Genomic DNA, 72,089 nt, shown 5'->3' on the forward strand with positions numbered 1-72,089 from the left:
TGCTTATCACCCACACTGGGTTGGCCTGTCTGCTTCTCCTCACTGCTTACAAAAGGGCAAGACTTAAACTTCTTTTGCTCAGTGTAGTGTCACAGATTTTGCCATGTGTAAAAAGCAATTTTTATTTTCTAAAACAGCTGTTCACAAAATAGAAATGAGTTTTTGCAGATTACATAGTGAGGGGAGCAAAGGGTAAAGACAGCAAACAGTAATTTTGATTCGGCTCTTTAACCACATGAAGATGATTCATTGCTCAAGTTGGGTGATTCACAAACTGAAGCTGGATAAGGATTTAACCTGGGTCTCATTAAAGAAATCTGAAGAAACAACTCAAAAGCTGATGATTTTTTTATGAAATGTCCTTTATTTATTCTCCCTGATTCTCTTTAAGCAATTCTTTATTTAAATATTTGCCTTTGCCTCTTGGTGAGCAAAAAGACTTAGAAGCAAGGCTCTTTCATTTTTTACTGTCTATTGTTATGTCTGTGTCTTAGACACACCATCAATTCAGGCAACAATTAACAATGTCATTTTAATTTTTCTTTTTCTGCATCTCTAGCATTATTGGAGCATCTGAATTGCTTCTTACAACATTGTTTTACTATTAGGTAAGGAAGTAGTATAACAGTATTCTCTTGATTTCTTACTTTTCCTTGGGTTACACTAGTATTTCTGACCTGTCTTAACCTGGGCTTAGTTAGTTATGGTATGAAAATCAAAGCACTTTAAAAAAGTATGCAGATTCTTTAAAAAAAAAAAAATCAGTTTTTATCAACTTTTCATTTTTGTATTTTAGGACTAATTGAAACATAGTTCACTTTTGAACTGCAACTGGCCATTCCACATTGGAAAGGGATATACGGAAAATAATGGTATGTAACATAATTTTCCAAGAATGTATTTGTTGCACATATCATATATCCTGAAAGCATCTTACAATTAACTGGCCTTAAAAAATATTTTATACTAATTGAAAGCAAATTGTTAGAAAGCTTTTGTGTTTAATCTCTCTTCTTTTTTTCAGGTTTGGTCAAATTACTTCACAATATTTCATTTTGGTGGGTGGTTAAGCAGTTGATTGTCTTTTTTTGTTTACGTATGTGTAAAACACATCTAGACTACCTACATGTTCAACTCATTTCCTGTGTCTTGCCTACTCTAGGGTGAGCACTGAGAGGGACAGCAGCACTGCATCCTGGTCACCGTTTATAGGAAATGCAGATTCTCAGTCCAGATAAGAGCTAAGGTGCACTCTAGCAATAGGGGTAGGAACCAGGTCACATCATACAACAAAAGATCAAGCTAAATGAAATCACAAGAAATCACACTGTCTGCTTAGTGGAAGCTTCACATGTATATCTCAGGTTTGGCCTGAGTGCTTAAGAGGTACTCTGTACAACATTTAGCAATATCTGGTTTTGTGCAAGGTGTGTGGAATGAAAATCATGCTGCAGTGAGGTAAGGTTGCTAAACACATTTCATCCATTTTTGTGCCAGAGGAAAACATACTAATGGTCCTAAGAATTACTTAGAGACTCACCAAAATTTGGCATTGAGAACAGTAAAGTTCTGGTATCTAAAACCATAAATACCAATAGTTTTGTGTGGCATTAGAAGCTTGGGGAGAAACTTGAATTCAAGTTATTAAATCAACTGGTAAGAGCTGACTGCAATGAGTAAAAGTGAAAGAGGAGAGCACTCATACAGACATAGAATAAGATTTCTTCAGATTTGTCCTTGATAAACATTTATGAATATTTGTGTAAGGAATGAAAATAATTGGAAGAGAAACTTGCATTCCTCTTGCTGACAAAAAATATGTTCGTGCCTAATAGATTGGAGAAATTTTTTAAGAATTGTTTATTCTTATGGAAAGATTGCCCTGTAGAGTGCTGCCAAGGACAGTTTCAGCTTGAATAACTAGCTATATAATGACATTCACTTAAGTTACAGTGACTTCTAAAGTAAAGTTAGACATCTCTGCATATTAAGGAGTGCATTTTTTTTTTGTTGTTTGATTGTTTTTTTTTTAACTTTTTTCCTTCTTACTGAATTAAGGAATAAAATGTACCATTAAATCCAAGTAGGACGGACACACTTGTTTCATGAAAGTGTGGTTTCTTCTTCCACCTATGGGACCAAAGTTTTCATAATTGAAAAAACATTATTTATGTATTTGTATTTCTACTTAGTTGTGAAAAGAAATACATAAAATATAAACTCAAACCATCCAATTCTGTTCCTCTCCACAGACTATGGAAGGGATGGTGTTGTGATTTAAGCCCATCTGTCACTAAGGACCATGCAGCCACTCACTCCCTGTAGGATGGGGAGGGGAATCAGAAAAATGTAAAAACCTATGGGCTGAGAAAAGACTAGTTTAATAATTTAAATAAAGTAAATACAGTAAATTAAGTAAATAATGTAAATAATAATAATAATACATAAACAGAGAGGAAAGAATACTGCTCATTGAGAAAACACAAATAATGCGCAGTACTATTGCCCACCACCCGCTGACCAGTGATTTGCCCTCTCCAACTAACACTGTCCAGTTTATATACCAAGCATGACATTCTGTGGTATGGAATACCTCTTTGGTTAGTTTGGGTCAGCTGTTCTGGCTATGCTCCCTCCCAGTTTCTTGTACCCCTACTCACTGGCAGAGCATGAGAGACTGAAAAGTCCATAATCAAGCGTAAGCATTACTTAGCGACAACTAAAACATTGGTGTGTTATTAGCATTAGTCACAGGAAGAAGAACAAACAAACATAAAACCCACTCTATCCTACCTGAAACCAGGACAGAGGTCTGTTAACTTGTGAAAAGGAACAAAATGTCTGGGATTCTGCCTCTTGTACATAGATTGTCCTGGACAGTAATAGGCACTTTCTAAGTCTGTAAACAGTTTTTCATACCAGAGGACCCGTAGTTTTCTTATGAATATACTAGTTAGCTGTGCTTTTACGCTTTAGGGAATTCCTGTACTCTGACATGGTAAACCCAAACTGTGTGTTCTTTAATATGGCACTTAGAGAGCTAACTGAAATATTCTGGTAGATTCAGCTCACATCAGGGAAATGCACTGTATTAGAAGAATATTAAAGCACCTCTGCAGTTAAAGAAGTAATTTTCTACAGTTAAAACTAACACAGTCCCATAAGAATTGGTCAAAAAGTTCTACTAAATATGCCTGTTCAAGAAAAAACAATATAAATTATTAAGTTGTTGCAATCAGGCTACCCAGGGAAATGCCAGTCACCATCCTTGGAAGTATTTAAAGGACATATAGTTGCAGTGTTTGAGATGCAGTTTAGTGGTGGATTAGGTTAACAGTTGGACCCAATGATCTTAAAGGTCTTTTCTAACTTAAATGATTCTACAATTGCACAATTTTTATTAAAGACAATGGTTAACATGCAACATCCCTTTCATATATATAAGCAGCAGGGGTAAGAAAGAAAATCTATACCTATATATGTACATTTTGTTTTTTAGAGTGGGATTTGGGTTAGATTTTTTTTCTTCCAGTTTGATATGTGAATAATATAAGGATGATGGCATAAATCTGAACAATTATGTTAGAATTATGTCAGAATAAGCTCCTTGGAGACTTCACATTACAGGAAAAAGTAAAAATTGGGCACATAGCATCTTTTCAGTTTTTCTCTTCATTACTTGAGGGAGGACTTTATTCCACATTTACCCTTTTTATTACCAAGAAATTCTGAAAGATGAGAAACAATAAAAAGATGAAGTGCTAGCTTCTGGAAAAAATACGTGACCACAGCTTTATGTAATGCCTGCATCTTTCTTATCTCAATAGGGCAAAACATTGGCAATATCTGCAGACAAATATTGCCGTTGTTCCTCTGACTTCCACCCTCCTTTCCCCTGGGGTTGTTGCATGACTACATAGGACAAAGATAAATAACTTAGAAAATTAACAGTGAATTAACATAAAATATTGGCGTTATCTATATGGACAAGGATGAAATAAAGTTGGGGAGCTGTCTCCTAGCACACTACCTTCAACAGCAAATAATTCCCTTCTGGAGTGCAACTGAGCTAAATATTAGTCTGAAGAGAAGTTATAATAGGTAAAATAACTGCAAATGAACTAATGAAAAATGAGGTGGAAAAGTACATTTCTGAGGTTGATTATTGAAACAATGACACTGTTTACTCAACACACTGTTTTATTTCTACTTCATGTTGATTTGTTTTTACAAATTACATCCACTCATTTGTGGGTATGGATATTATAATATATATATATATGTGCATATACAAGTACTTGCTAAGTTCAGGTGAAGGATTTGTTTTTTTTTTATTTCCTCTGCACCCTAGTAATGGAATTTTATTTTGATACTGAAACAACCTTTTGAGTGTCGATTTCCTAAGGTGAACACATTTAACAATGCTTCTGAGATAATTTAACGATACTTCTGATATAAAAGCATAAGGAGAATACATGTATTACATCAGCTTAATACAGATGACATGTTTAATAAGATATATATGTATTAAGTAACTTTCTATACCTTCAAGGAACAGACTTCATGACTGTTAAAGGTATTGTTTTGTAGTTTCTTAGCCAGCTATCAGGACTGCAGTACTGTAGGAGTTCAATGCAGTTAACTGGAGCACAGTGGGCACGGGAAAGAACTGACACCATACTCTAAAAGTAGCTTCTATTAAAAAAAAATATAGCTAATGAGTTATATTTAGTTAGATAAATAAAAACCTCACAAGATTTGTATCATTTTTCATACCAGCTGTAAGCTGATATGAGGAAAGCAAAGTATTCTTTTTCTTTTCTGTTCCTGAAACTAAATGTTAATCTTCTCTTCTTTGCTAATGGCAAAGTCCTGCCATCTTTTCTCAGCTCCATTTCCCCAGCCTTGATCAGACTTCACAAAGTAAGCAATCACCAACAGTAAATCAGAAACAGTATTTTGCATTTCATATTACAGAAGTGAAAAGTCAGGTTGCCATCAGAAGCAGCAAGAATCTACACACTGCTTGCAGTCAAAATATTATGAAAATAAATCAGATGCAATTTTAAATTATAGATTCAATGTTTATGAGGTAAGGATCAAATCTAGCTTGTTTTAAAGGTATTGGTAGGCTCTTTAAAAAAATCAACAGGAGCTGAAAAATAAGATGATTTATTACATTGCCTATTTGAGAGGTTGCTGAAGAGACTGATATGTTTTTATTAACGAAAGTTAAATATCCTCTTTTAAAATTATCTTTTTAATTCTGGCATGTGGGTCTGAGGGCAAACAGTATGTGGGCTGTATTGAAGATCAGTGTAGTTGAACAGTCATTTGTTCTGGTAATTAGAAAATCATGTTAAAGCAAAGAGTGAAAATGTTGGGAGTCCACAACCTTAAAATGTTTAATTTTATGTATTGTAGGTACTGCATGAATAATCATATGTTTACTTTCATAAAACAGCTACCTGCTGTTTCAGAGGAGTTACTGAGAAGGAAAGGTACTAAATTATAAAACTAATTGTGCTACAGGGTAAGATACAATTCCAGCTCCTCCATTTGTACTGCAAAAATGTACATTCAAAAATAGTAACCAGATAACGAAATAACATGAAAAGTTCTGTTCCTAGACACTTTCACTTGTTTTGAATGCTTTCTGAGACCAATTAATTCTTCTTAAAGATCTCTGACTATTACGTCTTGTGGTAGTATGTCACATATTTGTCTGCTCTTGCCCTCTTTCTTTTAGTCTCTCTCTGTCATCTCTTCTTTGCTCAAGTTATCATCTTAAATTTAATCTATTTAGAACTGATTGAATACTAATTTCCTATTCCCTTTCTTTCCTAAAGCTCTTTTTTCAATCACCTTTTCTTTATGGACCTGTTCTCCTCTGTGTCGCTTCCTTTTCTCCAAACTTGTCAGCCTCAGTGCTACAATTCTGTCTCAAACCAATAAAATACATCTTGTCAGTTTCATTTGAGCCAGACAATTTGTTTCTTTTCCTTTCTTTATGAATCCTTTCTTTCTACAGCTTATTCATTCAGATTCCCTGGTATTTTCAGGAGTTTTGAAAATCCTAATATTTTTAAGGTTTAGAATAATATTCCTGCTATTGCTAGAATTGCCTAGATTACTTAGCATCTTTCTTAATGGTTTGGATAATGCCAGTGACTTGCCAGTGATATTTTAATGAGTTAAGGGGAACTACAGAAAATGAATAAATCATATTTAATGTATATTTTCAAGATAACAAAAAATAATAATCTCAAAATACAGCAAAAGTATTAATGAATATATTTTCCAATTTTAAATGCAGTAAGGCAAAAAACAGATTGTCTGGTTAGGTTATGAAATCTCCAGCAGTTAAGGTATTTTTTAAAAGTTCCACAGATATTTGTGGGAAATACAGATAGCTGATGCAGGAATAAAATTTCAGGCAAAAAGCAGAGAATACATGACCTTTCAGGGTTGCTGTTTCCTTCTAGCTTTGTTTTCTACTCTTCTGTTAAGTGTGACATAATTAATTCCCTTGCTTCATTTGTTCTGAACCCTTCATTTATCTCAACTAAGGATTTCGCTCTTCCAAAGAGATAACAAGAAATAATATCCACTTATAAAAAGCCCAAGTAATATTCAATATGCTGTGCACTTGTTTATTCTCCTGCGTCTTCTGCTTGGGTTTTCCCCTTTTCTGAATTCAGGAGCTTCATATTGTATCTGTTTTACAACCTATTAACAACTCATATTTGCATCATCATTGTGATACCTGTTAATTTTCTGCTTGATTTCTGAAAACAGTATGAGATTATGCCCTGGTTAATTCACATTTGTTGTGACTGAGCTTATAAATCTGGTGTGCAGTGCTTTGCCTGACGCAGCTCTAACACTCACTTGATCACAGTGCCCTGTGATCAGTTCACAAAGTATTTTTTTCAAGAATAGTTAATATGCTTTAACTATGCCTTTCTCTTGCTATTTGAAGATTGTCTTGTTATTTCCTGCTATTTTCTATTAATGCAGAGTTAAAATTTGTGTGCAGTCTCAGCAAAACTAGTCAAACTAACCATACATTATATGCTACTTTCTAGAAGTAGAAATTTCTAGAAAGAATGCATTCCCAGTAGATAAGCCAGAGGAGAAAAATAAGCATCTGAGAATGATCATTCAGTGCTAGTGTTATGTTGAGAAAAGGCAGAGTGTTGTATATTTTTGGAGAAAAAAAAATCCTTTTCTCTAGGCAACGCCACTGAATGCTAGCAACTGTTGCCTAACGAATGGTGTAATACAGCATGCAGTACAACTGAGCTACTGTAGACTGCAGAGAGAGAATGACAACATTATTATAACTTGGTGTTCATGCTTTCTGTGTGCATTCAACCCAACCAAACCTTGGGCTTTATTGTTCCTCATAATAATTCACATTATTTATAACAGGAGTGATCTGGCTGTTTTACACATAATTTCAAAAATTTGCCTTAAAATGTTACATTCTACATGATTTGTAAATTTAGAAATATTGATTATTCTGGGTTTTCTTGGTGAATTGTAGGTACAGATGAACTGTGCTATGTGACTTTGTTTTGAACATTGAAAATTTGCAAGATGACTTACGTTTTATTTGTGAAGTGACTGTATAATATGTTCATATTAAGCTTCAGTAAAAACAGATGGTGGTTTTGAGTCAAGATCCTCTGAGAAATTTTATAACCCCATCTGCAAAGTGCACTAGTTGTTTTATCCAGTTGTAATACTTTGCTTCCTTTTCTTTATCTTTTATCCCATTAAATACCCAAGATGAAATGGGATTAATATTATGATACTAAAGTACATGCAAAAGCAGAACACTGCAATGAAATGTGTATGAATGTGTTGGCAAGGTATAAAAGTCTTAAAATAGTCCATGTGATCAGGATTTAAAGTTCACTTGTCTATAATGCAATCTATATTTCCAGAGCATCTCCAGCAAGCCACTTGTATACACTGAGCCATATAATTGTGAAGCATAGACTGTGATTTAGTTTACAAATCATGTAAAAAACTGACTCATGGTGCATTTAAACATATTTGTTATGCATTCAATGCATAGAAGTGATTTTAGTGAGTTGGTATTTTTTTTGTTTTAAAAAAGACCCGCAAGAATTCTATTAAAGAATTTGCCTGAAAAAGGGGTAGTTAACAAGGGGGCTACAAGGTCACACAAGAAGGGCAGTTTGGTGTGCTCAACAAACATTACTGAAATTCTGTGAGGTTAAAAACAGATTAGAAACCTTTTAAAAGTTCTGTTGTTTTGACAGTACTTTGAAAGGATTTTGAAGGTTTAATCAAGAAGCTTTTTCTCTTTCCCAGCATAATTTCAAATAAACAGTTTAAAAGCAGCTCATTATTGCTATCTTTTTGAAGGTCTGTATGCTATACACAATATAAGAATTCAGTAATAATGTCTATGAAGCTAGGCAGTTACAAACGTTATAAAGTTTTAGAACCCTCTACCAGACCTGAAATCCTAATAAAGGAGATAGGTGAAGTTATTTTAAAGTGTTATCTCCTTATGTGTAAAATGATCACGTAAATGGACTTGATTCTCTGCTACAATCTTCACTTCCTGTCAAGAATCTATGAAAAAATTCTGATAAAACCCCCTACATTTTACTCATGCCAAAAAAATGATGTTAAAGTTTACATATTAAATGCTACCAGCTTGTTGTGTATTAAACAATTAACTTTATCTATATGAGATTTTTTTTTTTCCATATTAAGAATGTTAAATAAAGAGTTTCAGTATCAGCCCTAGGAAAGGCAGAAATGCAAAAGGGCTGATTAAATTGACTCTTTCTTGAATGTCTTTGTCCTTCTCCTGGGATATAATAATATAAAATTTAAATATCTGTTGCTTTGCACTAGCTGAAGGAGCTGTTAAACATGTACAATTTTTTTCTGCATACATAGTACTGATTTTCAGCACCTAACTCTTTTCTCTTATAGCTTTTCATACTTTTTTTTAAAACAAAGAAGCACTGAAATCTCTCACTAAACAAGTCTAAGGCAAACCTTAAAAAGAAATCTACTGCACTATCAGGGTAAGTGTAGCAAAGGTGTCAAGGTTTAAGCCCAGCCAGCAACCCAGAACCACGCAGCCGCTTGCTCACTCCCCACTACTTCCTCCCCCAGCTCCTAGAGGAGGAGAATCCAAGAATGTAACTCCCACAGGTTAAGATAAGAACAGTCCAGTAACTAAGGTATAACACAAACCACTACTGCTACCACCAATAATAACGATAAGGGAAATAACAAGGGAAGATAATACAACCCCTCACCATCTGCCAACCAATATCCAGCCTGACCCCGGCAGTGATCTAGCCCTTCTGGATAACTGCCCCCAATTCTACATCCTGGGCATGACATGCTGTGGTATGGAATACCTCTTTGGTTATCTTGGGTCAGGTGTCCTATCTCGGCTTCCTCTCGGCTTCCCCTCCTCCCTAGCAGAGCATGAGACTCAGAAAGTCCTTGGTCAGAGTAAACATTACTTCGCAACAACTAAAAACATTGGTGTAATCAGCGTTTTTCCCAGGCAGAAAGTCAAAACCACAGCACTGCACCAGCTACTAAGAAGGAGAAACATGACTGCTACTGCTGAACCCAGGACAGAAGGAAATTTAATTCTTCCATAACCTTCCCAGATATTGTATCTCAATTATTCTTGCTATTCAGGCATCAGGACAATCAGCAAGGCAATATTCTTCAACTGTAAAATATGTTCCAACCCTAAGGTACCACACAACAGGTTATGATTTTGTAGGAGCTTTTTTTGCCTTCAGTGGGCTTTGCTGGATATCTTACGAGCTGAATTGTCTTGTGTTTGCTTAAGAGGTTGGTACACCACAAGTACATTTCTTCGCTTTGGTTTCCCGGGATGGATCAAACTCATGGATCCCATAGTTATGGGTCTTTCTCAGCTGAAGGAGAGAGATGTAACTGTTTCCAAATGTGTGTCAAAGTGAACTAACACACTCACCATAAGCACAGATATTTATAATATCCTCTTTATACTTCTCTTTCATGTTCTGTGGTGTAAGTTACAGTGTGGGGAATTTTGTTTGTTTGGTTTTCTTTTGTTTGTTTGCTTTTCTCACTACTCTCTATCACAGCAGAGTTCATTGAAGTGGATGGGACAATTGAATCATAGAATCATAGAAAAGTTAGGGTTGGAAAGGACCTGAAGATCATCTAGTTCCAGCCCCCCTGCCATGGGCAGGGACACCTCACACTAAACCATCTCACCCAAGGCTCTGTCCAACCTGGGCTTGAACACTGCCAGAGATGGAGCATCCACAGCTTCCCTGGGCAACCCATTCCAGTGCCTCACCACCCTAACAGTAAAAATTTCTTCCTTATAGCCAATCTAGACTTCCCCTGTTTAAGTTTTAACCCATTGCTCCTTGTCCTGTCACTACAGTCCCTAATGAAGAGTCGCTCCCCAGCATCCCTATAGCTCCCCTTCAGATACTGGAAGGCTGCTATGAGATCTCCACACAGCCTTCTCCAGGCTGAACAGCCCCAACTTTCTCAGCCTGTCTTCATATGGGAGGTGCTCCAGTCCGCTGATCATCCTCGTGGCCCTCCTCTGGACTTGTTCTGACAGTTCCATGTCCTTTTAATGTTCATGACGCCAGAACTGTACACAATACTCCAAGTGAGATCTCACGAGCGCTGAGTAGAGGGGCAGGATCACCTCCTTCGACCTGCTGGTTGATGCAGCCCAATTCAAGGCTGGCTTTCTGGGCTGCGAGCGCACACTGCTGGCTCGTGTTCATTTTCTCATTGACCATTACAACATTTCTCCAATAACAATAAAAATATTGACCAATAACATTTCTCCAAAGTTAGTTCGTGTTCTGAAAATGTCTTAGCTGCAGTACCTTGTTGTTGTCAATGTTTCTTAAGTAAATGGCTCAGAAAAACTAAACACTGAAATGACAACATGATCTAGAAAATAAAGGCATGCATATAGAGAGAATTTAACTGGCATAAGAAAAATTGAAGGTGATTATCCTATATTGAGTGTCCAGTAGATGCTGTGACTTTATTTTGTGGAAGTTCTAAGGGACAGAAACCATCTTGTCATTCTGAAGGAATTGCTTCTTTTAGAATGATGCTGTTACCAGTGTACAGGATGCAGCCCACAGAAATCCCATACTCCCAAGTCCTCTTTCTTACACTTCCTGCTTTCCCCTTGGCAACTTCAAAATCAATAAACTGTAGTAAAATATCCACTCACCCTGGAAATTGTAATAAAAATAAATAAATAACAAAGCAGAAAAGAGATGAACTACAAAAATAGGTCTGTGAAACTATTTTCTCCTTAGAATACAGACTGCATCCCTTTATTCTCTTTTCTCTTAAGAATGGCAGAAAAAGATTTGCCCTGCCCAAACTGCTGCTATCCACAAGATACCAATCAAGCCCCATTCTTTCCTCCCAAGGACCAGGTAGTGACAAATGCCTTTATATTACCAAAAAACTGAATGTGCATGCAGTTAGCAAAAGCACAGTTAGCTCAATACCAAGATAAAACAGTAATTTTGTGCAGCAAAGAATACCCATTTCACAGTTCTTTGTTGCTTATTGCTTGCAAATTGAGTTCAATGATTCCAAAAGCTGTATACACAGTTCATATTTCTAATACATCCATGAGAAGTAAAATAACCATGAAGTTCTTGAAGTAAGCATACATTAACCAGTAGATCCAACAGGTTGAATAAGATGTTCAGTCTTGCAAACTACCTTCTGTTGCATTTGACTATGATAGATGTTAATAAAATAACAAAGTATAAGCAAATAATAAATAATAATAAAAGAAATATAAACTCAAATAATTAATGCATAGATAAGTGTGGAAATAGGATTTTGTCTAAATAAAACTATGGCATTAGGTCATGTCACTTTTCATAGTAAAAGGAATTAGCTGCAACTTGTAAAGCAAATTGTTAGCCAAGACCATGTGGTTTGCTTGTTTGTGTTTTGGGAAAGGGAGTTGGTGAATATTATGAAACACGCACAGAAAGCATTAGTTTTACACAGTCTTACTTCCCTCCCACATGTTCAGCAGCAATTTTCTGTTAGACTGACTAGTACTGTGTAGTTTGCCTATAGCAGAGCTGAAACCAAACAAACGTTAGTTGTAGTAAGACAGAAGCAGCTTGATTTGTCTTAATTGCTACTGGCATCCACCTTAGAACTAGAAGGTTGTTATGCTTTGGTGATAATTTGGGGACAGACAATTTTCATAATATTTATTCCAAATATTTGTAGTCTGGTAAAAAAATTATGTGTTTTGACCAGTAATGCAATGGACATACGTAACGCTGTTATGGAAATAGCATATGGGGAAGACATATGGATGTCTTTTAGCCTTTTTATTACATAAAAAGCCAGCACTGCTGGAGCTGTTACTGCTAAATTTCTCCTTGTTTATTCCAAATTTTTGCTTGATAACTATAGGCTTTAGTCTGCTTTTTTGATGTATACTCTTTTGGTTTTTTTTTGCATATAAAGGATCTGTGGAACTGTTTATTTTTAATTGTCATGGCTTAATATCAAATGACATTGTGGAAGTTAAATGGACTTTGATACCAAAGCACTTTAATCACAAATGCATCCAATTTTACAAATACCGTTACTTTTTTTGTGCTATGAGTGAAGATGATGCAGTGAAGGAAAGAGGTGGGTTAACGCAGTATTTTCTCACATGTTCTTCCTGTCATGCAGGAGACATGTCACAGTCCTGGAAAGAGGTTGGACAGGTCAACCACTATGGTTGGCAGCAGTACCAGCCATACTGTGTCTAGTTATGAGGCAGGATCACTGGGCTCTTTTTGGTTCCCTGGAGGTTACAGAGATGATCTTGGATCCTAGTGTAGGATTGTGGTGTTACACTCTACAGTGTCTTTTCTAGTATCTTCCAGTATTGTGTTCTTACGTATAGAATGGCCTATTCAAACGGTGCCACCACTTCTAGATTTGCTCTCCCTCTTTTGGGAACTCAGAGAACCTGCTTTTTCCAGACCCATCTGACACTTCTGCACCTCTTAACTTCCAACAGATTGTTCGCAAAGCTTGGCTATCTATTCCTTAAGCACACTAGAACTATCGCGTCACTTGAGACAAGTGGCTATTTATATTTCATCTATTTCTACTACAACAAAAGTAAAGTTCATGGGTTTATAACATCAGCTGTGCTAACTAGACCTGAGTCATACTAACTGCTGCACTTCTCAACACTAGATTTTGACACTTACAATACAATAATATCTTATTTTATCCACATGAGAAATTTGCTTTTGAAAATAATAAGGAAGAAAACACTCAGGAGGTTCAATTCACTCTTCAAGGTTTTGGTTTTGGTTTGCAGCTTTTTCTCTTCCAAAATGGAAGTTACATAATGGAAGTTAAATCTAGTTAAATCATGATAATTTTCTGCCTTTCGTCTAGGAAGATAACATACGAAGCATACCAATTTAGGTCAAAGATCCATCCAACCTACTGTGTCCTGTCTCTAACATAATTCCAAAGTAGATGCCACGGAAAAATGGCATAAGATGAAGATAAACATATAAAGGTTTTTTCCAAGTATATTCACAATTGTGAACAATTTTGAGTTCAAGGATTTCCTTATCAAAAAGAGAGTTTCTTGGTGTTCATGTAGCTGCAGCTATTTCTCTTTCATAAACTCATCTGGGCTGCCTTGAATCCATGTGAAATGGACATCTTCTGCCTTATCTGTGCTATTAATAAGTTGTTCTACTTGACAACTCAGAGAAGATACAGAGTTATTTCCCACCTTTAGTGTCTCTGATACATAATCAAACGTCTATACATAAAATCTGTACTGAGTTTACAAGTATGTGAGAAAACGTGAAAAATTTTTACATCTTAACCATTTTAGTCCCAGTCAAGAACTGAAATGTGATCAGAACATTACATTTTAATGCAGCAGAATGAGTAAAAGAGTTGCACATCCTGTCATATTAATTCCATGCTTGGGTAATAAATGTTTTCTCCATGCCACTACACTTCTTTGTTTGTTGTTTTGTTTTCTTTTGGTTTTGTTTTTGTTTGGTCGGTTGGTTGGTTTGTTGCTTGGTTGTTTTTTTTTGATATTAAGGAATTAATCAAAAGAGGACAAAAAGGTTCCAACATTCTTATTCGCAACCAGGTTGGGTTTATAAAACAGCTATAACTTCAAATTGAGGAATGAGTCTATACTTGACATATCACAAACCTGAACACAATTCCTGCTCCGCCAGGGGGATTGGACTAGATGATCTTTTGAGGTCCCTTCCAATCTCTAGCATACTGTGATACTGCGATACAGATGGTATGCTTGATGATGTTGCTCCAGTTTTACACAATATTGGCTGTGGTATGTTAGATACATTGAACACTCGCATATTTGAAAGGTATGAAGCAAGCTCATTGTGTGTGCGGTTAGTCTGTGAAGTGGTAGTTATGTCATTATCTCAGTCTCCTGTTGCAATGCTACACTGATTCCACTTATAAAGAATTTTAATAAGAGTGCATCTGGAGGTCTGGCAAAACTAGTATTAGTACTCTGCCAAAGCCTAGAGAACTTAACCTCATTGAGGGCTACAAATACAAACACAAAGCTAGGTGTCAGTCTTGGAGAACTAGTCAAAGTAAAGAAGACATGTTAGGAATGATAACCACTACCCTGAGATGACTATTCAGCAAAAAAGTGATGTACAACTGTAAACCTTCTCGCTTATGTGGAGATTCACCCATCCTCCTATTCTGATGTGCTGTAGCAAAAGTTTAATACTCAGCTTTTGGACATCTGAGACTACCAGTTCCTAATATAATAACAGACTCATAGAATAGTGAGGGTTGGAAAGAACCTTAAGAGCATTCAGTTCCAGCCCACCTGCCATGGGCAGGAATGCTTCCCACTAGATCATGCTGCCCAAGGCATTGCCCAAGGCTCTGTCCAACCTGGCCTTGAACACCACCAGGGATGAGCATTTACCACTTCTCTGGTGAACCTTCCCCAGTGCTTCACCACCCTCACAATAAACATTTTCTTCCTTATATCTAACCTAAATCTCCTGTTTAAGTTTGAACCTATTACCCCTTGTCTTATCACTACAGTTTCTGATGAAGAGTCCTTCTTCAGCATCCCTGTAGGCCCACTTCAGACACTGGAAAGCTGCTATGAGGTCTGTATGCAGCCTTCTCTTCTTCAGGCTGAACGGCCCCAACTTTTTCAGCCTGTCTTCATACGGGAGGTGCTCCAGTGCCCTGATCACTCTTGTGGCCCTCCTTTGGACTTGCTCCAACAGCTCCATGTCCTTTTTTATGTTGAGGACACCAGAACTCCAAGTACTGGAGTTCTGTACTCCACATTACTCCAAGTACTCCAAGTACACACAGTACTCCAAGTGGGGTCTCAGGAGAGCAGAGCAGAGGGGCAGGATAACCTCCTTCTACCTTCTGATCATGCTTCTTTTGATGCAGCCCCATATATGGTTGTCTTTCTAGGCTGCAAGTGATATAAACTATTCACAACAATATGAAAAAAAAGTAAAAGAACTGTGTTTTACTTACTTTCTGTTTTTAAATGGACAGATTTTAATAGAATCATTATGCTTTTCTTTCTGGTCTTTTTGTTTTATTTTTTTTTCTTACTGTGAATGGCTTTATGCCAGCTCAACAACAACAAAAGTCAACACAGACAAGGAACAACTCAGTCCACAAAATAAGTACACAGCTTTACATTTGAAAGAAAAACCTGAGCTATCACACCATAAAAATCTACTTCCTATTCTCTTTATCCTATAACTCAGTTATTTCATATGGGAAGGTTAAACACTGGTCCCTACTTATTTTTCCTTGAATTTCATAGAATCTGATGGATAGTACACATACACTGAGCAAAATTAATCAGAAAAAAGTTTCCTCTGTCAAAGCCAATTTAAACTTATATTTTCCAGAAAAGATTTTTCATCCACAGATAATTTAGAATAGTAAGAAACTAACAAAAACTAATAATTTTCTGAATCTATGCTAACATACAGGAAAATATTTCTTTTGAATAAAAGGGTAGCGTGAAAATATGAATGGCTGTAAGATGTATCAATTAGATTACTATGATTTAGGAATTAAATAGTGCAGAAATAAATTGAAGGCTTCATAACTGAAATATTTTGTTTCTCATATTTAAGTGATGTGCAGATGAAGCAGACTGAAAATGTATTCTCTCAAAACCATTTCTTTCCTGTGGCAAAATATAAAAAAAGCTTCCTGCTTTCTGGGTTACTCGTCCAACTGTTATATGTGATTAGGGCACATAATCCCATAAACATTTTTAAGGGGGTTGAAGCTCCTCAAAGTAGAAGAACGACACACACTGATATGCAAGAAATGAAGAAGATGGTAGAGTTGGCTGAGTAACCTGATGAAAATCAAAGGCACAAGTGTAAGGAAGGTGATAGCATGGACAGGCCATCTGAAAGGAATATAGAGGCATTTCCCAGGCATGCAACGATGGAATTATTAAGCCCAGGGTCTGACGGAAGTTTGAACTAGTGAGAACCATGAATGACAACAAAAATAGCTTCTATTGATACTACAGCAGCAAAAGAAAGACCAAGAAATGTGAGCCCTTTGCTGAATTGAGAGGGTAAGCGACAAGGGACATGGAAAGTCTGTGGAGCTAAATGCACACTTTACCCCAACCTTTGTTGACAAACTTTGTCCCTAGAATTCCCACATGTTTATGTCTTGTTAGAGGGAAAATTACTCAGTAGTAAGGAAGTTATGGAGAGGAGTTATGAACTACCTAATGAACTACAAATGAAAATGCCCATGAAACCGGACATACTGTACCTAAAGGTGATGTTTGGTGTCATCATTAAAATATTCTGTACCATCTTTGAAAAGTCACAGAAATTGGGGGAAGATCGTTTACTTCAAGTTCCACTGACTGGGAAAGACAGATGTTTATACATATATTCAAAAAAGAGGGAGGAATACAAGGGAACTAACATGCCGTGAGCCCTGCCTCAGTCCTTTGGAAGATTGTGAAGGAAGATGGAATCTATTTTTACACATCTTATGATAAGAAAGGGATTGGGAACAGCCAGTATGGATATTTACCAAGTCAAATCATGCCTGACTACCATGATACTTATTTGAGATTAAATGTCTGGTTGTAAAAAGATGATAACAATGAATGTTTTTTACATAAATTATAGGAAGGTTTTTGGCTTTGTTTCCTCCATCAGCTTTTTAGGTAAACTGAAGAGAAAAGCACTGAAAGGATGCACTAAAACCAGGAGAAAGAGCTGGCTGCATCGTCAGACTTTAAAGTTAGTATTCAACATTTTGAGCTCTAGGTTGGTTATGAGTGGCATCCCTCTTGAGCTTAATGCTGATATTAATATATTCAGTAATCTATGCAACATGATACAATACGTTTTAATCAAATTCATAATTGATTTTCAGTCTTAAGGGGCGAAAAGTTAATATGCTGGAGTCCAGGGCTGCCATTTAGAAGTATCTTAATATGCTAGAGGAATGGGTTGACAGGAATCTTACAAAACTCAGCAAGTATAAATGCAAAGACCCCTACATAGTCCCCCATATGCAATAGGACAGGCTGCGGACTAACTAGTTAAGGGCCAGCTTTACAAAAAGAGATACAGGAGTCCTGGTGGACAACCATCTGAACATAAGTCATCAGTACATCCTTGCAGCAATGAGAACTAATCACACATTGGATACATTACAAACATAATCAGGTCAAGAGAAATTAGTATTCCCTTCTACTAGGCATTTGTGAAACTGCATTGAGAATAATGTGACTGGTTTAGGGTCTCTCTCTCTCTCTCATTACAACAGAGATTCCAATGAATTGCAATAAGAGCAAAGGAGTGCTGCTAAAGGCCAATGGCCTACAGCCCTTGGCATATAAGATGAGGTTAGAGAGCTTGGATTTTTTTTTTTTTAGCTTATGTGAGTGTAAGAAAAGCTAAGGAGAGCAAATCTGATTTCAGTCTTCAGGTTATTGAGAAGATGAAGTTGGATTTTTCTCAGATGAGTGCAACAATGGGACAAGAAGCGGGTATCACAAATTGCACAAAGGGATATTAAAATTCAATATATGGGGACATCGGAATTTCTCTTAAGATATTCAAGGCGTAACCGACTGAAATGTCCTGAGCAATGTAAATTTAACACTGTTTTCAGAAGAATTTGGACTAAATGACCTGTCAAAAAGTAGGATTTTCCTTATTAAAAAAAATCTGATGACACAAAATTACAAACAGTGGACACTCTTTGTTATTATCTAATCACCACTGATTTTAAAAGATACATAAAAAATCCTTGCTTTATTTGCAAATACATGTGTTAGATAGTCAACATTATGGTCCCAGAATCTGAACACAAGGAGCTTTTCTGTGTCAGTTCCAGTGATTCATATTTGCATATCTACATTTTCTTTTCTCGTCTGTTCCCTCACCCTGTGCTTAGCAACATTATCATTTTGAAAGCTGAGGACAGGTATTTGCTTAATTCTGCTCTGCACTATGATAACCTTTAATCTAAATACCTGCATAGCAGCCTCACTGGTTTTTGTGGGTTGTTTTTTTTTATGATTTTACATGACTGAAGAACTCTGATTATTGTTATTAACTTCCTCACAAATCCAACTCGTAGTTTCTTTGTAATTCTTCCTTTATCCCTGACTGGTCACAGCTGTTTTACCAAATCAGTACTTTCCATTCTTGGTAGTGCTATTTCTTACTCTTGATACCTTTTAAAAATAGTTATCCATCTGCTTGCACCTGGAACGATTTTCTAAAAGATGATTTGTCCCCTTTCATGGGATGCAAATTTTAAATAGCCTTGCTTTTTTTGACTTAGCATATTCCAAACTTTCAAAAATTTGTGTCTTTGGGGTTTTCTGGCCAGACTACTTCGTATTTCTTTTAATATCTCATTTTAGAAATAAAACTCCACAAAAACATAACATAACTGTCAATGTCTTAAATGTTCTTCTTTATTAGCGGAGAAGTAACCTATATATAATTTCCATTTGGTTTGACATGACAATGTCAAGTCTTACTGACATCATCTAATTTTTGACCACAGCAGTGTTATATGAAGAACACCCCAAACATCTCAACTGTCAGTGTTCCAACATGAGTTGTATAGGATGAGGACTGCTCCATGGCAATGGGTCCAGTCTTTTTTTCAGAGAGCCATTGCTTTATTCTTAGCTTTGATATATGAATTTAGATCAGTTATTTCACTTGTGTTCTTTTTATTCATCTGTAAATGGGTTATCCTAACACTTCAGTGCTCCAGAGAGGTGTTCTGAAAATTATTGAACAAATTTTTATATTGCCTTTTCAGAGCATATCAGAGTAACAATATTAGTATTAAATTGTTTTACTGAAAGAAATCACATAAAGTAATTTCAAGGCTAGCTACTAAAACCATACTGTTTTCTCCAAATTAGTTTTCAGCATAGTTATTACAAAATATTACAATAAATAGACTGATAAGTAGTTACTCATGACAGAATACTGAACAAAGATTATGTGCCGAAAAGCATATTCTCCAGTTCATTATTTCATTAAAAATATGAAAGAAAATGTTACAACATTCTGGTGCTTGACAGGAAAATCAGTTATAAATCCTTGACCTACAGATGTCATCAGGCTAAGAGATTAATTGCGATTTTCTGATAATTATCCCCCTCCTCCCAATTTAAGGAAAGTTCCTGACACCCCTACTTATGCTTAGTGCATTCACTACAACTACGCCCATTGATTTCAGTAGAGTTAAGTAGCTTTAGAGAATGTCAGTCCAGGAAGCTTATTTTACGGTCCCACTATCTAGTTCTGATTTTTCTTTTATGTGTATCTCAATCAAAGATCTGAGTTCTATTGTGCTGGGCACTGTAAAGACAAGTAATCAAAAAGAAATCTCATGCCCTAAATAGTTCTTAATCTAGATACCAGTAAAAATGCACCACAGAGATGAAGCAGCAAATGGAGTAAAGAGAGTAAGGTAATAATGAACAGACATCTTAGCTCACAGTTTCCTGAATTGATTTCTGCATAGTCACACACCACAAAGAAGCATGTCTGATATTTTCACCTGGAATACCTTGCACAATGGTATTTAAGATGTTCTCCTTGGAGCAGTATTGGAATCCAGATATGAGTACTGATAGAGGAAGAAATAACATATGGTTCTTCTCCTTTCATTGATGAGTTCTCTAATAAATATAATATTTTGTTAGATGGTTTTTTATTATCTCTCTTGTCTAATATTTTGTAGTTTATTATACTTTCTTCTTCCCCACCCTTCCCACACCTCACTCTACCCCGCAGTTCCCTTTCCCCTCCATCCTTAAGACGATCTGTTTGGGGTTTTTTTTAGAAAGTGCTCAAAAGTAAGGTCTGGGAACTAACATTTCCAAAGGCACCTTCCTGTAACCCAAATGATAGATTTTTTTTTAGATATTTAATTTAGGCTGCTTTGTTTCATTGCCAAATGTATAAAAGCTACGTATGGAGTCTTAATATTTTGACTCAGGCTACTTTTTGATTTTCTAATTACCGATGGGAACCTAAGATGAATTTTCAAAGATGACTGCTTCGTTTCTTAACATTAAGGTACTCCAAAATCATTCCAAATTCTTTGAAGTAATTTAAATGTTTAGAAAGTGTTACCCTAGGTTGCTACTAGAATGCATATAATCTCTTTTCTGATATATTCGAACGATTTTTTGTTTCTGAGCATGAAGAATTTAGAACTACATCAAGCAAAATTCTCTGGGATTGCTCCAAACATTACAATAAGTAATCGAAGAACAAAAGAATATTTGAATCACAATATGTGTTGGACAATATTGGTTTGCAAAAGAAAGACTGAAAGAATAAATTAATAAAACTCTTTTGAATGTGTATATAGCAACCAATCTTCAGTATCTACATGAAAATAAGTTGACACTTCGTCTTTAGGGGGGAAATGAACTATAAACAATGAACAAGTGTTGGGTTTATTTTTGTTTTTAATTAAAAGTGAAATTAACATTTCACAGTGAAATTCCCATTCTCTGACAGAAGCATCAGATTTCAGAATGTCTGCTGCTGCATTGCCTAATTTACAATGCAAAAAGAAAGTGACTTATATTATGATCTACAACAACCTCTATGATTAACAGGGAGCTGGTTAATGCTAAAATGACATGGATATAAGTGTTATATTCTGTTTTCCTCTGCTTCTTTATCACCTGTGTTACATAGGTAACTGTGGCCCATGTAGGATTCACAGATAGGTGCCTTTCATGAAGATAGGTACTAAATGAAGAGCTACAACGGAGCATGATCACCTCTTTCATTTAAAGAAAAGCTGATTTAGGATATTTATCTGCTTCTTAAGACATGGATCAGTAAAGATGGGATTCATATAGGATATGCCAGACCACATTCCACTTAAAGGAGTTTCAATCTGTAACAATAATATTTTCAAAGAAAATGCCAGGCTCATGACTATAACATATTTACAAAAAAGAAAAAGTTAATAAAAGGAGTTATTAATTAATTTATTTATTTCATGTTTTTTCTCTATCCTGCATAGAACAACTGAAGATTGTAAAGCTCACCAAGAAGAAAACAGTGTGACTCCAGTGCTTGCAGTAGTCTATCAGAAAATGAGAAACCCTGAGTCCTAGAATTGCTTAAAGTGATACAGGCAAATACATTTCAGTTTGAATGACCATTTAGGTCATCAGTGGTAAGATTAGGGGAATTTCCCAAGATTTTTAGCCTAGTTTAATCTACAATTTTTAGCTATTTTCCGCTGAACCTTTACTTTTTTTTTTAATTTTTTTTTTTAAACGCTCATGAAAATTCATACTTTTATTGTAGTGACATATTGGAAACATGCATATTATTTACATAGAAGACTGCATTTTATATTAAAGTATGTGCTAGGTTTATATTAAAAAAATACAAATTTTATAAATCTTTTATATTGTAAGTTTATACATGTAGTCTTTATACAGCTATATGTCTGTAACATATATATGAACAGTACTGATAAAAAATTTAAGGGTTTCATACATACAAAAAAATCTTAAATTTACCTTTTGAATTATATAAAACCATTTTTTTTTTTCAGTATTTGAAATAGAGAAAGTGCAGTAAAAATCCATGGCACGGAATATTCAGGATTCAATACTTCAGTTGCAATTGGTGTAAACTAAAGTTCAGTCATGGCGATTTAAAATATGACATCTAAGATGGCATTGTAGAATTCACTGACAATGGAAATTATCAAATTAAAATCATGTATCAAGCAGAACTATATATTTTTTTTAAAAAGTAATAATATATTCTGCTGCTGCAATAGGAAGTTGAAAATAATTGTCATGTTTCAAAGCTTAAATCAGGATAAACAGAATGAACAGTATGATATTCAAATTATATTGATAAATTAGATCTAAACTCGCAAAAGGGAAGTTAAGATTATCCTTTTTACTTCAGATAGAAGGTACTGTATCCTTCTTTCTTTTCCCTGTAGGCCTTAAAATTGTCTGATGCTGTTAACCTTGAACTTATTGCATTTATGGTCTTTGTATAGGGAGATTTAAAAGAGATTGAGAGGAGTGACATGAATTGTGCAGTTTCATAAAACTTTTTTACTGAGCAAGCAGAAATATGCACACATCCCAGAATAACTGCTGTCTAAACCAGTGAATCATGTAAAATAGTACAGTCTCCTATGCAATTATCTATATGGTGCCAACAGCATTTATAATTACATTTGTACTAACACGGCAAAAATGACACGGCTGAATAGTTTTCATGTCTGAATCAGCTTATGACCACCTCTTGGTGGAGGAGTCTGCAACGTGTGTTCAGTGTTCTTCGCCATGCAGAACACGGCAAGATGCATTTATGTACCCTACAAAGCAAAACACCAAGGGTTTCAAAAGTCTCAAAGTACTACACCCTTAATTGGACCCCATTATTTCCAAAACTAACACAACTTATGGAATTTTATGCTTACAATTTATGCTTTATGCTTTAATTTTTTTTAAGGTTTGATATCTTAGACTCTTCTGGAAATAAAAAATAATTAAGTAGTACCATAGGAGTCTGATCTATCATAATTCTACACCTCCTCCCCCAAACATGATCTCACAAATAGTGAAGAGATGTGTGTTCCACAGCTGTATTTCCAGATTAGAAATTTTTAACTGAACAAAGTATCCCTATGAAAATGAGCTCAATAGCAGTGACAAAACAACAGCACAACTTCTGCACAAATAATTACTATGTAAACATATGCAGCTAGATAGCTGGCAATGTCAAAAAATGGAGAAAACTATCAATGAGCTACATTCATATAGCATTAATTGGTTCTTTTGCAACATCACTTCACAAACAGGTCTAAAGTATACTGCAGGGGTAGATGCTCTTCAGCTAGACAGCTTCCAATTCTGTTCATACAGATGTGCTTTGATGTAGATTTTTTAAAAATATTTTTTTGCAAAACTATTCCTAATTTACATAGGAATACATTAATTAACTAGACACATATGTGTCTTTAAATCTAATGCCTATTCTGCTTAAGTAATACATAGCTGGAAAATTGTGTCTTTTTGATGGTTTTATATTAATTGTGTTCATTGTCTCACTCCTTATGCATGGCACTGAGATCTTTAAGTTCTTGTAAGCATTTTCATTATAATGGCACAGAATCTAATACATAGGAAAAGAAATTAAGAATAATTAATACAAGGAATAATTAAGAATAATTTAATACCAAGAAAGAAATTAGTTTTAGAGTAAACAACATAGAGGTTTGCCTGACACAGATTTTGGAAAAATGGCTGCAGACCTTTCAGGTAAAGATAAAAGAAAAGAGTTATTCAATTCAAATTCAAAATTTATCATGGCTGAATACAAATATAGCTGTTTAAGTGTGTAAGTCTGAGAGGTCAAATCCATTTTAGTTAAGAAGGCATGAAACTTCTGTTCATGGTTCATCAGACTTAGGACTATAATTTATTGTGTAATTTTAACCATCTTGCCTCTATGCTACTTCATTTTTGAACTCTCCAAAGACTGCAACTATTTCTATATCATTTGATTAGTCAATATTTCTTCTATTTTTATGTGTTACCTCCAAAGGAGAAATACACCTATCAGTTAAAAAGTTGGTGTAAGTGCTTCTTTTCCTTTTTTAAAAACAACATATTTAAGTCCAAGTATAATTTTTAGTTAAAGACAATTATTCATTTCAGTTAGTGATATTTCCTGCTGGCAAATAAATACTGCTTCCTGGAGAAAAGGCTGCATGCTGAGGACTACGTTTTACATTTTACTCTACCTTTTGTGTATAGATAAATAATTAAATAATTTAAGCAAATAGGGAAGTGTATATACAGTCATAAATAATAACCAAACTTAGGCTGAAAAATACACTGTATAAGAGTGCCATCTTCTGGAAATAGTATTACTTACACTTCTCATTTCAATATACTTCTTGGCTCACAAGAAATATTAGTTAAAGATTAATGATGTTTACTTGCCTGTTTGCCCTATATGTCCTTTTTCATTTGTCTATGCTAGTTTTAAAGTTAGTAGTCCCTGAACAAACTTTTCTCTACAATGAACTGGAGCGTGAGAATGTAATACGCAGTCAGAGTTTAGACTTCTAGGTTTTTAAGGAGTTGTTTAAAACAATCTGAACAGTAGCCTTCTTGCTACAGAAGAAGAACACGCTTTGTCTGGTTTTAAAATGCTTTAAGCTTTTATCTTGATAAATTTTTAGTAAAATATAAAATAAAATGAGGCTGTTAATTCTCATTGTTGTCTGAAACCTTAAACTGAGTTCTCTGCTCTGTTCAGCCTGTTCTGCATGAGGGCCAAATGACTGATTATTAGACTATGATTTACATGTTCTTCTGAGGAAGAAACACACACTCACACTCCACACACAGTCTCCACAACCTTAAAGGTATTTTTGAAGAAAATAAGTTTGGATTAACAACTCATTCTTCCAAAGGCACATGCAATTTCTACTAATTCTGACAAAAATATTCTGGTCAAGGTACCTCTATTTCTAATAAATATGGTGGAATCCTGTTAATTTAAATCCCACTTGTAATAAAACCCCCTATTTTCTATAAACATAGACAAATCAGTGACACAGCAATAGCTCAATTAGACTTGCCTTACAGAAGAAGACCTTTTATCCATAAATGGAATGCTTAAAACATATGTCAAGGTGTTGCGTTTTCTGTGAGTGAGGCTTGGGGAAGTGATGTGTAAAGCACTGTCCTCCCTTCTTTCTTTGGAGCCCAGTATAATCAAAACCCCATCTACTGTACTTCACATGTTTTTTTTTCTCTTTCTATGTGTTTCTGTTTCGTTGGGTTTTTATCATTCCTGAGCATTCATTTTTCATGTCATTTTTTATATTTCTGCTACCAAAACCAATAATTGTTTGTGCTGTATCTCACTCATTCTTTGTGAACTTAAAAGCCTCCAAAATTAAATTCCCCTTCTTCTCTGTTCTTATCTTCCCAGATTAAATATACCTATTTGTCATCCTTCCAAGCTCTCCATTTTCTGTTGTCAACAGTCAGTCTACCTTTTTAGACCTTCTGTTGCAGAGGGGTTTTCTATTTGACCAGTCCCTGTTTTCTGTTCAGCTGATCAAAAACATGTTCCACATCTTATAGAATCATAGAATCATAGAATAGTTAGAGTTGGAAAGGACCTGAAGATCATCCAGTTCCAACCCCCCTGCCACGGACAGGGATACATCACACTAAACCATCTCACCCAAGGCCTCGTCCAACCTAGTCTTGAACACTGCCAGGGATGGAACATTCACAACCTACCTGGGCAACCTATTCCACTGTCTCACCACCCTAACAAGAAAGAATTTCCTCCTTATATCCAATCTAGACTTCCCCTGTTTAAGTTTTAACCCGTTACCCCTGGTGCTATCACTACAGTCCGTAATGAAGACACCCTCCCCAATATCCCTATAGGGCCCCTTCAGACACTGGAAGGCTGCTATGAGGTCTCCATGCAGCCTTCTCCAGGCTGAACAGCCCCAACTTTCTCAGCCTGACTTCATATGGGAGGTGCTTCTGTCCCTTCATCCTCCTCGTGGCCCTTCTCTGGACTTGTTCCAACCGTTCCATGTCCTTTTTATGTTGAGGACACCAGAACTGTACACAATACTCCAAGTGAGGTCTCACAAGAGCAGAGTAGAGGGGCAGGATCACCTCCTTTGACCTGCTGGTCATGTTCCTTCTGATGCAGCCCAGGATACGGCTGGCTTTCTGGGCTGTGAGCACACACACTGAAGCCGGCTCATGTTCATTTTCTCATCAACCAACACCCGCAAGTCCTTCTCTGCAGGGCTGCTTTGAATCTCTTCTTTGCCCAACCTGTATCTGTGCCTGGGATTGCTCCAACCCAGGTGTAGGACCTTCCACTTGGCATGGTTAAACTTCACAAAGTTGGCATCAGCCCACCTCACAAGCGTGTAGAGGTCCCTCTGGATGGTATTCCTTCCCTGCAGCGTATCAACCAAACCACACAGCTTGGTGTCATCAGCAAACTTGCTGAGGGCACACTCAATCCCACTGTCCATGTCTACGACAAAGATGTTAAGCAAGTCCAGCCCCAGTACCGATCCCTGAGGGACGCCACTCGTTACTGGTCTCCAGCCAGACATTGAACCATTGACCACAACACTTTGCATGCGGCCATCCAGCCAGTTCTTTATCCACCGAGTGGTCCATCCATCAAATTGATGTCTCTCCAATTTAGAGACAAGGATGTCATGTGGGACACTGTCGAATGCTTTGCACAAGTCCAGGTAGATGACATCAACTGCTCTACCCCTGTCCATCAGTTCCGTAGCCCCATCATAGAAGGCCACCAAATTGGTCAGGCAGGATTTCCCCTTAGTGAAGGCTTGCTGGCTATCACCAAGCACCTTGCTGATTTTCATGTGCCTTAGCATGCCTTCTAGGAGAATCTGCTCCAAGATTTTGCCAGGCACAGAAGTGAGACTGACTGGTCTGTAATTCCCTGGGTCACCCATTATCCCCTTCTTGAAAATGGGGGTTATATTTCCCTTTTTCCAGTCATCGGGAACTTCACCTGACTGCCATGATTTTTCAAATATGATGGACAGTGGCTTAGCATTTGCCAGCTCCTTCAGGACCCACGGATGGATTTCATCAGGACCCACGGTCTTGTGCACATTCAGATTTTTAAGATGGTCTTGAACCAGTTCCTTTCCTACAGTGGGCCCAAGGTCTTCATTCCCACAGTCCCTGCATCTGAATAATCTTCTTTCAAGTAATTTTAAAATATGCTGCTGCAACTTTTGTTGATATTTCTTCCTTCTCAGCTCAGAATCAAGATGAAAAAGAAAAAAGCCTAAAAATGTTTTGATCAGATTAAAATTTAAGTACATATAACACTTGTTCAAGGTAACCATATAATCAATATGTGTATAAAATGGTTCACTTTTTCCCAAATTATAAGCCCTCCCAGTTGTTTGAGTTGATAATAAGAAAATGCTTGTGTCGCTTTGGTTGCTATTTTTCAATTCCATATTCCATCTTATCTTGTCTCCTATAAGCTGTTAATACTGATTTGGGAAATTTCAGTTCCCACTATTGTATTCTTGTATACCAACAGTTTGAAATTACGCTGTTATAAGCATTCTCAAAACAGAAGTTTAGAAACCTGGCATTCATAAACATAGATTTCTTTTCTGTCTTGTCACTGTCCCTCTGTGGATAATCAATGCAAATTAAAAGACCCATGCAGACAATTTGGAAATGATCCAAGAACACCAAGCAAGTCAAGACTGAAGGTATGGATATGAAGACATTACTGTGCTATAAAGTGTTTCCTAGATATATAACATACCTTTTTTGCTCTAGCACTTTCAAAATCATATTTCAAAGCAAAAAAAAAATAAGATGAAGCTACTTACAGATATATTTTACAATACTGAAGGGTGTAATGGAAACATCAAACAGACTAAAAATAACAGTTCTTTACCTTAAACTTCCAACAGTCTAATATTGAGTAGGAGGAATTGAATGAAGCTTAGTAGTATAAAAGAGTATCATAAGAGATAACAAAAAGGACAAGCTAAAACAAAAAAAAAAATGCATGTTTACTGTGTTTTGGTATTCTAACACCAAGGTTTTTAAGCTGCTTTCTGCAATCATATAAGCTACAAATAAGAACTGGAAAAGACTCACTCAGACACTATTCTTTTATTGTAAGAGACCATGTATCACAGTTTAAAACCAAAACTACAGTACAGAAACTAAAAAAAATGGACTTAGGTACCCAAACACTTTAATTATAGGTGTTCAAGAAATATGCAGATAAATGTAATTTTACAAATTACGTGACTTCACTGTCCTGTGGTTGAGACTGTGCTGGCCAGGAGGAAGATTAAACAATCCAGTGAACTGTTTATAGAATCATAGAATCATAGAATAGTTAGGGTTGGAAAGCACATTAAGATCATCTAGTTCCAACTGCCCTGCCATGGGAAGGGACACCTTATGCTAAATCACCTCACCCAAGGCCTCATCCAACCTGGTCTTGAACACTGCCAAGGATGGAGCATTCACAACCTCCCTGGGCAACCCATTCCAGTGCCTCACCACCCTAACAGGAAATAATTTCCTCCTCATATCCAATCTAAACTTCCCCTGTTTCAGTTTTAACCCGTTACCCCTTGTCCTATCACTACAGTCTCTAATGAAGAGTCCCTCTCCAGCATCCATATAGGCCCCGTTCAGGTACTGGAAGGCTGCTATGAGGTCTCCCCGCAGCCTTCTCTTCTCCAGGCTGAACAGCCCCAACTTCCTCAGCCTGTCTTCATACAGGAGGTAAAGCATAGCGTGAACCATCCTGGGGCTGGGCTAAGAGCTGTACTGGATGTCACCTCAGTGCCCCTTCTACAATCTTACCACTACTGCTTAGGAAATCACTATTTCATCCAGAGCACTTAATCTTGTTTATTTATTTACTTACTTACTCACTTAGTTATTCTGTTTCTTCTCTAAAGTATATCCCAGAGCCTTGCTTGGCTTCGTATTTCTTTTTCATAAGCTTCTTCAGTGTTAAGGTTTTTCATACATGTTCACCTTTGGATAACTAAACCAGACAGCACTTTTTCTCTTTCCAACTAAGGTCTTTCTTAGAGTTTATTGAATGACCAAATTTCATCAAATCCTCAGAACACAATCTTGAAGTCCATATTGTGACCTAGCATATAATTTCTCCAATTTTAATGTAGTTTACATTTTTATATGACATCAGAATCCATTTCTATCTCAAATTATATCATATCAAACTCCATGTTCTCTGAAAATATCTGGATATTATTTTTGTCTATCTAGTCCCTTGCCTAAAATATTAAGTATAGCCTTAGAAACCGTACATCCAGAGTTTCACTAGTAGATTCCCAGCACACTAGTTACTCCTGATTTTGAATAGTCTGTAGCTAAAATATTTTTCCTCCAGTTTATCCACTTGTTTATTTTGTGACACTCTTCAGATACATTTATAAATTTTAGGGAAATTTTCTAGACAGAATAATCAGCTGACAATTAAAAAAGTCAGTCTGGTACAATCTATTTTTAAAAGAATTCAATGTTGTGTTAATTTCATGACACTAAACGAAAAAAAAAATCATGAACCTTGTGTCAAAATAGGGAGTGTTAACCACATCTTCAACTGAAAATAGTCACTGGCTTTACCAGTAATTTCACTGAAATCTGCTAGACTACTGTTAAACGATTTTGATAATTCTGTCCTTAACATATGAATTTTAATTGGCTCATTTTTATAGGTCAAAGATTGAGGGGAAAAAAAAAAAGTAATAACGTGACATTTTAGTTATTCCCAAATATAGAATTCTGTAAAAGTATCACTTCTAAATATTCACTGTGACACAAGCATGACAAACAAATTTGGTAAGACAACATTGTACATTTAAAAGGCAAGCTACAAAAAGATAATAGACAAGCAAGACCCTTTAGTTACAACTAACCCACTGTCCATGTCAGGTTACTTCTTTTGTTTTAAACTTCACTTTTGTAGTCTGACACTGACTTACCTGCATGTCAAATTAAATTAAACAAAAGAAATATTATTATGTACTAATGAATGGTTCTTTTGTCTTTTAAAGAAAACATGGTTAATTAGGTAGTTACAATCCAAAAAATTTTTTTTATTTATTACGGGTAAAATTAGGCAGAATTAATATTAAGATGATCTTTGAATCTTTACACATTAACAGAATGAAACAGCTATAAGGCTTTTACTTTTGTCACAGGAAATGTTCTCTGTTTTAATACCTTGTATTTTTAACCCAAAACGACACCTTTTTCTGTATAACGATTGACTAAATAAAAAAAAAAATCAAACCGTAGGCATATGTTGCCACACAAATGGTTCAAAAGGGTCACTATAAATTGTTGAAAAATACAGAACTTATTGTATGCCTCAGGGATGAAAACAAAATAGAAAGCTAAATTCACTTATGCTGAAATATTTCACTTATATCTCGTGGAGAGTCATCTTCAGTTAAGGTATGTCTTTGAAACCAGGACATAATACAGAAAACTGAAAGGTTCTACAAAAGATCGTTATCTGGTCCACAGATCAAGAATACAGCCAGCAAAATGAACATAGCTCTGCTTCGTCAAACTACAAATCGAGTAATATTGTAAACAGAAAATTATGCATTTCTGGGTATATATATCCTAAATTAAGAGGTCTTAAATCATGATCCTTCCTTGTTAGCTTGCTGCCAGATATTCAGTTCAAGAAAGTAAAATAAATAGATCAATAAAGCATAAATATGTTAATAAAGTCAATCAGCCTGAAGTCTTCTGTAAGAAACCAGAATGCAGTGATGTTGCAGGAGGCAATGAGTTACAGGCAGAAATAGTCTTAATATTTTATTCAGTGTTTTGACTTTGGCTGAGTGCTTATAAAAAGGAGGTATTGGAGTTCATTCCTATACACAAGGACATTCTTTTAAACACTGGTGTTAGGTTATTCAATCAAATAATCTGAGATTCTGAACCTTCCACATGTCATAAAGGATAAGTAAAACGCATATGAAGTTATTTGGAATCTCAACAGTTAATTTGTCTAAAAATAATCACACCTTGCAGAGTGCAGTGACTTATGTAGATATGTGAACTCAATTTATTACTTTAGGTATTTGACACTATATAAATCCTCAGCTACACTAGTGAAAATAAAGGAAGGACAAATGTGTAGGCTTGCTTCACAAGCTCCTTCTCTTCCTCTAACTGGTAAAAATTCTTTCATGCTTTGTGACATTTTGCCAGACCACTGTAATATACTTTTATTAATTTCTTAGAAAAAACTGCTCAAAACTCCCCCCAACATATCAGAAAATTCCTTGGCACACCACTATTACCTCAACAGAATTTACTTTTTTTTTAGGTGAGATAATGAACATTTGAAATCCCAGAGTTCTGGAGTTTGTTTCTTTGTTTGATTTTTCTTTCAGTCTGCTCCTGTTACCAAGATCTTCAAGCGTTCATTTTCCAAGTTGTAATACTTTTTTACAGAGTAATAGCTTTTTACTTATCATATTCTTTTTTTGTTTCTAATGTGTGATGCTTCTCTAGTGCAGCACTAAGAAATACCTACTTGAATGTAAGAGAGGGCATGGGAAAAAGTTAATTAGATGAACACTGGAAAAAATATCTCAGTCAAATTCTGACAGAGCACAAAAAGGTTTCAAAGTAAATCGATAAAAATTTGTAAATACCTTAAGAAGAAATATGAAATCTTTGTATTAGTGAGGAAGGACATAACAGCAGTGATTGACAGCTGAAAAAATATTATTTTCAACTAAAAAAACGGAAAAAAAAAGTATATTGATATATGTTGAATTAATAGCAGGCATTAATAGTAAAAATTGTAAAAGTAATATGAACTGAACTGTTCATATTCAGTTAAAATCAAGATAAATGTCCTTCTGAAATATCTGCTTAATGAAATAAGTTATTGAGTTCAATATAGGAGTAAGCAGATAAAATTCTTGTGAAATAGGAGGTCAAACTAGATGATCTAATGGAATTTCTGTCGTATAAACTGTGAAAAGTTAACCAGTAAACCATATGGTTATAAATTTTTCTGTCCAACTCAGCCATTTATGTGCAATAAATCCTTCAAGAACAGAAAGAACACACACCAGGGCCTGGTCTTCTTCTGTCTTTTACACATATCTATTTTGAAGGCTAAATTCTGTATAGTTAGACAATTGTGCCTTCTTGCATAGCAAAATGCTGAGTCTTTATAGTTCTGTTCGTGAAAGACTAAAAAGAAGCTAGTAAGTACAGTCTCTCAAAAATAGTTGTTAAAAATTCAATGGTAACTACATTTATCAGCTTTTCAAACCTGCTGTAATTTCTTGAGATAAAACATGTTTGTGTAAAACAAAAATAAGAAACACTGTTAACATACTGACAGTATTGGAATTAATGAGTTAAAGGTAGTATTCTCCTCTCCAAAAATGTTGTATTTATAATAGTAATCTAAATAATATTGGATTATTTTTTAATTAAATATTCTTTTCATTGGTTTGAATTAGAACTAATTCAGGAAAGTCCTATAGTGTGCTGTGTATAGCTTATTGTCAAGACAATCAGTTATTTCTGTAAAATATATATCAACTCTCGTCAAAACACATATGTTACTTAAAAAGGGATCTTGATCTTCTGTAACGAATTTATGAACTAATGATCTTTCAGATGTATCATCTGTGATTTTACAGCAGGTTGTTTGGGCACAGAATATTAAAACCTGTCAATTTTTCAACACACCACCATAAAAATTCAGATCCTTTCTGTGGGTTTAAGGACAAGTCATTCATATTTCCTTCCATAGACAGTATCTTATCTTAGAAATTTGTAATATCACTACATTATTTCTTAGGTTATTATCTGTGTTAAAAGTACTTACAAGTATTTGCTTAAAACTGCAGAAAATGTTTTTGTTATTCAGCACGCACATCATAGTAGTCCTTTGCTTTGCAGAACCCTTGGGTTTAATATGTTAGATATGACTTTTCCATTCCTCCTTTTTCTTCATCTGTTGCTTACATCTAGCTTTCTTTTGCAGATAAAATCAGCACTGTTAGGGATATGATTTCACTTTTGGTGTTTTATACAAAATCTACACTACACTTTCATGGTTTTTTTTTCTTATCTGGAGACTGAATAATCCATAGTCTGAACCAATTTTCACTGCTGCTATTCATCAAACTGATGTGCTAAAGTGTGTTTCTTCTCAGTTCCTCTGTTCTGATATATCTGCCTAGCCTTTTCTAACTCAGATGTGAACTGGACATAACACTAATTTAAATTGCAGCAGACAAAAAGAATGTTAAAAATTTAGGACACCTAACAGTGGACATTCAGCATTTGAGAAGCAGTTTTCTTTAGTACATTGCAAACAGATGAAGATTTAAATAAATAAATAAACAAACAAATAAATGAGTAAACAAACAAATAAATAAATAAATCTCTATTTCTGCAATGCCAAAACTTTTCGTATTGTCTCTTCTTCAAATATTCTATGTGGGGAGCACATTACAAAATCTTAAATTATGTTCTTACAGCAATGAAAAATGGATACAATGCAAACAATGCAACCTAAACCCAAAGAAAACAAAATCTTTAAGATGCTTCTAAATCTAGGTCTTAGGCTTAAAGATATCAGGGGGAGATGACAGATCTGCTGCCACTTGAGTAAATTAAAGCACTGATAAATTATGTCACCTGGCTCTGCTTCTCTCCCACATCCCTATACTGACTGAAGATTCATTAGAGAATGTCAGCTTGACATAAATTTTGCATGAATGAATTCTGACCCAGTTAATTACGAGTATAATCTAGTTCTTTATATTTCTTGAGCAACAAAGCAATATATTAGCCCAGCTACTGTGGAACATAAAAGCAGCAGCATAAGCCTATTACAGCTAGAAGCTCACCTCAGACTAACCGATCTTCCAGGAAGACTGCTACGAGAGAGATGTGAAGTGACAGTGAGAAAGAAGCTTTCTGAGAGGCAACTCCGTGTATTACATTGCCCACTGATCTCAATCAAACGTTCTTAATGGAATACTTGAACGGTGTAAACTGGAAAATTCCTATGGCTAAGTCTACCCTGTTGAAGCCATAGTAGGGGAAATCTTGCTACCTTAAGGTTGTTGCCAGTGTAGATGATGAAGAAATACAAGTGAAGACATTCCTGTCATAGTTGGTCATATCAATTTGAGGAAAAATATTTAAAAATATTTAATCAGAAAGTTTGTATCTACAGTCTAGAATGCTGCAGTGCAAAGATTTTATTTATCAGTGAAGTTCAGAGACATGAAAATTAGAAATATTTCTTTTGCAGCCAGATGTTATAGACTAGTTTTCAGGGCTTTTCCATTTCAGTATAACCCTTACAAATAACTTAGAAATACCTCTAAAATATTTCCTATTTTGACTCTTTAGTATTCAGAGCAAGTTTTCCTCTGATTAATCCTTGCTGTAGGAAGTTAAGAAATGAAATATTAATAGAATCCAGGGATGTATTTTAACTGCAATTCTTCTTTTCCTAATTAGAAACTTAATCATTTTGTATGAGCTGCATTTTCCTTATCTGAACTGGATTTCAAATATAGCCACAGCAACACCAGCAATACGGCAAAACAAAAAAGTGGGTGAGAATTATGGAATCACTTTCTAAAGTAAGATCAGAAACTGGCAAAGAAGTGATACACCAACCTTTAATACTCCTTCTAAAACATAGGGAAACAAACTTTGCACACTCATTTCTTTGCACCCAGTATCTACGTAAAAAGTCGTCCTATTCTACAGAACAGCAAATTTGAGGTATATTTCACAAATGTAGGGAACAAATTCTAATGCTAAGATTCTGGCTCTAGGTGGTAAAATCTTGTGTCTAGAAGGTGCATAGAGCTTTGTTGCTTCATGATATAAAAACACATGGCATTTTATTTTATGTGGAAATATAATTTATCTTAAGAAGCACTAGCCACTAAATAATGTTATGATTCCTGCATTATATTGTTATAACATGAAATGAATGCTGTATAATATAGTTTCATATACAGTAATGGTTAAAGTCAGTAGACATTCTGGAACACCCACTGGGAAACAGTTTCCTGTGGAGATGGGAACTGAATATCTTTTCACAGTTGCCTGACCATGCCTCTTCCTTCCTTGGACCCTGTCAATCTCAGTTTTAGAGCTAAACCCAGAAGGAAAACACTAGTTTATTTCTGATTCCTTATGCTAAGCCAGTGAAGAGATCAAACCACTGCAGTTCTCAGGAGGCTAAACTGCTACATGCCTTTGAACCAGGAAACTGAGCTGCCAAGGAATTACTTAGATGAGATATGGCCAGGCAGTCTTCAAGTTTCTCATGGACTCTAATGACGAAAAAAATTATTGCAGTCATTGCCAACATAATGATGATTTGTAGAGAGGAAATTTCTCCACAAACGTTTCAATCACTATAGTCTGTGAAGACAAATGGAATGGGAATGCAATTCCATTTCCCACCTAAACATCATGTCCTGAAGCCACTACTCCACTCCCAGCTATTGACAATTGCTGATACTTCAATAAATCAAACAAAAAAGCAAACACAAGCTATAAAAAAACTGAATAACAATGGCCAGGGATGCATCCATTTTTTAGGAAAAACAAAATCTTTCCTGAACAACATTAGAACCTTGAAAAACTTTGGGTTTACTTTTGGGGTTATTTTTAAGAATTCTTTCCTTTTTTTGTGTACGTGTTTGTTTTATTTTCTTTTTATTTTTTTTTTTAAATCAAACCTAAATCAGTGATTCTTAAAAAATCTTTGAAGAGCTTTTTACCCTGCAGTCTCCATGTAATTTGTGGTCTTGCCAGTTTATAAAGGTTCCAGTGCAAGTGCAGAAATATTATTGAATAGTTGTTTAGCCGTATAGTGGAGGAGTATCTCTTGTTTCCTGGTCTAATTACTCAGAGGATTCAGAGGTCTTAAAGACACTTACCTTGGACTGAATAAAAGATTTTAGTCATGAGGAGTTTAAAAAAAACAATTTAAACCCCTGAAAAAAGACTATCTGTGTTTACTTATGAAATATTTTAAATTGAGAAAAATCAAAACAAGTTTTAATTCTTAAAGATGTTAAATGAAAGTTTATAAAATTGAGTTGATATTGATAAATAGAGTGAAAGCACCCTCTCCCCCCCAAAAAAAATCATTGGTTTTGACTGCCTAAAGAAGGTGATATGCATTTAGAAAATCCTACACTTAGACAAACTCATTCCCCTCTGTTAACAGCTGTAAACCTTTCTAATAAGCAATTCACTGAATGGTTTGATAAGAAGAACAAAAGATTGAATTGAAGCATCATCATTGTCATGTTAATGCAAACAGTAAAGTGAAAGGGACTTGGCAAAATTCCTTACTTCTACAGTAGCTGCTGGAAAAGAGCGTGGCACATATTTATATTCCTACTCCCCTTTAGGGAAATCAGGCTGTTATGCAAAATAGAGAATAAAATACTGTGAATATTATTACTACTTCTTATTTTTCAGAATCTTCTGATTTTATCAACTTAAAATTTCTTAACATGCATGAGATTCAGGGTTCCGGGAAACCTGTAATTTTAATGATTTTGTTTTTTAGTAAAAACTGCAAACCTTACCTCTTCTTTTGCTTGTGCTTCTCAGATGACTTTTTAAAATTCTCTATCTTACCTAACCTAAGGTTACCAATAGTCATCTAAAGAAATCCCTTTGTCTGGGCTCTTGTTTCAGTCAGTGAAGGGAGGCAAGTACATCCAAAGGGCTATTCTTTCATTCTTAACACATTTTTGTAAATAACCTCTGCAAGTATTAATTTCTCTGTATTGAAAAGGACCTAATTAATTAGCCTAAACTTGAGCCATGAGATAAAGTTGGGTAGATGAACGCAAATTTCAAGATCTGTTTGGCAAATAATATTATTACTGGAACAATCTTGGCATCTCAACTGATCTTTCCCCTTCTCTATAATTCAAATCTGTCATTCTTTCACCTTTACCTTTTAGCAGCTATTACCCCTTCCTGTATGATATTTACACTACAGCTTACTACTTCACCAGGACAAAATAAAGCATGCTTAGAATCATAGAATCATAGAATAGTTAGGGTTGGAAAGGACCTTAAGATCATCTAGTTCCAACCCCCTGCCATGGGCAGGGACACCTGATACTAAGCCATCTCATCCAAGGCTCTGTCCAACTTGGACTTGAACACCAACAGGAATGGAGCAGTCACAACCTCCCTGGGCAACCTATCCCAGTGCCTCACCACCCTAACAAGAAAGAATTTCCTCCTTATATCCAATCTAAACTTCCCCTGTTGAAATTTTAACCCATTACCCCTTGTCCTATCACTGCAGTCCCTAATGAAGAGTCCCTCCCCGGCATCCCTATAGGCCCCCTTCAGATAATGGAAGGCTGCTGTGAGGTCTCCATGCAGCCTTCTCTTCTCCAGGCTGAACAGAACAGCCTGTCTTCATATGGGAGGTTCCTGATCATCCTCGTGGCCCTTCTCTGGACTTGTCTTCATGTCCTTTTTATGTTGAGGAGGAACTGTACACAATACTCCAAGTGAGGTCCCACAAGAGCAGAGTAAAGGGGCAGGATCATGACCTGCTGGTCATGCTCCTTTTGATGCAGCCCAGGCCTTTCTGGGCTGTGAGCACACACTGACTTGTTCATTTTCTCATCAACCAACACCCCCAAGTCCTTCTCCACAGGGCTGCTCTGAATCTCTTCTCTGCCCCACCTGCAGCTATGCCTGGGATTGCTCCGACCCAGGTGTAGGATCTTCCACTTGGCATGGTTAAACTTCATAAGGTTCACATCAGCCCATCTCACAAGCATGCCGAGGTCCCTCTGGATGAGGGTTTCATCAGCAAACTTGCTGAGGGTGTACTCAATCCCACTGTCCATGTCACCAACAAAGATGTTTTACAAGACCTGTCCCAGTGCCGATCCCTGAGGGACACCACTCGTTACTGGTCTCCAGCCGGACATTGAGCCATTGACCACAACACTTTGCATGCGGCCATCCAGCCAGTTCTTTATCCACTGAGTGGTCCATCCATCAAATTGATGTCTCTCCAATTTAGAGACAAGGATGTCGTGTGGGACAGTGTCGAATGCTTTGCACAAGTCCAGGTCGATGACATCAACTGCTCTACCCCTGTCCATCAGTTCTGTAGCCCCATCATAGAAGGCCACCAAATTGGTCAGGCAGGATTTCCCCTTAGTGAAGCCATGCTGGCTGTCACCAAGCACCTTGTTGTTTTTCATGTGCCTTAGCATGCCTTCCAGGAGAATCTGCTCCAAGATTTTGCCAGGCACAGAGGTGAGACTGACTGGTCTGTAATTCCCTGGGTCTCCCATTATCCCCTTCTTGAAAATGGGGGTTATATTTCCCTTTTTCCAGTCATCGGGAACTTCACCTGACTGCCATGATTTTTCAAATATGATGGACAGTGCCTTAGCAACTTCATTTGCCAGCTCCTTCAGGACCCACGGATGGATTTCATCAGGTCCCACGGACTTTTGTACATTCAGATTTTTAAGATGGTCTTGAACCAGTTCCTCTCCTACAGTGGGCGCAAGGTCTTCATTCTCACACTCCCTGCATCTGCCTTCCAAGACTTCGGTGGTGCGGTCAGAGCATTTGCCAGCGAAGACAGGCAAAGAAGTCATTCAGAACCTCAGCCTTCTCCAAATACCATGTTGCCAGTTCTCTCAATATCTTTTGGAGGGATCCTGCGTTGTCCTTAGTCTGTTTTTTATTCGCTACGTACCTGTAGAATCCCTTCCTGTTATCCTTAACATCCCTAGCTAAGTTTAATTCTAACTGGGCCTTAGCTTTCCTAACCTGGTTCTTAGCTTCCTGGACAATATCCCTGTATTCTTCCCAGGCCGCCTGTCCTTGCGTCCATCTTTTATAAGCCTCTTTTTTCCTTTGAGTTTTCCTCAACAGCTCCTTATCCATCCAGGGAGGTCTCCTGGCCCTCCTGCTGTGCTTTCTTCTAGCTGGAATGCAACACTCCTGAGCTTGTACCAGGTGATCCTTGAATATCAACCAAAAGTCTTAGGCCCCCCTGCCCTCTAGGGCTATATCCCATGGAAACTTACTAAGCAGGTTCCTGAAGAGGCCAAAGTCTGCTCTCTTGAAGTCCAAGGCAGTGAGCTTGCTGCACCCTCTTCTCACTGTCCTGAGGATCTCAAATTCTACCATCTCATGATCACTGCAATCAAGGCTGCCCTGGAGCATCACATTTCCAACTAGCCCTTCCCTGTTGGTGAGCACGAGGTCAAGTATGGCACCTCTCCTTCTTCTCAAGGTTAAACACCTCAGGTTGTGCTGATGGGTCATGTTAGATTAATCGCAATGTGTGAGGGATATCAATATACCTGAAAATTAACATGGAAAACTATCCCTCAATTTTAAATTTAAAAAACCTTCTAGTTGTGATTAAATGTATTTAATACTGAGCATTGGCATCAGCCATACAATACTAGCATACCTGAAGTAAAATTTGAGTGGTACTCATGCTATACATGAATGCAAAATATGTAGGTTAAAAGAAGGAAGAAAGCAAAGGCCTTCACTAAATTCAATTATCAACTTACATTTGCAGACAAAAGAAAAGAAGGGGGTTTGTAATGCAAAATTAATGAAGAATGATCATTAATCAGCTAAATTATCTGTACATGAAGTGAGATATAGAATGATTCAAGGAGACATCGAAGTCCTTAAATGTCAGATAGTTCTATCTCATTAGCACAATAAAAATTTAGTTTGATGTTTCACAACACTTGATCATCAGAGAGCAAGATCCATACATAATTGATAAAAAAAGTGAAAAACTAGAGATTAAGGCAAACACTTGCATCTAAAGTTATAAAATGCCAATGGAATTGGAATTTGAGAAAATGGGCAAGAAATTACATGCTCATACAGTAAAACCTTAAAAAAAGAAGGAAAAAAATGGATGCTAAAGTTGTTTAATTGTTTACACCTAAGAACATGTATGTGGTATTCAGACATATGTTTTGATGCATTTCTGGAAAATCCTCCAGGCATTTTTTTTTTCATTTTAGCTGCATGTATGCTTTAAATTCTGACCTACTCAGTAATAAATACAGCTAACAAGAATTATGAGAGTGCTGTATTACTTAGTAGACAAGGTGGTGAAAAATTTAGCTAGAGGAAAAGCCACATTTGATCTTCTTGATATCAAAGTTATTATTATGAACAGGAGAATAAAAGGGTCTTGGTATTGGTGATCAAAAGCTGTTGAATGTAACGTAGAGACATAATGGATACTTGGAGCCCCCAGAAAATTCAGTGCAAAGTTTGTACTGAAAAGAATATTTAAAAACTATCTGAATCAAACCAGTTTTCCCAACAATATCTCTGGTAGAATAAAATACATTATTTCCAGGGTTAAAAGAAATACAAGTTACCCTGTGTGGTTTTACAAACGATATATGCAAAAATCCATTTTTTTTTACACAAAACTAATTCATAGATTTTAGAAAAAAAGTGTGCAGCTTTTGGAACTAAGAAAAACCTCATACTGTCAGAGTTAGGGAGAATATTTTGATTTCACACATATTTTTAAATAATAGCTGTTGACATGAGGCCTCAGTCATCCAGACTTAGCATAAGACTTAAGTATTGTGTTCAAAATATTTGCTATTTATTTTAAATATTTCTGATGTTTTTATTTTGTAGTGCTGTTGCAGATGGAGTGAAACACTTCACTTGTAAAAGAAAAGTATCAGTAAGTGTATTGACATAAACAGAAATTTAACAATGTTTGATAATAAATGTGGCAGTGTGTCGTGGTTTAAACCCAGTCAGGTAACTTGTTCACTCACTCCCAGTGAGTGGTGCCGAGCTGACAATAATGGAGGTCCGTGTCCCCATCCCCCACCGGGGTTCTCCCCCACTCCCGGAGGAACGGGGAGGAGGATCGAAAAAGTGCAACTCCCACGGGTTGAGACAAGAACAGTCCAGCAACCAATGCACACAAATCACCACCGCTACTATCAACGGGAAGAGAATACGATACCACCGGCCAAGAAAACGAGTTCCACCCGGAAGCCCGTGTCCTTCCGGGTAACTCCCAGTCACCCCCCACCCCGGCCATGACGTGCTGTGGTATGGAATACCTCCCTGGCTAGCCCGGGTCAGGCGCCCCGTCTCTGCTTCCTCCCGGCTTCCCCTCCTCCCTGGCAGAGCATGAGGCTCACAAAGTCCTTGGTCAGGGTAAACATCACTTAGCAACAACTGAAAACATCGACTTCACCAACACTGTTCTCAGACTGGAAGTCAAAACACAGCACTGCACCAGCTACCACAAAGGAAAAAACATGACTGCTACTGCTGAACCCAGGACATTATCCACCCCTTATTCCATACCATTCACGTCGTGCTCAGATCCCACATTTTCAATACACCATCGCTCTCCCATATATATACATCCATATACATACAGACCGAGAGGAAAAGATCATTTTCTTAGTGCATGGACCAATCCCTATAATGCTGCCGAGTCCATTCGGTCCATGATGTTCAAAGTTCATTCTCTACGATGGCCGATTCCCTCAGAGACTGGATGCCTTTGTCTGTAGTAGTCCACTTGGCCGAACGACTCGTAACATCGTCCTTGTACGGAAACCTTTCTTTCACAGCTGCCAAGAGCCGCCTCCAGAGGCTGAGGGACTTTTTCTCTCTTGCAATTGCTTTGTCAATTCCCCCTTCTCTAGCAAGTGATCCCAGCTGCTTGGCTTCTGTACCTTCTAGTTCGTGACCATCGGCCCCATTGTCCCAGCATCGGAGTAACCAGGTGATGATGTGCTCCCCTGGTTGACGGGTAAAATCTTTTCGTATATTCCGCAGCTCGGTTGAGGTCCGAGGTCGAGAAGTTACCTCTTCTTCTTCTTCTTCGTCATGTGATGATGACTCCTGATCAGATTCTGGACCGGGTGGTGAATTCATTGGTTCTTCATCTCGCTTCACCCTTTTTGCCTCCTTTTTGCTTGTTCTCTTGCGTACAGGGGCAACCGATATTGGTACGAATTGGTCCTCTGGTTTGGCTGCAGTGATTATCACTGTGGTTTGAGTAGCAACTGTACTTGTTGCTGGGGGTGGTGTAGCTGCTGTGCTTGGAGCTGGGGTAACTGCGCTGTCTGTTGCAGTTGAAGTTTGAGCAGCTGCTGTACTTGTCACTGGGGTAGCTGCTCTGTTCATTGAGGCCAAAGTTTGAGTAGCGACTGTACTTGTTGCTGGGGGTGGTGTAGCTGCTGTGCTTGGAGCTGGGGTAGCTGCGCAGTTCATTGCAGCCAAAGTTTGAGTAGCGACTGTTGCTCTGCCCTCAGATCCACCGACATTCTTTTCCTTTTGAAGGTGCTGGATAGTGTTGAACAAGGCCCTATAAGTATACGCCAAGCCCCAGCACGTTGCCGTGATTTGTCCATCTCTGGTATGGCCAGAATGACCACACACCTCATTTAAGTGTTTTACTAATTCTTCTGGATTTTGTAGTTGTTCGGTAGTGAAATTCCAAAGTACTGGAGGGGCCCACTGACCTAGATACTTGCCCATACTGTCCCACACACCCTGCCACTCATGGCTGTCCAGCCTCAGGGAAAAACTCTCGGTCCTCCTACATCATCGTTTGACCCCAGACAAGACCCAAACCTGACTCTGCTTAACTCTTGAAATCAGTCGTGGGCAAAACGCACTCTGTATGCGTGCCAACGTGGTGATTCCCATCACCATCAGCAAGCAAGTCTCAACAGCATTAAAATGCCATTCAAAAACTTCAAAACTCTCAAATGTAAATGGTCTGGGGGGACGACTGGGAGGGTAAAAGAATGTCTCCTTCACAGGTTTAGCACCTGAGAAGGAGAAAAAAGATGTGTAATTGCTAAGCACCTCCATCATGTACCTCCCAAAGTATAAAGGTGGTGACCACACTGGGAACATAAGCCAGATCAGTTTCATGATCAATGATTCTATTGTATTACAAGTCATTACCATAAAGTACAATGGGACAAAAACCTTAGCCCAAGCCCCACACTTGAAAAACACTAATACAGCAAATACCGGATGGACGTAAGATACTATATACTGAAACTGTGAGATCAAGAGGAACAACCTTGAGAGCCAATAAATCAACATTGTGACGAGTGACTATCAATCCAGTCAGATCTGTTCTTATCTCAACACCTCGTGCCCCACCTTGGGCACCAAAAAGAACAGTCGTGGTTTAAACCCAGTCAGGTAACTTGTTCACTCACTCCCGGTGAGTGGTGCCGACCTGACAACAATCGAGGTCCGTGTCGTCGTCCCCCCTCCCCCCCCCGGGATTCTCCCCCACTCCCGGAGGAACGGGGAGGTGGATCGAAAAAGTGCAACTCCCACAGGTTGAGACAAGAACAGTCCAGCAACCAATGTACACAAATCACCACCGCTACTATCAACTACAACAATGATAAGGGAAAATAACAAGGGAAGAGAATACGATACCACCGGCCAAGAAAACGAGTTCCACCCGGAAGCCCGTGTCCTTCCGGGTAACTCCCAGTCACCCCCCACCCCGGCCATGACGTGCTGTGGTATGGAATACCTCCCTGGCTAGCCCGGGTCAGGCGCCCCATCTCTGCTTCCTCCCGGCTTCCCCTCCTCCCTGGCAGAGCATGAGCCTCCCAAAGTCCTTGGTCAGGGTAAACATCACTTAGCAACAACTGAAAACATCGACTTCACCAACACTGTTCTCAGACTGGAAGTCAAAACACAGCACTGCACCAGCTACCACAAAGGAAAAAACATGACTGCTACTGCTGAACCCAGGACACAGTGGTTTAACAAGATTTGATAGCAAGATACATTTGATTATTTAATGCATAGAGGGCAGGGTCAGACAGAAAGGATACCCACACATTCTAAATTCCTTTTCAGAGAGGAGTGAAGGTTAAGCTAGATCCAAACTTGGTATCAGACTTGGTCAACAGTTTATGTCTAATGGGTTATGTATGTAAAATCAATCCTTTATATCACTTAACTAAGATTTCAAAGTTTAGCAGGCTATTAATCACTTATCAAGAATCTGTTGTGACAGGGAATATCTCAACCTTGAAGAGTAACCTTGTGAGGTGTACTACGCAAGGAGAAATCCTGGGGTACAGCCCACTGCCATGCAGGAGAGCTAAATCATAGAATCACAGAATGGTTAGGTTTGGAAGGGAACTTAAAGTTCAACCTGGCCTTCAACTCTTCCAGGAATGGGGCATCCACAAGTTCTCTGGGAAACCTGTTTGGTGTGTCACCACCCTTATAATGAATATTATTTTCCTAATATTTAATCTAAATCTACCCTCTTTCAGTCTGCAAATCCTTCTCCACAGAGCTGCTCCCAATCCAGTCTCCGCCCAGCCTGTAGTTGTGCTTGGGATTGCCTTGACCTATGAGCAAGACCTTACACTTCATATTGTTGAACTTCATGAGGCTTGTACTGGCCCATCTCTCAAGCCTGTCAAGTTCCCTCTGAGTGGCATCCCTTCCCTCCAGCACGTCAACTGCACACATAGCTTGGTACCGTCAGCAAACTTGCTGAGGGTGCACTCAATCCCACTGTCCATGCCACTGACAAATATGTTAGACAGTGCCAGTCCCAATACCAGCCCTTGAGGAATGTCACTTCACTGTCCTCTATTTGGACATTGAGTCATTAACTACAAGGTGTGACCACCCAGGAAATTCCTTAACTACCAAGTGGTTCATCCACCAAATTCATGCTTCTCCAATCTAAAAAGAAGGATGTCATGTGGGATAGTGTCAAATCCCTTGCACAAGTCCACTTTAAAGCCTTCTTCAGCAGCTTTATAAACCTGTGACTGAAGATACTCTTCCCTCTCTCTGATGGGTGTACCCTATCAGCCCCAAGCAGATCAGGTTTCTCAAAGTGCATCCCTAGAATGTCTACTATTTATGGCATAAGATTAGTGATTCATAGTCATATTTGCATACTGACTACAGAAGTTAGGTTGGGTTGGCTTTTTTCCAAACTTGGCTTGAATCAGGCCTTGACCAACACGATGGTTACAGGGAATGCATGTTGCTCAGATTAGCCTTTTGCTATTATGTTATCTGTCTCTCCCAAATCCACTTTGAGTTGGATCATCACTGGTGTTTTCCCTTTAGCTTAATTACAGGAAATAAGGGTCAGGATTGCAGGTGAAACACATCACCACAACTGTTCAGTACACTGAAAAGCTTTCAGAAAAAACTTTTGGATCAAAGTTGGCTCATCATATGTTTTTTAAATACTTGAAACAATGTACAGTACAACTGAGTGCTGTTAACAGCAGCTCCAGTTTTAGGGATCTCCACATCCAGAGTGATGGTATATTGAAATAGTTCTCATCATGTATCAAATTAAGGGAAAAACCATGAAAAGTAAAATTCAAATACAAAGAAGAAATGCTACACATATTTTGAAAGCAGATGAAAAGAAAAACAATGATGTGGAGGCAGTGTTCTCACAGGAGAATGGATAATTGGTACATAAACACTGAGTAATCCTGAAAGATATAAGCAAGGCCATGAGAGGCCCAAAGAAGCTTAAGCAAGCAAGATAAGAAGCTGGAATTCACTGAGTTAATGAGAACTGTGGACTGTTGGCAAGCTTTCGAGGTCAAGTTCTCACACCTGTGCTTAACCAATTATATGTTAGTCACTAAGGGTCTTCAAGACATGAATCCAATCATAATATGCCAAATCACAGTAAGTGCATGTAAGAAATAGTATATAAGGGGTTAAGGCTTTGTAATAAATGACAATCGCTTGATCACATCGATCGTCTCTGCGTTGTCCATGACTCCCACGTCAACACAATGAAGTAAAACAAATAAAAAAACCTACATTTTGCATTAGATACAGGAGTCCTTTATTATCTAGCTGATAATCTGTTTTAACATTCAGACAGTCATGAGCCTGTCATTGTGCAAGCCTTACAAGCCTAACATCCTCAGGTTGTTTTTATAGAATAGGATTTCCTTTAGCTTATGTGTGTTTGGTTTTATGCATTATCCTCTCTGTTGTAAGGTGTGTTGGTATGATTTGTTATATTCTTGTAAGACATGAAAAATAAAGAATTACCATGATATTATATCTATGTATCTCCTAATGTACTGTTATTTTCATATAGTGAAATACCGAATAACACCAGAATAAGGATATATTCATGACTAGGTCATGGTTATAAAATATTACTTATATTTTGCAAGCCATATAATGAAGGGTTTTAAAGAAAAAGATGTTATAGCAGGAACCCCAATAGTGTAAGAGCAAGGAATTATCAAGCACAGGTACAGTAAAATACCATGGGTTCCAAGAACATAAAAATAAATAAAGAAACCACAAATAAAAATTACTGTTCAGTAAACAATTAAACCAATTCCACCCTAATATACAGTTTTTACCCATCAACCAGTTTTAAGGTACAACCTGAAAGTGTTTAGATTTTTTCATAACTGGTTGCTGGTGTATATTAACACAGTATATTACAGTACAAGACTAACAAATGCAACTAGTCCCAAAGACAGCTTATTTCAGAATGAGTATTACCCAGCCACTTAAACAAACAAGTAACATTATAAATCCAGCTAGACATTAAATATTTTTACATGCCTGGCATAACTACACTGAAGTTCAGCATTAAGTTTCTTCTCAGAATAAAAACAACAGCTCAATAACTCCTGCAAGCTGATCATCACACATCAATGTCTACAACTCACTTTTGGGTCCTTTTTGAAAACTGATATAGTAATCAATCAGAATGGGTTACTAATATGCAGTATAAATCCAATATAGCACTGTCGTGGTTTAAACCCAGTCAGGTAACTCGTTCACTCACTTCCCCCCCTTTCTTGCCCTCCCCCTGCTCCCGGAGGGACAGAGAGGAGAATCAAAAAGAATGCAACTCCCACGGGTTGAGATAAGAACAGTTTAGTAACAAAGGTATAACACAGATCACTACTGCTACCACCAATGATAATAATGATAAAGGAAATAACAAGGGAAGAGAATACAACACCTCAGCACCAGCCGACCGATAACTTGCCCCCCCTCAGCCTGACCAAGCACTGACCCATACCTCCTCCAACCCCGCAGTCTCCCAGCCCTTCCCGCTAACTCCCAGTTACATCCTGGGCATGACGTGCTGTGGTATGGAATACCTCTTTGGTCAGTTTGGGTCAGGTGTCCTGTCTCTGCTTCCTCCTGGCTTCCCCTCCTCCCTGGCAGAGCATGAGGCTCACAAAGTCCTTGGCCAAACCAAAACATCGCTATCAGGTCTGTTCCCAGGCCAAAAGTCAAAACACAGCACTGCACCAGCTACCAAGGAGGAGAAAAATGACTGCTACTGCTGAACCCAGGACATTATCCACCCCTTATTCCATACCATTCACATCATGCTCAGATCCCACATTTTCAATATACCATCACTCTTATCTAAGTGCATGGACCAGTAGCTATAAAGCTGCTGAGTCCATCTGGTCCATGATGTCAGGCTCCATCTATTGTAACAATCTTCCAGAGCAGGAGAGACTGTGTGCAGTGTTCAAACTTGTGAATAACCTGGGCAATAGTGTCCATTGCTAAGTCCACCCCTCGATCATGAGTCCATCTCTGTGTTGCATCTTTGCTCTGATGGCCTGAAGTGCCATGGGCCCACCAGGCTTAAAATAATTCACTGTCCCCTTAAGCAGTTTCTGCAGCTTGTTGCCAGGGACTCCATACAGCTGCCTTCCATCTCCGACGCTTCCAAAGCACTGGACGGGCCCAGTGGACTAGATACTTGCCCATACTGTCCCACACACCCTGCCACTCGTGACTGTCCAGCCTTGGGGAAAACCTCTTGGTCCCCCTATATTGTCGTCTAACCCCAGACAAGACCCAAACCTGACTCTGCTTAACTTCTGAGATCAGACATAATGGTTGTGGGTAGAACACAGTCTCTGTGTGTGCCAACATGCTGATCCCCATCACAATCAGCAGGCAGGTCCCAAGGATACCCAAAGGCCATTCAAAACCTTCAGAACTCTCAAACGATGCTGCTGTACTTGTCACTGGGGCTGGTGTAGCTGCTGTGCTTGCGGCTCTCCCACCACCAGCTTCTCTTTCCCCAAGTCCAGCTCTTCCTCCTCTGCCTTGCTGGGAAATACTGCGTGGTCTCCTGCGTCCTCCTGGGGCTCGGCGGGCGGCTTCCGGGGGATGCTCTCGGCCGTCGCGGGGCTGGGCTCGGCCGCGGGGCTCGGTTCCTCCGCGGGGCTCGGCTGCTCTGCGGGGCTCGGCTCCTCCGCCGCCTTCTCCCGCTGCTCTGCAGCCGCCTCCTTCCGCTCCTCGACCTCCTCGACCTCCTCCACCGGCAGCCGTCCCCTCGCGGCCTCCGGCCCTGCTCCCGCCGCCGCTTGGTCCCCGGGGCCGCTCTCCTGGGCCGGTTCGGCTGCCGCCGGCTCCTGGGGCCGCTCCCCCTCGGCTCCCCGCGGCCTCACGAAGATGGAGAGTAGGGCGCGGGCCAGGACGGTGAAGAGCAGCCGGACGGCCAGGTACAAGTCCACGGCCACGTCCGTCCCGCCCTGCTGCTGGAGCCCGCCCGTATTACAAGCCATTGCCATAAAGCACAGTGAGACAAGAACCTTAGCCCAGGCCCCACACTTGATAAACACTAACACAGCAAATACCGGCTCTAAGTAAGTTACAACGGTCTGAAGCTGTGAGATCAACAAGAACAACTCTGAGAGCCAATAAATCAGCATTGTGACGAATGACTATTAATCCGGTCAGATCTGTTGTTATCTCAACCCTTCGTGCCCCAAGTTGGGCGCCAAAAAGAACTGTCTTGGTTTAAACCCACAAAGGCTCACAAAGTCCTTGGCCAAACCAAAACATCACTATCAGGTCTGTTCCCAGGCCAAAAGTCAAAACACAGCACTGCACCAGCTACCAAGAAGGAGAAAAATGACTGCTACTGCTGAACCCAGGACAAGCACTTAGAAAGAAAAAATAACAAAATCCAGTCTTACTAAGTTTGGAATCAGAAAAATGAGATAGCTGATTCTCAGTCTGGTATGGAAATTAATCTCTGAATAAGAAAACAGTATTTGGTAGCAATTGCAACAAGAATGCCAGCATTTCTGAGTCAATGGAACACAAATCAAAGCAAAAGCAAAACCAATTTCTATGTGTATAAATACTGCAACATGTTCATTACAATTCAGATTATTTTTTGTGTGTATAAATTAAGCCTACAAAAATGAACAGGATAACTTTGTTTCATAATCTCAGCAATAAAACTGAAACAGAAAACATCCCAATAAGCATTTGTGCAAATACAGTAGACATCCTGATTTCTTTGCTTTGGAAAATAAACTCCGCCTCATCTCTGGATCACAGAAACACTACTAATTCTAAATTTAAACACATTCTAAACTCAATCAGAAGTAGAAAAAAAATTATTCAGTTATTTCTACATGTCAATTTTCATACATCCATTGTAGTTAGTATAGCTTACAGCTTCAGCTCACTCTCGAAAACGGATGAACTCTGGATGCTTGGGAGAAACCTTCTGTCCACCATCAGTTTGGAGGATGCCTACAGAGCAACTTCTACATTATCTTTTTTTTTTTTTCCCTGCCATGATATTTGAACTATTAGAAACATAAAATACAGGCTGATTTTAGGAGCCAAGTGAAACTTTAGTCCATAATTAGTTATAATTTTCAAACACTAAGCTAATCACTTCTTTCAGTATATTGGATGCTTAACACATGATAAGGTTGATTTGCAAAGCAACAAAGCTGAACTGATATAAAGATTTTTAAGAATTAAAACTTTTAAAAAAGAAAAAAAAACTATTCAATAATTTTTAAATATCATTTAAAGTAACGTGGTCTAGAATTTATTCTGCTTGAAATAGACATATTCCATATTTACCTATGTGTCGTGTCATGTCCCCCTTTTTCTATCTTTAAAAATACAGTTCTGAATGAGTCTGAATATCTTATATAACTAACTTGTATTACATAGCTCAGTGTAAGTAAACTTACATTTCATTTTAATAGCGACACCTTCAAAACAGATATATAACAAAACAAATATAGAACATATCTTCAATGGAAGTCAGAATTCTTTTCAAACACAACTCATAAAAGTTTATAATTTTCTATATATTATTATGTAGATGATGCAGTGATGATATTTGCATCTTTATGACTGATTTTGAAAATAAGAGCACAAAAAACAGTTCTATATAGTTCAGAACATATAACTGTAAAAGCGGTGTCCTTAAAGCAAATTTTAATTTGCAGATTCTGGCACAGGCATAACATTGAAAATTAAAAAAAAAAAATATTCAAATAGCCATCTTCATGGAATAATTCAGTCATCACACGTCATTGCTGCTGTGAAAAATATTTTAGCACCAAGTACATCCATGTGAATACAGTTGCTATTTAATTTTTTGGGTTTCTGTTAATGTTTTAAAATTATTTATAATGAAATTTTGCCTTTTTAATATCTCCTTTTTATACTCTGATAAGACTTCTCAACATTTCATCTGATAGTACAGCAGACTGGGTACAAGAGGGAGTAAAATTCTCAAGAAATACAAACAGCTGTATAAAACATTCAAAAACTCATGATCAATTAATAGAGGAAATTACTAAACTATAATACATACATATGTAAAAATGCCATATTTGAATATGCTATATCTTTGCAGATTCATAGTAAAACAGAGGATTTTATAGTAAACTGTTTAACAGGAGAAGGAAGGTGAAATTGGTTCGTTATATTTAGGAAAGAGAAAAAAAATTGTCATATCAAATAGGCTTAACAAAGGATTGACACGTGACCACAAAAGTGGAGGCATATGTGAGTGAGAGTTTTAAACTAAACTACCTGTGTTTCTAGGATTCAGCTTCTTCAATCTCAGTGGCTGACTGCAGGCAAAACTCAAAGTGATTTCTGCTAAGCCAGAATTAAAAAAAAAAAAAAGAAAAAGAAAAAAAAACTCTAAAGGGTACTGAAGTGATACTTTCTATTTCCAGTGTATGATGTTTTTTATTTTATAGATTTATATTTATATTTGATATTTGATAGTGTGACTGATTAGTAGCAAAGAATCATCCTCTTTTACAGGAAGACTAAATCACGACCTCGATATAACGCATCTGTAACCCCTAGAGTCAGATTAATGTAGTTATCTGCTTGCAGACCAATTTTTTTATATATGTTCAAATCAAAATTTGTTCAGTGGACCCTTTTAGCTTCTGTGCTTCTTTAGGGCAATACAAACTATAGGAAGTTAAATTGAGGCTTTCAGGTAAAATAAAATCTTGGTCTGTGGGTTATTTGAGGTTTTTTTCTTTTTTGGGGAAGGGAATAGAGGCTGTCAATAAAACCTTTTTTAAAACATTTTTTAACTACTTTATTTCTGCATGGCTTGCACATTCAGATCTCTTTAGCAAATACTATGAATATGATAGCTTTGCAAATTTCTTGGAAATGAAATTTGAATCAGTATGACAGTAGATACCTGATATGCACAGATCCCAGAGTGAAAAGTAATCATGAAAGAGAGAGAATGAGGTTGTAGGACAGGTAGATAGGTAAGCCAAGTGGGAAGGTGTAGTAGCTTGTTTAGTAGCGTTTTCTCCTCACAAAAGCTGGTTTTATTTCTAGCATGACAAAAACTAAATATCTATGAAGCACAGATTTTCCCCGTAACAGTGAGAAATCCCTTCAGCAATTAAAGAAACTCTACTATGCATTGAAAAAGTATTCATCTACCTACAGCACACCTCTTTCATTTCCAAAATAAAGAGGGCCAGAGACTCTCTGGTATGTGCTGGATAATTCTCTTTTAGTAGTAATTTATTAGCAGTCATTATGTTCAATTATTATGGTCACAGAAAGTTAAACAAAACAAAACAGTTCAAATCTGACTATACAGTCTGAATATAACCTCTTTCCTCTTTATCTTTCCAAAGGTTTCCCAGGCATGGTCCTAGCTCTGTTCAGTGAACTTTCCTGCCAGTTTCTGAATCTCACATAGCCTGCCAGGTCTCTTCTAACTCACATCTGCTGCTGTACTGATTCTCTCAGTGGCCTGCTGGGCTATCAGATGCTGGTTCAAGTTACTGTTCCTGCCAACACAGGACATGCTGGGAATCTGTCTGGCTGCTGGGTTAGCTCTGACTGTGGTACTCTACCACTGCTGCTTCTTGCTGGCTTCCATTCAGTGGCCTAAATTTCCTGCTGCATCACTTCTTTTGTCTCAAAAAGACCCACAAAACTTCTGAACATATCTGTGTAAGGAGTCAATTTAAAGAGTGATGTACCTTTGTTGCATTAATTCTTACATACCTTTCCATAAGTCTCTTCTGCCTTTGGTTCTTTATATTGACTATGCACTTCCTTATCTCCTGATCTGAATAGAAGTAACAGCATGTTTAGTTTTTCCTTAGAATTTACCACTGCTAGGCTAATGTACCTGAAAAAGAACTGGCTGAACGCTATTCTGGCATGTGCATTAATCACAAAATTACTGCTTGCAATAAGTTCCTTGTTACAATTTTGAAGAATCCCCAAACTACTATTTCCTTTTACACTTACTAAAAGTTTCCAGAGCCAGCTCTCTCTTCTGAGCAGTTAAAATGTTGAACTGACAAAGCTACGACTTGGTACACATTGCAGGAATTTACTTTCCCACCAATTTCTATATTCACTAGAAAAAAATGCATTTTCTTGGATACCGTGAAACACCAAATCCTTTGTTTTTTAATGAATCAGATGCTCAGTTATTACTTGTCCAAGTTACATATGACAACATGAGCAGGTAAAATAAAAATTTTCTGAAAAATTATCTGTAGGGTAAGCATTTGTAAACAATATTTGCAACAGTATATTTATTAGGGAAATCAAATCTAAAGAAAAACTTTTTTTCTTTTTATACATACATATATATATATAATATAACTCTCTAATTCTGTGTGTGTATAGAATCATTGAATGGTTTGGGTTGGAAGGGGCCTTAAAGATCATGTAGCTCAAACACTCCTGCCAGGGCCAGGGACACCTTCCACTAGACCATGTTGCTCAAAGCCCCATCCAACCTAGCCTTGAACTCTGCCAGGGATCGGGTATCCACAGCTTCTCTAGGCAACCCACCCTGGTGCCTCACCACCTGGCTCATTTTGAGCTTCTCATCAACCACTACAGTCAATTCCTTCTCTACAGAGCTGCTCTCAATCCAGCCTCCACCTAGCCTGCAGCTGTGCTTGGGATTGCCCTGAGCCAGGTATAGGACCTTGCACTCATCCTTGTTGAAGTTTACATTGGCCCACCTCTTGAGCCTATCAAGTTCTGTCTAAATGGCACCACTTCTCCCGAACTTGTCAACTGCACCACACAGCTTGGTGTCATCGGCAAACTTGCTTGAGGGCATACTTAATCCTGCTGTTGGTGTTACCAACAAAGGCAGTGCTGGTCCCAGTACTGACCCCTGAGGAATGACATTCATCACTGGTCTTCACTTGGACATCAAGCCACTGACCACAGCTCTCTGCCTGCAGATATCCAGCCAATTCTTTATCCACCAAGTGGTCCATCTGTCAAATCCATGCCTCTCCAATTTAGAAACAAGGAAGTCATACAGGAGAGTGTCAAATGTTTTGCGTTAAGTCCAGGTAGATGACGTCAGTTTCTCTTCCCTTATCCACCAACACTGTCAGCCTGCTGTAGAAGGACACCAAATTTTGTCAGGCATGATCTGTCCTTTGTGAAGCCATATTGGCTGTCACCAATCATCTCCTTATTTCCATGTCCCTTAGCGCAATTTCCAGGAGGATATGCTACATGATCTTGTTGGGCACCAAGGTGAGACTGACTGGCATCTAGCTCCCTGGGTCTTCCTTTTTTCCTTCATTTAAAAGATGAGGTTTACCTTTTCCTTTTTGTCATGGTTTAAGCTCAGTCGGTAACTCAAAACCATGCAGCCGCTCACTCACTCCCCTCTCTTCTTCACCCCCTGGCTCCTTGAGGGATGGGGAAGAGAATCAAAAGAAAGAATGTAAATCAATCTTGAGTTAAGAGCAGTCCAGTAACTGAGGTATAACACAAAACTACTACTACTATCACCAATAATAATAATGAGAAGGGAAATAACAAGGGGAGAGAATAAAGCCGCTCACCACCAGCTGACCAATACCCAGCCCTACCCGAGCAACGATCTGGGCCTTCCAGGTAGCTCTCCTCAGTTTATATAGTACGCATGAAGTGCGCTGCTATGGAATAACTCTTTGGCTAGTTTGGGTCAGGTGTCCTGCATCTGCTTCCTCCCACCTTCCTGTGCCCCTCCTCACTGGCAGAGCATGAGACTGCGAAAGTCCTTGATTGGAGTACACATTACTTAGCAACAACTAAAAATATAGGTGTGTTATCAGCGCTGTTCTCAGAGTAAAGTCAAAAACACAGCACTGCACCAGCAACTAAGAAGGTGAAAAATGACTGCTACTGCTGAACCCAGGACACCTTTTCCAGTAAGTGGAACTTCACCAAACTGCCAGAACTCATCAAATATGACAGGTAGCGACTTAGCAACTTCATCCGCTTCAGCACCTGCAGATGCATCTCATAAGGTCTTTTGTGCACTTTTGTCTTCTGCAGTGTTACCATAAAAGTTAGTCAGAGAAATGCTCTGAGACTCAATTTAGAGTTTTATAAAGCAGGCATTCTTTATTGCAGTGCTGGGCGCACATGCAAATTGTTTCGCAAGGGCAAGCGCACCTGATACTTGCCGACAGCGACTATATATATTTAGCTTACTCATGCATATTAATAGCTTTTCCTTGAACTAATTATAATATCTGTATCCTAATTACACATGTGCTTTCTTGCTGAGTGGGGGGTCATTGGTATTCACTGATAGTCTTCCTCTCTGTGTTTACTGAATGAGCTCAGTGCTTGCTCAAGCTTGCTAGGTGTTAGTGCCGAGTTAGCAGTTGGTATGTCCTTGCTTCTTTTCTGTTCCAGTCTCACTCCACACTGTGCGCCACTCTGCTATCTTGAAGGCTACCATCCTTGGTCTTATTTATTGTCACCTTAGTTGTTATCAGTTCCATGAAGTTCCTTCCCCCATCAGCCAAACATTCCTTTCTCTCTATGTATTAGTAAGTTAGAACAGCTTGGCTTATTCTACTATGTTAAAGGCACACACACTATTGTTAGTTTAAGATTTCAGGTTACAACAGTGGGTGGGTTTTCATTATTCAAGCCCCTAACTTTGCCTCCTGCATCTTGGGTAATGTGGATGGAACACTTGCCTGTGTAGGCAGAGGAAAAAAAAGTCGCTGAGTACCTCAGCCTTCTCAGTATCCCAGGTAACCAGGTCACCCATTTCCTTGCAGAGAGAACTAACATTTTCCTTAGCCTTTCCTTATCACCAACCTATCTATAGAAGCTTTTCTTGTTGGCTTTGATGCCCCTGGCCAGATTTAATTCTATCACAGCTTTAGCTTTCCTAACCTGATCCCTTGTGGCTCAGATGATTTCTCTGTATTCCTCATCCTTGTTTCCACCTTCTTGTGTCTGAGTTTGTTCAGGAGATCTATGTTCATCCATGAAGGGCCTCCTGGCAGTTTTGCCTGACTTTCTTTTGTCAATATGCATTGCTCCTGAGCTTGAAGGAGGTGATCCTTGAATATTAACCAGCTTTCTTGGGCCCCTCTTCCCTCCAGGGTTTTATTGCACAGTATTCTAGCGAGCAGAGCCCTGAAGAGGCTGAAGTACACTCTTCTGAAACCCAGGGCAACAAGTTTGCTGTGCACCCTTCTCACTACCCTACAGATCTTTCATGGACACTGTAGCCAAGGCTGCCCTTGAGCTTCACATTTCCCACCAGCCCCATCTTGGTGAGAGCAAGGTCCAGCATAACACCTCTCCTCACTGGCTCCTGTAGCACTTGGAGAATGAAGTTAACACATTTGAGAAACCTCCTGTATTGCTTATGTCCTGCTTTGTTGTCCCTCCAGCAGATACCAGGGTGGTTGAAGTCTTCCATGAGGACCAGGGCTTGTGAATTTGAGGCTTCTCCTGTCTACAGAGGGCTTCATTTGCTCAATCTTCCTTGTTGATTTGCCTGTAATGGAGCCTCTCTATATCGTCACCTCACATTGTCCTCCCTTTAATCCTGACCCATAAGCTTTCAGTTAGCTCCCCTTCCATCCCCACCTGGGGCTCTGTGCACTCCAGCTGGTCATTGACATAGAGGGTGACACTCCCTTCTCATCTTCCCTGTCTGTCCTTTCTGAAGGAGCCTGTACCCTTCCATTCCAACATTCCATCATAGGAGCCATCCCACCACATCCCTGTGATGCCAGTAAGATCAAAGCCCTGGAGATATGTGCATGTTTCTACCTTCTCTTGTTTACTGCCTGTGTTACGTGCATTGGCATACAGGCGCTTAAGTTGGGTCCCCAGTGTTGTTGTGTAATGGTTTTGAGCCTTCAGGTTTTGCATTTTCAAAGTTTTACTTCTTCCAGCCTAAACTCTAGAAACTTTACACTTTTTTTCATGACAGGAGAGTTGCTTTTATAACTGAATTATTATAGAAGCTAGAAATTAAGGAAGACATGTATATGTGTTTATGTATATGTATTTTGAGAAATCTTTGTATAAATAATATACATACCACACATAGCTATTCTAAATATCATCAAAATATAGACCTCCAAACAATAGCTACTAATGCTACTCTCTTCCTTAGTACTAGGTTTCTCATCACCACCACCACTATTGCCATCACCTTGGAAATACACTTGTATCATAATAAAAAAATGTTTTCTTCAAAATCAGTATAAGCAAATATAATGACAAACTGTAAATTTTAAAAATTGACAAAGAATATTATTTGGTTTTAAAATTTTCATTTTCTTTTCGAGCAGTTTTTGTAGTGTTTTAGGTTAACATTATTCCCAAAGTATAAAATGTACATGAATTAGAAAACTCTAAAAAAAATAGTATGTCATTGTCACAAATGACAGTGATCATAATAGTAATTATGACTGCTATTTGATTATGCCCTCTGTAAGCTCTCTGAGCTCAGACAGAACAATCTTGTTCCTGGAGTCTATCTATCGACTTGCTCTGTGTTGTTGCAGAAAGGAAACTGTTTTCAAGGAAGAATCCATTATTACCCATTGAAGAAAAAAGGACTGGATTTTACTTTCTGAGCACAAAACAAGTTATATATATATTTATTTTTTTTTTTCTCTTCTGAGAAATATTTCAGTATCAACCTTATTCGTTTTGGAGAGTAGACAAGACTTCAGTAATGCAAGATTTTTTTTTTTTCTCCATCTATACCAGCTGTATTTGAACAAATAAAAGTTATTACTAGTACTTACAAACCGTGTTTCCCTCATTCTTTGATTGTCACAGATAGATCCTGACATTATTAGATCATCAATCTACAATAGTTCAAACTTCCTATATATAAGTATCCACCTTTTTACATTAGAATATACTTTTCCAATATGTAAATCTAAAGTGAAAGATTTTATTTTCTGTGACTTATAATATTAATAATTAATGGAAAACAAAGTTTATGCATGTGTGTATATATATACATATATATACATTTTTTAATAGCACAGGTTCCTATAACTTTGTAATCTTTTGATCCAAACTCGTGGTTTCTAAAACAGAATTTACTTAAAGACCTGAAATTGTAATATTTTCATTAATGTTGTATATAATATAAAGTCTGTCAGAAGGTGTCTTCCATAACTGATTGCCCTTCCAAAATTTCTTCCAAAGTAGGTTATAGTATCTGATAGGCAATAAATTTCAATTAAATTAGTTTTGCTACTGAATTTGTAATGTGTCTGAACCTTTGGTTTATAACTTTACAGCAAGATTCCAAAGGATTACTTACTTGGAGTTCAACATGGTTGATAAAATTCTCATTGAAAGTTATTGTTTTGACCTGTGGTTTGAAATTACATGATATGTAGAAATTAAATCAAACTGAATAGCTGCCAATGCTTAATGGTGTCCTGGGTTTAGCAGTAGCAGTCAATTTTTCTCCTTCTTGGTAGCTGGTGCAGTGCTGTGTTTTGACTTCCAGCCTGGGAACAGTGCTGGTGATACCGATGTTTTCGGTTGTTGCTAAATGATGTTACCCTGACCAAGAACTTTGTGAGGCTCATGCTCTGCCTGGGAAGAGGGGAAACCAGGAGGAAGCAGAGATGGGACGCCTGACCCAGGCTAGCCAAAGAGGTATTCCATACCACAGCACGTCATGCCGGGGGGGATTGTAACTGGGAGTTACCCTGAAGGACACGGGCTTTTGGGTTGGACTCGTTTCTCAGCAGGTGAAACGAGTTATTTTCCCTTCCTTCCCTTGTTATTTTCTCTTATCATTGCTGTTGTTGGTGGTAGCGGTGGTGATTTCTGTTGTACATTGGTAGCTGGACTGTTCTTGTCTCAACCCGTGGGAGTTGCACTCTTTTGATCCTCCTCCCCATCCCTCTGGGAGGGGGGAAGGGGAGAGCCTTGCTTCCAGCCTGTCACCACTCACTGGGAGTGAGTGAACAAGCTGTCTGGCTAGGGTTTAAACTGCGACAGTTCATTTTGGTGCCCAGCGTGGGGCACAAAGGGTTGAGATAACGACAGATCTGTCCAGATTAATAGTCACTCTTCACAATGCTGATTTATTGGCTCTCAAGGTTGTTCCTCTTGATCTCACAGTTTCAGTATATCGCACCTTACTTCCATCTGGTATTTGCTGTATTAGTGTTTTTCAAGTGTGGGGCTTGGGTTAAGGTTTTTGTCTCATTGTACTTTATGGTAATGACTTGTAATACAATAGAATCATTGATCATGAAACTGATCTGGTTTATGTTCCCAGTGTGGTTACCACCTTTATACTTTGGGAGGTATATAATAGAAGTGTTTAGCAATGACACATCTTTTTTCTCCTTCTCAGGTGCTCAACCTGTGAAGGAGTGTTGCAGAATGGCTCTAAGAGCAAGGCCATGGATCCTTAGAGGCCTTGTGCGAGCAAAGCAAGGTGTAGGCCTCACAGGTAACCGGAAACCGGATGTGGGAGGAGAATGTGAAGGAAGCTGTGTAGAACTAACCAATAATGTTGTGACTAGGAGGCGTGGCTAAACACCACACCGATATAAGCAAAGTGCACCACAAATAAAGTAGAAGCTTGCTTATCACCCATATTGGGTTGGCGTTTCTTGCTTCTCCTCGCTGTTAATAAAGGAGACATTCTTTTACCCTCCCAGTCCTTCCCCCAGACCATTTACAGCATCATTTGAGAGTTTTGAAGTTACTGAATGGCCTTTTAATGCTGTTGAGACTTGTTTGCTGATCGTGATGGGAATCACCATGTTGGCACGCATACAGAGTGTGTTTTGCCCACGACTGATTTCAAGAGTTAAGCAGAGTCAGGTTTGGGTCTTGTCTGGGGTCAAATGATGATATAGGAAGGCCAAGAGATTTTCCCTGAGGTTGGACAGTCATGAGTGGCAGGGTGTGTGGGATAGCATGGGCAAGTATCTAGGTCAGTGGGCTCCTCCAGTACTTTGGAATTTCACTACTGAACAGCTGCAAAATCCAGACGAATTAGTAAAACACTTAAATGATGTGTGTGGTCGTTCTGGCCATACCAGAGACAGACAAATCATGGCAACATGATGGGCCTTGGCCTATGCTTATAGAGCCTTGTTCAACACTATCCAACACCTTCAAAAGGAAAAAAAATGTCGGCGGATCTGAGGGCAAAGCAACAGTCAGCGCAGCTACTCCAGCTCCAAGCACAGCAGCCTCACCACCCCCAGCAACGAGTGCAGTTGCTACTCAAACCACAGTGATAATCACTGCAGCCAAACCAGAGGACCAATTCATACCAATATCGGCTGTCCCTTTACGCAAGAGAAAAAGCATAAAAGAGGCAAGAAGGGTGAAGCAAGCTGTGAAAGAAAGGTTTCCATACAAGGACGATGTTATGAGTCGTTCGGCCAAGTGGACTACTATAGACAAAGGTATCCAGTCTCTGAGGGAATCAGCCATCGTAGAGATGATCTATCACATCAAGCCGAATAACGGGGATATACCATAGATCCAGATGAAGTTGAATGTACACGACCCATGTGGTGAAAACTTACATGGAATGCACCGTCATCATATGCCCATTCATTGGCAACAGTAACCTGGAATGACAGTACCACTAACAGTGGATGAAATGGCTCATAAACTCCTAGAGTTCAAAGACAATCTCACCCCTTCCATCATCTCAGCTGTGGAAAAACTGTCCCAGGACCTCAAACAATTGTGGGGCGATCTATCTGATTTATCCAGCTCCTCACGTGTACCAACACACATCTCAGCTATTAACAAAAGGTGTCCTATTGTTCGAGAGAGGAGATACAGGAGGTATATGCCACGGGCTGCCCTATGGTTTTACCTGCTGGATCACGGAGAAGACATGACAAAGTGGGATGGAAAACCTACTTCAGTTTTGGAGGAACGGGTGAGTGAACTGAAGAGGGGAGCAAGGGCCAAGACTGATCATCCCATGAGAGCTACGGCTTCAGTCTCTGGTGGGCAGTTTCCCAGATGGTGTGGAAGAGCTGATTTTACTCCAGCTCCTATGATAATGAAGAATAATCCCTTTTACCACAACTTAAGTGTCCAGTGCTGTGATGACCATTAGAGGTGCCCTGCCTCCAGCCAGGTGGAGGTAGGGGACAATCGGATTTACTGGAGTGTGTGGATCAGATGGCCTGGCACATCAGTCCCACAGAAGTATAAGGCTCTAGTAGATACCGGTGCACAGTGTACCCTGATGCCATCAAGCTGTCAAGGGGTGGAAGCCATCTATATTTCTGGAGTGACAGGAGGATCCCAAGAGTTGACTGTGCTGGAGGCTGAAATCAGCCTGACTGGGAGGGAGTGGCAAAAGCACCCTATTGTGACTGGTCCAGAGGCTCCATGCATCCAGGGCAATGCACTGTTGCAGTTTAAACCCTAGCCAGACAGCTTGTTCACTCACTCCCAGTGAGTGGTGACAGGCTGGAAGCAGTCGAGGCCCCCCACCCCCAGGCTCTCCCCTTCCCCCCTCCCAGAGGGATGGGGAGGAGGATCAAAAGAGTGCAACTCCCACGGGCTGAGACAAGAACAGTTCAGCTGCCAATGTACAACACAAATCACCACCGCTACCACCAACAACAGCAATGATAAGAGAAAATAACAAGGGAAGAGAATACAATACCACCCGCCAAGAAATGAGTCCAACCCAAAAGCCCGTGTCCTTCAGGGTAACTCCCAGTTACAACCCCCCCTGGGCATGACGTGCTGTGGTATGGAATACCTCTTTGGCTAGCCTGGGTCAGGCGTCCCATCTCTGCTTCCTCCTGGTTTCCCCTCTTCCCAGGCAGAGCATGAGCCTCACAAAGTCCTTGGTCAGGGTAAACATCGTTTAGCAACAACCGAAAACATCGGTATCACCAGCACTGTTCCCAGGCTGGAAGTCAAAACACAGCACTGCACCAGCTACCAAGAAGGAGAAAAATTGACTGCTACTGCTAAACCCAGGACAAATGGCTCTTTTACTTTAAAGGTAATCATATTTTTTTTTTTTCACAGATTGATTAAACTGAGTTGTGATATAAATATTAAACTCACGAAACCCAAGAAAAATGAAACTGTGACAAGGCATTAACTCACTGGCAGTCATTTAGGATGGACTTACAAAATATCTTATAGGGAGAAGTAACAATCAAAACATAGCAATCATATTTGATTACTATTTTATTAGTAAAATATATTCTTCAGTTTTTGTGTTTGTACGTACACACTCCTGTTTTGCTTTAAAGATACTTTATTTCATGAAGCTTACAAAATAATGTGAAATATTTCAGATTTTATAATACCTCTGTTAAGTACACTTAATTTAACCCTTTAGGGAGAAAAAAAATCATTAGCTCTGTTTTGTATAATGTTTTCTTATTTTACATTAGGACAAGAATAAATCCACAGAAAGTGAGAAAGTTTTCATCAAGAAAGAATATTTGTCATCAAGTTTTAGTGTTCTGAAATTTAATTTTCTCTGAATTCTTCTTGATTTACAATTCCATTTCATTCAATACTGCAGTATCAATGTAAAAGTTTTAAGGCTCAAGAATCACCACTCTCCTTTGTGGTGTTATAAATTTTATCTGATGTGCTACCCATTCCATCTGAGATGGATCTATAAACAAAAAGAATTCTGAAAATCAAGGTGATAAAAAGAGCTGATGTTCTTCGTTTTTAGCTAAAGATAGGACAATCGTCCGCATGAAGCTGCATGTGTTTTGAGACTCCATAGACTTGCACAGTTAACATCTCACAATGATTCAAGACTGAAGGGCAGGCCAGCATCTGTAGTCTCATTCCTTGTCATGACCGTCGATCTACAGGGATTTCCTAGAGTCCAGAAGAGCACTTAAGCAGCTTTATTTTGAGGAAAAACTGCCTGTTCCATTCCTAAGATGACAACATATGAGTCAGTTGAGGTTGAGATTTATTAATATTTTACATCCTTAATATTGAGTGCAGAAAATGTTATTATATATGAACAGCAAGGCAGAGTACAGAGATAAAGCAGCAATCCCTGAAAGCATTTGATACCAAAATGCTTTCATGCTATGTTACACTTGGACAAACTTGTGTTTGGTTTGTAACATTTAAATTGGTCTTCAAATAAAAACAAAATGTCTTTTTTTATATAGCTAGACAATGCATCTCAGTTACAGTTGCATACCCATAATTACCATAGACCACTGGGAGCACATATGGTGAAAGAAACTGAAAGTTGTGGTGATATATGTGGAGCTTCAAAATATCATGCCTGAAAACAAAGTGTTTGCAATGCATTATTGATTACAAATTAATATATTACTCTGAGTCCACTAATCAGAACTATTTACAGATTTATTATTGTTATTATTTATTATTATTAAAATAAAGACACGGATTTTTTATATGCTGGCTATATATTCTATTCTATTTGTAAATGGGAATTATCATGATTAAGACCAAATGCCAGCTTCAATTATGTCCCTGTGCAGCCTATAAAATCCAACAGATGCTTTGCTATTTTAGAGGTTTAAAAAAAACCCCAACATCCAGCTAATCCCACATAGACCTTTAGGGAACATAAATTTCTCAACAATTCAAAGATATAATCTGGCAAACAAGGGCTAGGTTAGAGAGACCCATCACATAACTGGCTTGTGCCTAGACCTGTGAAGGAGCTTAACCTCAACATACTACATGCTTAAGAAAAGGATAATTTACTGGGTAATCCACAACAACTAGCTCTAGGCTTCTAATTCTCAGGGCCACTCTGCATATGCATTTTATGTGAGCAGACTTTAGCGTCTCAAAGCTGACTGCAAAAGGTAGTCTACAACACCATAAGGAAAAATAATTGTAAAGTTACTTCATACATGACCATCCTAATAGATTGCTCATTTCAAGACCTCCAGAAAGGCTGAATCCCAGGCCTTTATACTGGCTGTGAAGAGTGCATGCAATGGGCAGTGTGTTCCTCTCCTCGCCTATCAAGGACCATTGAGGGTGGTGCTAGCATTCATGAGGCACTTCCTCTAATCCTCCCAAATGGAAGAGTAATATTTTTTTCTAGTTAGCTTCAGTCAGTTAAGGTAAATCAGTAGACTTTGATGTCATCTGTTATGATTTTTATTTCATCTGCTTTTTTCAATAAGAATTCTGAAAATGTTACTTTCCTTCCTCGGTCACTTCTACACTTTTTCTTAGTTATTCATAATTTTCCTGAAAAAAAAAAAAAGAAAAGGAAAAAAGAAAAAAAGAACTAATGATACTGATCTATGGACTCCTGATGTTCTGCTAGTTTATACATGCTCTAATTTGCTCTATGACAATAGGGGTAACATACTGATACACAAAGAACAAAGATGCTTTGACCCAAAATTTTGAAGATGAAGGAATACAAAGCTGTAGTACCTAAAGGATACTCCAGAAAATTCTGAATTTGCTCATAGAATCATAGAATCATAGAATGGTTAGGGTTGGAAAGGACCTGAAGATCACCTAGTTCCAACCCCCCTGCCGTGGGCAGGGGCGCCTCACACTAAACCATACCACCCAAGGCTTCATCCAACCTGGTCTTGAACACTGCCAGGGATGGAGCATTCACAACTACCCTGGGCAACCTATTCCAGTGCCTCACCACCCTAACAGGAAAGAATTTCCTCCTTATATCCAATCTAAACTTCCCCTGTTTAGGTTTTAACCCTTTACCCCTTGTCTTGTCACTACAGTCCCTAATGAAGAGTCCCTCCCCAGCATCCATATAGGCCGCCTTCTGATACTGGAAGGCTGCTATGAGGTCTGCCCGCAGCCTTCTCTTCTCCAGGCTGAACAGCCCCAACTTTCTCAGCCTAAGAGCCCCAACTTTCTCAGTTCCATATAGGAAGATACAAGTTACAAAATATATGCTAATCCATGTTAATTTGAGGTTATATTGGCAAAAAACGAAGCTGACCTAATTCTGAATATTACGTTGACTTTTATGTATTATTTCAATGTAATCTTTTTAAATCAGTATGTCTCTGGTAATAATGCCTGATAATAAATCTCTGATGAAAACTGAGTAAAGAGCTGATGATAGCTCTGACCAATAAAAGTATTTAAAATATATCATTCTCTTCCTGAATACCACTTACACTAATGAAAGTCATTCCAGAATAAATTTAAAATATATTTTGAATATAGAAAATTTCTGCAGTTGCTGATATACTGCAGTTCAGAATCATGCACACAAATACTGGATACAACTAAATTCAACAACAGGACAAAAAAGCACTTAATCTAAGGTTTGTTCTTCATTTCGCCAATGGACTGAAAATTAACCATCCTGGTAAGTATCTGATACAAATGAGATGACCAAAGATGCCATTCCTCTACTAACTACAGACATTCCTAAGAACAGAACAGACATATAACTTTCACCTGGTTAAGCTAAAATGAAATGAACCCATCATTTTCTATGTAACAAAGTAACACTGTAAAAATCTTGCTGATTTTCTTCACAGAGAACTCTGCAACAGTGTTCAGGCAGTAGGTGTTTTCTCAGTGTGCTCCTGGGAAAATCCATTCATTGTTTTTGTGTCTCTTTTTTTTTTTCCATAAAATCTGGGGAAATTCACTGGCCTGTTTTAATGTGGTTTAAGATATCATAAAAGTGCTAGATATAAGCCAGGTATTCTTACACTGTATGACTTGCCTAGTTTATTCTCTCAGGTGCTAAATAATTATGGTTACAGAGCATATACAGAAGTTTTTCCTTTTTTTAACAAAAATGAAGTTTCCAGCTGTCCTCATTTTGGCTGGGATAGAGTTAATTTTCTTCCTAGGAGCTAGTACAGTGCTTTGGTTTGGATTTAGTCTGAGAATAAGTTTATAGCACACCTGTGTTTTAGTTGTGGTTAAGTAGTGCTTACCCTAATCAAAGACTTTTTGGTTTCTTACTGTCTGCCAATGAGGAGGGGCACAAGAAATTGGGTGGGAGAACAACCAGGAAGTTGACCTGAACTAGCTGAAAGGACATTCTATACCATAGGCTGTCATGCTCAGTATATAAACTGGGGGGAATTTGCCAGAAGGGGATGAATGCTACTTTGGGATGGGATGGGTATCGGTCCATGGGCAGTGAGCAATCATATTGTGCATCACTTGTCTTTCTTGGATTTTATTCCTCTCTCTGCATCCCTATTTTCTATTATTATTATTGTTATTGTTGTTGTTGGTTTTGTTTAGAATGTTATTTCTATTATTACAAAATATTATAATATTTTACTTTTATTTCAGTTATTAAACCAGGTGGTGGAATGAGCAAGCTGCTGTGTGATACTTAGTTGGCAGCTGGGGTTAAACCATGACACAAACTCACTAATTCAAAGAGACCAAACTGAATCTTCCTTCACAGTGCATATTATGAGAGCCAAAATAATATATCAAGTGGCTGGATTCCAAACAGTCTGACAATATGAACAGGAGGAGTTTGTATTTAAAATTATCTCCCTCAAAGGTAGTGTGAATAGGTAATAATAGGATTAGGTATTAATTTTTACAAGGTCAAATATTACAGTTAGGTGATTCATTAAGAGTCTTTATTTCTACTTTTTAGTCTGTCATTGCAAACTGGGACTCAGATTTGGTTTATTATTTGCTGTTGTCTTATTTTCTCTCTTAGCTCAATAGCATTTGTTCAGTGATTATCTTACAAATAAAAATAAGGGTATCTGTGGTCCAGCATTTAATTCCTAATTCTAGCATTTTCTCCAGATGCAAATAATGCATATTATGAGGCAAAGATAAATATTTCAGAAGTTTCTGAATTTGAGATGTCTAAACAAGAAATAAAAAAAAAGAAGAGAAAAAAAAGGAATAGAGTCCAAGAATATATATAAAAAAAACCAAACAGATTGCAATTTTGTATGAATTGCTTTTCATTTAAAAGTGCAAACCTTTCATACATCAGGAGTTTGTTTGGTTGATCAGTCAGTCAGTTTGTTTTTTAAATCTGAAGTTGTGTATTTGGAAGTAGCATTTTGGAAGTCTTTGTGAATGTAAAACAAAGTAATAAGCATAGGACTAATACTGTACACAGCCATGCAACCAGCAACACTGAAGACACTGTAGATCTGGAAACTGCAGAGAAAACCTAAAGGTCTTCAGAGATTCAGAGATCAGGCAGATTGCCTTACTTATTCATGAATTTTGACAGTCTCTTCACCTCAGGGAAAATAATGTTGGTATGTTTGCAAGGGAATAACCAAGAATGGAAAAAAGGCAACACAAACAAAACATGGAAAATGGTAAAATCAATTAGAAATGCAATAAATTATTTGAAACCAAAAACGCAGAAGCCAAAAATTAAGAATATTCTTACTGGCCTCTCTGTTCACTTTAGTAATAGTCCACTGAATTTATTGCTGCCAGCCTTGCTAATTTAAAACCTATGCTAGAAAACTTCAAAAACTTGACTGTGAACTGTATACCCTCCAATATTCATACAATTTCCTATAAGCCAGATGACAGATCAAAAATAATACAAATGGAAAAACTGTATTGCACAAAAATAATATAAGGCATTGAACATCTTAATAAAACACAAAAGTAATACGAACACTGGCTAGCTTACTTTTATGTTCAGAACCACAAAATTTATCAAGATTGTAAAGCAAAAAATACATGTGAAAAAACCAGCAGACATGCTAGTATCATAAATTTTACAAATATTTTGTGCATTTTATTAAATAGTGCATTTATTAATTTTTTGCAGATTTTTTTTATAATTATTTCTTAGTAAATTGCCTTTAATAAATGCAATCAGGAATAGTAAATATCTTAAATTTTTTATTTGTAAATTATTTGGTTACTGTTTTCACCTAAAGTAATTAAAAAAAAATAAATTACTTCAACTTCCCCATGTCTTGGTTTAACCCTAGACAACAACTGAGTGCCACACAAGCACTCACTCCCCCCCAATTGGATCGGGAGAGAACTGAAATAATAAAAGTGAGAAAACTTGTGGGTTGAGATAAACACAGATTAATAGGTACAGGAAAAGCTCTGTGCACAAGCAAAGCAAACCAAAACGAAATATTCTCCACTTCCCATCGTTAGGCAGGTGTTCGGCCATCCCCAGGAAAGCAGGGTGCCACCATCTTCCATGGTTACTTGGGAAGACAAAAGGTCTGAACTCCAAGCATCCCCCAACTTACCTCTTTTTATGCTAAGCATGAAATCATATGGTCTGAATATGTCTTGGGTTAGTTGGGTTCAGCTGTCATGGCTGTGTCCCCTCCCAACTTCTTGTGCACCCTGAGCTTACTTGCTAGCGAGTGATGCAAGGAACAGAAAAGGCCTGAGTCCATACCAGCTACTATGAAGAAAATTAACTCTATCCCAGCCAAAACCAGCACACCTCAATAAGCAGATTTTGTATATGGAGCTGTTGGACCTACTTGAAATTACTGAACTCTTCTTGTTATAAAAGCTAGGTTCATATGTAACTTTGTTTAGCATAAGCCATTTAAAAAAATTCCAATTTGCATAAAAGATTCCAGCTGAATTTATTAGGAACAAACCAAGAAAAGGGGGGGGAGGGGGGGTGTGAGGACTACTGAATTATCTTCAGTAATTTTTACAGAAGATCTTGAATCTTGATGTGACAGGGAAAGAGGGTGCATGTAATTAGCCGTGTGTAGACTACAGAATGCTTTCTGTAGTCGACCTATTAAAGTACATAATTTTGGCCAAATTAGAAAGATTGGAGTAAGCTTTTGAATTTTCAGAGAGGATCTGTTTGGGATTTGTTAGATAAACATCCTAAGGCTTGCATCTGCTGTACTTATACATCCATCTATCCTTATGGCGATGCCAATTAAATATGAAAAATCCTGAATGAAATGTAAGTGGGGTAATAAGCAAGGAATAAAGGAAGGAAGATGGTGCCTTCTTAGAAGAAGCTTCTAAGAAATACTTACAGACCATAATGGTTAGTGAGAAGGCATGAGAGAAGTTGAGTGAGGTTTACAACACAAAATGCTGGACAGCAGAAGACAGTTCAAGGAGAAGACAGTTTAAGGAGAAGACAGTGCAAGCAGTGAGGAAGGCAAAGTCTTTTGGAGCTTAATTTACCATAGGCAAAGTTTAGTGTTAGGAAAAAGGTATTGGAAAAGGTTAACTGGCAACACAATCAAAAGAGTGTGTAATTACTGTAATTATAAGTACTGATTATTTTCTTCGGAATAATAATAATTAAAAAAAAAGCCAGCTGAATTCAGTCATGAAAAAAAAAAAAAACAAAACAAACCAAACAAACATTTTTTTTTTTTTTTACAGATGAGTGAAAAGGTGTTATTTTTACCTGAAAGCTGCCTCACACTGAAAGTAGCTTACTACTACTACCATAATTTACCAATAGTAAAATAATTTACTGCTTGTGTTTCAAAGCTGAAGTATTCACCAAATGACACTTTCATACACTCAATGGAGGAAAAGAGTCACTATTAGAACCTGTTATCTAGATATCTAGATGCCCACCTTAAATTAATATTCTTTATGTATAAACAGGAGATAACTGGTTTTCAGTGCATAAGTTATAGATGCCTACCTTAGGAATGTGAACTTTATGTCTTGATGACAAGTAAAGGTGATAAATTGTGATGATCCACTAGTGACATGGAAATACAAAAGATGGGTAGAAGAGTAATGAAGTATTGAATCATCAGAGAGCAGAGGAGTAAGCAGTGAAGACTTAAGTGCTAAAGCCTTTCCTTCTATCAGGGGTATTACTGCTGGTCCAGGACAGTCATGTTACCTTGTGCTGCACTTCTGCTTGAAGTTATCAGTTTCAGGCATCACCTACAATGCCCCTGCATGTTCCATGACATTCACCTCCATGGATCTGCCTCCATTCTAAGTTTTTTTTGCTCCATCTAAATAGCTTATAGTCAGAGGCACGAAGTATGATCAGCCTCCTAACTGATGGTCTCAGCATGTGTCATTTCTGCAAGGTCTAGGTATTATCAGCTTTTGCAGCCAGGCCTTCCTGGTTATGGGTAGCAAGTGGCAGGCTCATGATGGAAAGTTCAAAAGTTTAGTTTCCAGCACTTGTCCACACCCATAGTTATCTGCTTGAAGTCAGAACCAAGTAAATGTGACTTTAAGGGGAGAAGCAACAGAGAAATTGCATGTGACAATCAGGTAGGGTAAAAGTTTTACTCTCATTGTCTTTTAAATAAGCCGCAATATTCAGATCCGCTATAGGCTGTCATTTACTTTAACTTACCCATGACACTTGGATCCACACTTGCTTAGGAGTATCTGCTCTTGGGTAAAATTTGTACACAAAAGTGGTTAATGTTGTTCAAATCAGAGCCAGAACAAAACAAGTCATTAAGCTCAATTCCTAGTTGTTTGCTTGTTTGTGTGGTTTTGATTTTGGTGGTTTTGGTGTTTGTTTTTATTTCTGTTGTGTTTTTGGATTTTTTTTGTTGTTGTTGCTTATTTGTTCAGTTTGATTTGGTTTTGGTTGGTTTTGGTTTTTTTGTTTGTTTGGTTTTTTTTAGTTTTGTTTTAATTTAACAGTGTAAACATACCCATTGGAACCAATTCCATAAAATTATAGGAGACTGACTTCTGATCTGAGTGCAGACCTTAAAAAACCTGCTTTAATTTAGAAAAAATTTTCTTTTCTGTCCCAGAACGAATCTCAATATAGCAATCTGATGAGTTTCTAGTCAAGTATCTCCAAGAGGGCTGTGGCAAACCCCATTGCAGTCTTCAACCATACATTATTGTATTTGAAACAATTTGCTCAGTATCTTGCTCAGATAATATAAATGGTAGTCTTATACCTGCTGATAGCACACCTTCTTGTCCCACTTTGATAAGGTAGAGACAAGCAAAATACATTATTTGAAACGATGTTGGTTTATTTTACAGTTGCATGCTTCTGCAATTGCATTAATTCAGGGCCAAATTAGAGTCTTGTCTGAGGAACCTGCAATATGTCCTTACTTCTCACAACAGAGTAAATCTAGAATAAAACAACTGCTTCATTGGCAGCTTTGCAGAATGTAGGACTGGAAAGAGGACTACATGGATTATTATAGGTTGAAAAAAAAATGAATATTTTCTTCTTTCTTGTAGTAGGATTGAATCAACATCTATGTTAGAGTAGGACTTTTTTTTTTAAATATATAATTTTATTTTTTCCTTCTCAGTCATAGAATCATAGAAGGGTTTGGATTGGAAGGGACCTTAAAGATCATCCAGTTCCAATCTCCCCCCAGCCAGAGCCAGAGACACCTCCCACTCTACCAGGTTGCTCAAGCCCCATCCAGCCTGTTCTTGAGCACTGCCAGGGAGGGGACAACCACAGCTTCTCTGGACAACCTATTCCAGTGTCTCACCACTCTTATAGTGAAGAATGTTTTCCTAATAATGTAATCTAAATCTACACTCTGTCAACTTAAAGCAGTTACTTCCTATCCTGTCACTGTATGTCCTTGCAAAAAGTCCCTCTCCAGATTTTTTTTTACAGGCACCCTTTAGGTACTGACATGCTGCTCTACGGTCTCCCTGGAGCCTTCTCATAATTTCAGAGACTAATTTGTCACAAAATACACTGTCCAGGCAGTATGGTGTTGGGGTGGGAATTTGAACGCTAGCAAGGAAAAAAAAGATTTTCCAGTTAGTATCAAACAAAGCATTTTTTTTTTTCTGGTGATTTTGCTGCTTTTCCGTAAATGTGTTTCCTCAGAAATATTAATGTGTGTAAACAAATTAAAACAATCCTGATCTATTAATCAAGCTGAAATTCTACTACGTAGGCAGACATCTGATTCATAATGCAGAAGATATTCACTGTCCTCCTTTAGCAGATATTATCACATTTCCACTTACTAATGAAATACCACAGATGGAATATCTCATAATGAATAGCCTCAAACTTATTTAAATTCCAAATTTTAATTTGTCAGCAATATTCCACACTGGATTTACACTAATTTCTGAGAGCACTATGAAATTTAAATTAGATGAAACCAGCCCACACCATGTTTTTCCCCTTGGAAATATGCCAGTACGAAATTACATTCTTTGTATATGACCTCAAACACAGCAGGTTATATATTCCAATATACACCATGAAATATAGTAATATGGA

Source organism: Pezoporus occidentalis, unplaced genomic scaffold, assembly GCF_034315485.1.
Source record: "Pezoporus occidentalis ecotype Australia unplaced genomic scaffold, CSIRO_AGI_Poc_V1 ctg5, whole genome shotgun sequence".
Lineage (NCBI taxonomy): Eukaryota > Metazoa > Chordata > Aves > Psittaciformes > Psittacidae > Pezoporus > Pezoporus occidentalis.